Source organism: Amblyomma maculatum, chromosome 8 (assembly GCF_055883805.1).
Source record: "Amblyomma maculatum isolate TAMU_Amacu chromosome 8, ASM5588380v1, whole genome shotgun sequence".
In the NCBI taxonomy this organism is placed as follows: domain Eukaryota; kingdom Metazoa; phylum Arthropoda; class Arachnida; order Ixodida; family Ixodidae; genus Amblyomma; species Amblyomma maculatum.
Window position 1 is genome coordinate 6,587,341 of NC_139351.1, and position 72,089 is coordinate 6,659,429.

The following is a 72,089-nucleotide window of genomic DNA, read 5'->3' on the forward strand; positions in this document are numbered from 1 at the left end:
ATTTGATCCCGCGTCCTTAGGAACAGTAGCAGAGCGCCATAACCACTGTGCCACCCCGGCGGGGTGAAAGCAGAGAAGTGTCACTTCGCCTACAAAGAAGTGTCACTTCACCTACAACGTGATGTTGTTTCTTGGTCATATCATCAGCAAGGAGGGAGTTCGCCCCAACCCACAGTGAACAGCTGCGATCACACAGCTTCAACAGCCAGGTGACAAGAAAGCTGTGCGGCGATTTCTCGGACTGTCCGCATATTAGCGACGATCCGTAAAGACCTTTTCGCGCAACGTCGAACCTTTGACGCAGCTTACAATGGCAGACGTGCCATTTCAATAGAAAGCACCGCAAGTGGAAGCCTTCGAGGAACTTAAGCGCCGTCTACAGGCCCTTCTGTGCTAGGTCACATTGATGGAAACGCCCAGACTGAGATACATGCCGACGTGAGCAGTCTGGGGCTAGGCGCCAATCTCTTTCAGAAGAATGCCAGGCAAGAGAAAATAATCGCCTACGCTAGCAGGTCCCTCTCGAACGCAGAAGCTGATTACTCGACGAACGAGAAGGAGTGCCTCGCACTGATCTGGGCCGTTTGAAAGTTCCGCCCGTACTTATACGGCCGCCCATTCAAGGTGGGTGGGTGGATGGATGGATGGGTGGATGGATGGATGTATGGATGGATGGATGGATGGATGGATGGATGGATGGATGGATGGATGGATGGATGGATGGATGGATGGATGGATGGATGGATGGATGGATGGATGGATGGATGGATGGATGGATGGATGGATGGATGGATGGATGGATGGATGGATGGATGGATGGATGGATGGATGGATGGATGGATGGATGGATGGATGGATGGATGGATGGATGGACGGATGGAAGGATGGAATATAGGAGCGTCCCCTTTGAAACGGGGTGGTAGCAGTAGCTATTATGCTAAGTTTTCACCTTATATCCCAATTACCGATTCAGAATGGTTAACCAAACCATCATTCTATTTATTAAATTTTTGTTCCTACATTACTAACATTATGTCACTTCTCTGCTTTTAAGCCACCAATCTTCCAGTCATTTTTTGCTAGCTTTCACCGCCGGTTTACTCACCCGGCCACTGGCATCTCTGAAGCCCAGAGCGTCCCCTTCATCTCCGCAATACTTAACTAGAGTTTGCAATTCTTCCAGACTCTCAGCTAGCAGCACAATATCGTCTGCATACATCAAACCGGGGAGGCGCTGCTCTACCTCCTTTCCACCTAATCTATATGACAGGTTAAAACCTAGGTTACTGTCTTGTATCCTGCGTTCCAGGTTTATCAAATAAAGCATGAACAGCGCCGGTGATAGAGGACAGCCTTGTCTTAATCCTTTGCATAATTTGACTCCTCCGTACTTCTTATCCCTTCGCACGTAATTTATACTTTGTTATCCCGGTATATTTCCTGTAGGAACTCTATCATCTCATAACCGTAACCTTCTTATTTTAATATGTTCCACAGTAGTTCCCTGCTCACGTTGTCGTACGCCCCGTTTATGTCCAGGAAGGCCAAATAAAAAGTTTTTTTTTTTCCACTCTAGATATTTCGATGCATTGGGTAAGCACGAACAGGCTATCATCTAAGCGCCTACCATTTCTAAAGCCTTTCTGAAGTTCTCCGAGTATCTTGTTACTTTCAGCACCCAGGTGGTAAGCGATCACCACGCGCTCTGCTGGCTGGAAAATTTGAAATCCCCTCCGGCCGCCTTGCACGATGAAGCCTGCGTCTTCAGGAATTCGACATCACAATCGTCTACAAATCTGGCCGCAAGCACTCCAATGCAGACTGCTTGTCATTAGCCCCCGTTGAAGCACCGGCGAAAGAAGACGACGAATACGCCTTTTTGGGACCGGTTAGCGCCAGCAGTTTCTCTTTTTTTATGCAAGTACACTTCAAAAATTTTTTTTCCTACCGAATTCTTGACCGATCCCCCTCTTTGGGTATGTGCCATAAGTTGTTTGGTCCTAAACAACAGCAAGTTCGCAGAACAGCGATCAGACCATGAGCTCAAAGCGCTAGCTGATTACTTAGCAGAAAAGACCGCTTCCCTTCCTGCTGTGTTCAAGCGACATTTATCATCGTTCGGGTTAAGCAATGACCTTCTGTTGAGAACTTCCTACCCAATAAGACCGCGCAGCTACTTGTTGTGCCTAAAAACCATCCGGCAGGAATTTCTGCAGGCGTTGCACGATGAGCCCACAGCAGGCCATCTCGGGTTTGCACGCATGTTGCGTCGAATCTAGAAGCAATAATGGCCGCGACTGCATGCCGAAGTTACCCACTACATGCAAACATGTCGGCAAGCTTAACTTGGTGAACCTGTCGTCCTACCAGCCCTCAACAAGTGAGGTCAGCGTTCTCTCCCAGGGTCTAAATTTCAATGTTCATCGAGCACCTGACAAGCGGAAGGTGATCTGTTCCGTGGAACTGGCCGTAAATCAACTTCCCCCGAGCGTACGAAATGAAGCACGCACTCGAGCCATTGGGGTGCTATCGAAATGGCGCAAAGAAGCCGGGCTACCGGCAGCCGAAAGACAAGCCATCAGGAGTTTGCGCGAAAATGCAGACATCGTGGTCCTGCCCGCCGACAAAGGAAGCTCAACGGTGCTGCTAGAAAGAAAAGACTAAGAAGAAAAAATGTTGGCCTTACTGGAAAACAAAAATACCTACGTTCCTCTGCCTCGCGACCCTACAAGCAGCATACAAAGACAGCTCCAAGGGCTTCTTGCCGGCCTTTTCCGGTTCGTGCCCCCTGACAAGAAGAAGCTATACTACCATTTGTTGTGCACCAATGGCTCGGCTCCGGCCATTTACGGACTACCCAAGGTCCACAAACCTGGCGTTCCCTTGCGACCCATAGTAGACTTCACCAGGTCACCGCTGCAAAAACTTTCAGGATACCTGCACAAAGTACTGAGCCCCTTAGCAGGAAAATCTAGGACACACGTAACGAATTCTTCGGATTTTGTTGAAAAACTTCGTAGCTTGAAGTTGGACGCAGCTGACGTGATGGTGTCCTTTGACGTAGTGTCCCTGTTCACCAGTGTGCCTATCGCTCTAGCCATCAGCACGTGCGAAGAAGTGCTCCGAAGCGACAGTGCTCTCGCTGAACGCACACCCTTTGATGTCGCCGACCTGTGCACATTGTTGCGATTCTGCCTAAGCAACACTTATTTTACCTACCACTCGAAGTTCTACAAGCAGACAGAGGGTACGGCAATGGGTGCTTCAATATCTGTCACCACCGCTAACCTTGTTATGGAGGCTCTGGAAGAAAAAGTTCTCGCCAGTTTTACGCCAGCCCCAAAAGTATTCTACCGTTATGTGGATGACTGTTTTTGCATCCTGCGAAGAGAAGACACCTCTCGATTTCTACATGCTTTAAATTCAGTGGAACCGGTTCTGCAGTTCACTGTCCAGTTCGAAAAGCAAAACTGCCTACCATTTCTCGACGTGCTTGTGACCCGAAAAAACCATGACCTTTCGTTCACCGTGTACCGCAAGCCCACACACACTGGACGTTATCTGGATTTAAACTCGAACCATCCAATGGCTCACAAGAAGTCAGTCGTTTCTTCACTTGTAACCCGGGCCAGAACGATCTGCAACAACCGAAACAGGGAATCCGAGCTTAAGAAGGTACGGCACGAGCTTCGCAAGAATGGATATCCCACGCATTTTATTTCGAGGATTGAGAAAACTGTTTCGCAACCAAAGATAACCACTCCCAAGACTTTTTCGGCCAGCGCAAGGATCCCTTATATGCGTGGTGTTAGCGAAGCTCTTTCCCGCGTATTTTCAAAATATGACTTGCGTATTGGACACGTGCCGACCTGCAAGCTTCGCAATATGCTTGTTAATGTTAAGGACCCCCTGCCTTCTGTTCAATTCCCTGGTGTGGTTTATAAGATACCATGTAGCGAATGCAGTGAAGTTTATATCGGTGAAACTGGTAAATTCACACGAAGATTGAAAGAACACCAGCGTGATGTCCGGAACAATAAGATTGCTTCAAGTGCACTGGCAGAACACGCGTACAAGACGGGACACCAAATTGCCTGGGATGATGCTACAATCTTAGCTAAAGAAAAGAATCTGACAACGCGGCTGCTGCTTGAGTCATCTTTCATCCAGACGACAACCGGAATCATGAATCGCACAACAGGAAACATGCCATTAATTTATTCACAATCATTACGTCACCAGCTTCGCCTTTAAATTTCCATTCCCTCGCCTTGTCCGCCTCATTGTGATCAAGGAACCCGTAGGGGTTCCGAAACGTCTTCTTTTTTCATATTGACTTGGTCAGTGACTGAAACTCTTTTTACTCAACAAACATGTCGTGAGTGCTAACGACGCAAGACGCGCCGATCACCCGATTCCTCCCCCTAACTTGACGTTTCCAAAAATTGGGATGGATCTCCTCGGCCGCTTTCTATCTTTTTCTATGGGTAACAAATGGGTCATCGTGATCACTGCCTACCTTACTCGTTATGACGAAGCAAAAACATTGCCCAATGGTACCGCGGCAGAAGTTGCAAAAATTTTTGTCGAACAAATTCTCTTGCGGCACGGCGCCAAAGAAGTGCTCATCACGGACAGGAGAAAAGCGTTTACGGCAGAGTTGACGCAAACCATCGCGGAATAATCGTAAAAGCCATCGAAAGCATATCATCCACAGACCAATTGCCTTACGGAGCGCTTGATCAAAACGATCGCAGATATGATCGCCATGTACATCAACGATGAAAGCAAGACCGGGGATGCCATCTTGCCCTATTTATTTCCGTTTAGATCACGCAGTCATGGAGATGACTAGACCGACCCCGTTCAAGCTTGAGTATGGCAGGGAGCCCATGACGACGGTCGACGCAATGCTGGCGCACGTAACCAAACAGGACTCCTTTGACATCGCCGCGTACCTGCAGCGTTCAGAAGAAGCCCAAGGACTCGTACAGCTGCATATTAAATACCAACCGCACCCAGGCACCCGACAATATAACTTACGACGACGCCACGCAGAGTACAATCCAGAAGACCAAGTGTGGGTTTGGACTGCAATTTGTCGCCGTGGACTAAGTGAAAACCTGCTGCGTCGATACTTTTGGCCATAAAAACATCCTTCGCCGCGTCGGACAACTGGGCTATGCAGTCATTTCCAATGGTACGACAGCCTCACAACGGTGACGCGCACGCCCAAAAATAGTACATGTTGTTCGTCGGAAGCCTTATTACGCTCGTTAAAGTATCCGTGGGGTTTAAACATTGTATATCTCTATTTAAGTTGCTTTGTTTATTTTGGAACATCGAGGGGATATTTGTTTTAGGGGGGAGTAATGCCGCGAAACCTTCAAAAGTGTATTTGCTGTTTTTTTAGAAGCTGCCGGCATGCGGCCTTATCACTCTGATTCTGCATCGCGTGTCAGTTCTGTATTCTTTGCTTTTAAATGGTCGATGCCGCGAGACGCACCTTTATCAGTTTCGTTGTCGTGCAATATGCGCTGAAATCTGTCTCGAAGATTCCGATCACTCTCGTATGTTTCTGCAATGTCCCAGGTTGTGCTAGCAGAAGTTTGCGACGTTATCTAGAGAGTTCTGAGCCACCTTTAAATTGAGCGTTGACGTGTGCGACAGGCATTCTTAGTTCGACGACCGACGAGCACGTTTGTTGCTGAGTTGCATAGTTTTTTGGCGGGCGCAAGTCAGCCCAGTAAGGAGTTTCTTCCCTGCACTCCAAGACTTCATTTGGGTCATCAACCTTGTCACCATCACCTGGCAATAGGTTGGAGCAAACCCGCGGGCTTGAGAGGCGACACCTTTCGAGGTTGACACTCGCGGCAGCCTCCGACGTAGCCATGGACGGCGTCAGATAGTTTAGGTCACTGAGATTGGCTAGCCAGCCCCAAGAATGGTGGTCGCTAACCACTTTAAACGCGCTGTCATGGAGGTAAGTAATAAATTTCATGGTTGCCCACACAACCGCGAGGCATTCTTTTTTCCGTAGTGGAATAATTTGTTTCAGCCTGGAAAAGCGTGCGGCTGGCATGTGCATTGACCCTTTCCAGCTTGGTATTGAACGAGTAAAGCGCCGAGGCCGATGGTTCTGTCGTCGGTGTGCACTTCCGTGGCAGCTTCTTCATCAAAGTGCGAATTAACAGTGGTAGTTTGCAGCTGTCTGCGCAGCTCCCCAAAAGCCTCCTGTTGCTCGCCCGTGAGGCAGATCAGAGGTGCAGCTAACTTGGAAAAGTCGGCAATGAAGCGGTGGTAGTACGCACATAGACCTAGGAAACGAGTTTTCATTCCGTACTGACACTTTCGAATATTCATACTTCCCTCGTGCTATACGCGAATGGAACACCTTACACACATCCATTGTTAATAATTCATCATTAAATGCTTTTAGTACACGTGTGAAACATAAGCTACTTACATCTCACTAATTACTGCGTTCTTATGTCATTACGAATTTTTCTCCTTCCGTTTGTGTTTCACTTGTCGTATTATTTGTCCGCGAAAATCTTGTCATACGCTCCTCAGTCTGTCTTATTGCTATAGTATAATTTGTTATGCATAATTTTGGTATCATATTCTTTCATGTACTTGATTAATTGCCATTACTATATTTTGTACCTTTGTATTTTTATGCCCTTCCTGTTATGATCCCTGATGGGATTAACAGTATCGAATAAATAAATAAATAAATAAAATAAACCCCTCTATGTGGAAAGAATGGGAAAAAAGCGACATGTTGAAAAAAGTGGCGCTCGCAAGATGACCCAGAAACTTCAACCCTTTGTAGCCAAAGTGGCACTTCTCGCGCTTGAGCGTTAGGTCAGCTGACCGGAGGGCATCTACTACTGTGCGCAGGCGCTCAAGCTGTTTGCCAAAGGTTTGAGAGAACACAACCACGTCGTCGATATAAACTAAACAAAACGCTACAATTGTTATATCAGTGGGAAGCGTGCGTCCAATATAAGTATACTAACGTTATTGTAGCCCTAGTTATTCTATAGCTAATTATTTGCTTGTGAATAAAAATAAAATTTGTGCTGCAGCATCGTCGTTGTTGGATAGTATGGGATTGCAGAGGGCAGAAAAACTAGTCAAGATGAGACTTCTCGAGGAAAGGCGTAGTATGTCACTTTCTCCGACAAGTGTGCGTTTGGATGGTACGCTATCGCTCCTGTCGCATGGCGTTCCTTGGCGCGCGTTCAAGTGTGGGATTGCAGATGGTCGGTGGTGGTGGTGGTGAAAAACTTTATATTTGGGAGCCTTACGTGATTACATGTAATGACTGGTCGGCTCTTGGCTGCGTATTGTGGCCGGAAGCTGGTGCTTCCCAGCGACACCGAAAGCCCAGTCCGTAAGCCGCTTTTGAGCGGCCGGGTCAGAGTTGGACACCGCAGACTCCCATCGCTCGAGGTCGGAGAGTTGCCAAGTGGCTGGAGGGTGGAATTCCGAGCATTTGATTATAATGTGTTCAAAAACAGCCTTAGGTGCCCCACACAGGGTGCACTGCGGCGAGAACAGTCCTGGATGGATCAAAGCTAAGAAAGCAGGGGATGGGAATGTACGGGACTGAAGCTGGCGCCACGTCACCCGTTGTAGCTTAGTCATAGATTTATGAGGAGGAGGGTAGATGGTTCGTTGATCACGGTAATGGAGAGAGATTTCGTGATAGGATACCATGCGCTCGCGAACATCTCCCCAGGCAGTGGCAGTCCCTGCTCGGCTGACGTATCCTCGAGCAAAAGAGTGAGCTGCTTCGTTGCCTGGTTGACCCGTGGGAGCGGGCACCCATGTTAATTGAATAGGGTGTTCGGGTGGGGGGAGGGGGGAGGGAGGCGAGGAACCGGAAGGCTGGGCTAGAAATCCGACCGCGAGCGAAGTTCCGTTGGTTGTGACTCGGGTAGTAGCTATGGCGAGGGCAGCCGCCGCCTCCTCCACCTCCAGGGAAGTGGAGGCAAAAGTTGTACAGGCCGCGACCAGTTGCAAAGAGTTGGAAACAGCGCTGAGGGCGAACGCAGGGCGGAGGGCTATGAGGCAGCGTCTACGTAAAGGGTCTCTGGCTGGAAGCCATAGTTTCTGTGAAGAGCTGCGCGTGCCTTGCGGCGAGCGACATGGTGCTCTGGGTGCTTACTCCTTGGCAGGGGATGCAGCTTAAGAACGCGGTGTATCGCAGGGGGGAGTGTATGTTGTGTAGAGCAGTGACCGAGAGGTGAGAGATGGATGTGAGCAAGGATGTTCCGGCCGATGAGGGTAGATGATAATCGCTCCAACTGGGCTGAGCGATGGGCTTCCGTGAGCTCAGCTAGGGAGTTATGGATGCCCATTTGAAGAAGGCGTTCATTGGAGGTGTAGCGGGGTAAGTTGAGGGCGGCCTTATACGCCTGTTTGATAAGGGCGTTAACCTTGTCTTCCTCCACTCGCGTGAGGAAGAGGTAGGGAAGCGAGTACACAACACGGCTGAGGACAAATGCCTGTACCAGGCGTCTTAGGTCATGCTCGCGCATGCCACGATGGCGATTGGCTATGCGACTAATGAGGCGGATTGTTTGATGAGTCATCATCGTCAGCTTAGTGATGGTTGCGGTAATCTTGCATTGTTTTGTATCAGGATACCATGAATCCTGATGTTGTCCCCTTCTGGTATCCGGGTGTTGTCAGTTGTCAAGAAACCTAGGAGGTCGGAGTATGAGAAGCTCCAATATGGTAGGGGAACAAGCCAAGCCGACATTTGCGGCAAAAGATACTGCAATGTCTGCTCCGGCCTGTAATGTATCTTCCATTGCGCCAATGTTACCTGTGGTGGTCCACAGTGTAATATCATCGGCGCATAAGGAGTGGGACAGGCCAGGGATTTGGTGGAGGGCATGTGCCACGGGGATAAGGGTAATATTAAAAAGCAGTGGAGAGAGGACAGAACCATGTGGGGTGCCAATGCTACCGAGTTTGAAAGATGGAGATGAGAGCGAGCCGATGGTGATTTCTGCTATGCGGTGACTAAGAAAGGCGGATATGTACTGGTGGACACGCGAGCCGACTTGAAGCGATGAGAGAGCATCTAAAATGGCTGCGTGACGGACATTAACAAGGGCCTTTGTGAGATCTAGCGCAAGACTTGCTCGGGTGCGCTTTGCGTGTCGGGGGTGAAGGACATCTTCTGACAGCTGCAGCATAACATCCTGTGTGGAGAGATGTGGCTTGAAGCTGACCATTGTGTCAGGGAAGAGGTTGTGGTCGTCTATGTGGTTCTGGAGGCGTGCGAACACATGTTCAAAGATTTTGCCAAAACAGGAAGTGAGAGATGTGGGTCGGAGATTCTTGATGACGAGTGGTATTGCCGGGTTTAGGGATAAATGTGATACGGGCGTGTGTCCACTGTGCCGGAAGGGTTCCCGTGCGCCAGCATTGGTTGAAGAGGTCCGTGACTGTATCGACAGACGGGTCATCTAAGTTACGAAGCATCTTATTTGTGACTCGGTCCGTCCCCGGAGCTGATGTCGTCCTGAGGCGGTGCATCGCCGCCCTCACTTCAGCTGAAGAGATTTCACCATCAAGGGCAGGGTTGGGAGAACCGGTGTAGGAAGTGAGCGGGGTAGAAGCGGTTGTAGTGACGTACTGATTTTTTAAGGTCTGAAGGAGGGCGTCATCGTCTAGGGGAAGCTGATAAATAATGCGAGTAATATTCTTACGCTGCGTGGCCTTGGTGTGCCTAGGTTCAAGGAGGTAGCGTAAAAGCGACCAGGTGTCTTTAAGGCCTAGATTACCGCTCATGCGGTCGCAGACCCGCCCCCACTGCTGGTGACCGAGGTCCCTTGCATGAGCTTCAATTTCTTTCACAAGGCGGGAAATTCGCCGTTTGAAGGTGCGATTATGTTTTTGGGACAGCCAGCGTTTCTTAAGGCTGGCGTGTGTCACCCACATGTGTAGAAGGCGTCTATTCGCAGCCGAAGCGTCCTCCGGTTCCGGTATAGTGGATGTCGCCGACTCCACATCCTGTGTGAGAGAAGCCACCCAGGCCTCCAGGTCCACAATGGTGTCCGGGGGTTTTGCCGGATGCGGCAAAATCGATCCCAATCAACCACGCAGGCCTGATTGCGTTTGGGTGGGGTGAAAGAAGGGATGGAGAGCTCGGTGCATAAAATGTAATGATCACTGTCTAATGACTGAGTGGTATTAGTCCAGCGGCTTTCTCGAACGCATTTTAAAGAGTCAAGTCTGGGCTTGTGTCGTGCTAAACGCTAGATCCGATTCGGGTGGGATAGGAGGTGTCGTTGAGAATAGAAAGCCCTTCGTCTTGAACGAAGGACAAAGTTGCCGTACCTTTACAGCAGTTCTTTCGGTAACCCCAGCTGGTATGGCTAGCATTGAAGTCACCAACCACTATTAGGGATCCTCCGCGCTAACTGTGAGGACTTTCTTGATTGCGCCAATGACGGGGGCAGGAGGGCTCTTGGGCGGGCTCTAGAGGTTGAGAACAAAAAAGGTGTATGCTTTTCGTGTGCGGGGTAAGAGTTCCAGCAAGAGACCATCCACGTTATCTACCTCAAGAGGGTGTTCGACCGTGGTATAGTTGCGGTGCACCAACGACGCTACCCTGGATTGAGGCTGGGTGGGGGGCTCGTAAGTAGTATAGTCGCGGAGCTTAACCGAAACAAGCGTCTCCTGCAGCACTATCACTGCCGGTACCTCGTTAGGGGATAAAGTAGATGAGTGAAGCTGCAGATTATTCCGCTTTGTGCGGAAACCTCTGCGGCTCCACTGCCACACGCTAATTCTGTTGGGGTGTGCCGCCAGGTTGGGTGCTGTCGGTAATAGTTAAAGGGTAGGTAGTACAGTGCAACCTCTAGGGAAAAGCTCAGACACTTTGGTTTGGATTTGAGAAAACGAGGCTTCTTGAGCCCTTTGACGCTTCTCAATAGCCTCTAGTCGTTTTGCGGCGTTCGTCATCCAGTTCTGGGTTTCGGCGCGGAAAGAGTGTACCGAGCGTTCCAGAGACTGCATTGCCGTCATAAGGAGGGCAGTCTGGTGTGGCATTTATGGCTCGAAAGGAACTACTCCAGTGGCTATCTTGCGTTTTGCGGGAATGCCACGAGCAAGTGGCGTAGCGCGCGAAGAGGAGGCGGAGGGGGAGAGTTTGAAGGAGTTTTGGAAATGGTGGGAGGTGCTTGGGTTTGCAATACGGCAGGGGACTGCTCTCGCCTTAAAAGGATTTGTAGCTGCCGTTTAAGCTCGGCAATTTCATGACGCTGTGTTTTTGATTGGTTTATTGGTTGGTTTGTGGGGTTTAACGTCCCAAAGCAACTCAGGCTATGGAGACGCCGTAGTGGAGGACTCTGGAAATTTCGACCACCTGGGGTTCTTTAACGTGCACTGACAACGCATTTTAACTGAGCTTTAAGTTCTGCGTTCTCTCGCTCCAGCGGGGAAGACCGCGGCCTCCAGCTCACCTGTTTCGTCGATTCCTGGACTGTTTGGCCCGGGAGTGGCGGGAAAGACCTAGAGCGGCTTCTGCTGTGGCCATGGCGGGATCCCGTCTTGGAGCGGCTGCGCGTCTTCGAAGACGATCGAAATCGGCTTCTTGATGGTCTAGATGACTTGAGAGTTGTCTCAGGAGGTCTAGCGTCCGAAAGCGTTATCGACGGTGTGGATTTTTTTGATGTTTCTGGAGCGTTCGAAGCGCACTTTGCAGCGTCTGGTCCCCGTGAAGTGGGTTTCACCGCATAAGAGGCACCTGGGCGTGCAGTTCGGCGTTTGCCTGGGTGGATGGGCAACGCTGCAGCGGGAGCACAGGTCAGTCTTCTCCTTGGGACAGCCGTCGGCACGGTGTCCAGGCTTCCGACAGTTGAACTTTTGCCTTGAATGGGTAGCAAGAATAAATAGTGCCATAGAAGTTCAGTTGACGCGGTACCTCCGCGATGTAGATGAACGTGACTAAAATTGACTTAGTCCTGCCGAGCTGCCGGGCGTCGGCGATGGTGAAGGACCTGCTCTGATTAAGGGCCACAAAGTCTTGGAAGATTTCGTCTTGCGCTTGATTGTAGACGTCTTTATAAATAATGCCTCTTACGGCGTTGTCGGGGGCTGCGACATAAGCTTTCAGGGGGTACATCTGGTCGTTGAGGCGAAGTCCTTGCATGCGGACAAACTGTTTCATTCGAGTTTCAGAAGGTGTGCTCACCATGAAACAGTTGTTGTGTGGGTTGATGCGCAGCTTGTCGTTGATTCTGGCTTCGTGGTAGTCAACTACTGCTTCAGCACAGATCAGAGGCAGGAGTGCACCTCCATTAATTAGGCGAAGATCCAAGCCCCCGTCCGGTCGGAAAACAACCGTGTAGTCCGATGTCGGCAACCGGGGAAGCGGAGCATGCCTCTTCAGCTTGGGAGTGGAAGTTTGCCTTTCGGCACGGAAGCAAGGTTGTCCGAACTTGTCGAGGCTCCAGCAAACGCGGACGCGCCGCTGTCCGAGTCTTGCTTCAGGTTGGGGTAGAGCTTGTTCAGGGCCCGCACCGCACGGGTCCAACGAGGATCGTTATGAAATTCTTGTGGTGAAATATCTTCTCTTTCTATACCAACGAACACTAGACAAGATGTGACTTCTCAGGCTCTCGCATTTCACATACTTTAGCCAAATTATGAATGATGTGTCATGCTACCTTTATGACTGCCAATCACATGTTATGTTTCTGAAACCCTATTTTTCCAAGTTTTCATTTTTCGAATTATATCAAATTAATAATCAATTGCACACTATAAATTTAATAATTACCATTTTAATGCGTGACTTTCCTGTTTTAGAATTTACCACCTTTGAAGCCCCCTTCTTTATTTCTTCAATTTTAGTTTCTTCAAATATTTCATTATAAAATATATGCTCTAAATTTTCTCAATTAGCATTGCAACTTGATTTGTGGGGTTTAACGTCCCAAACCGACTTAGGCTATGAGAGACACGTAAGTAGACTTATGAAGTATCGACTTTAGAATATACGATATTGAATCTCGATCTGAATCCTCTTGCCATTTTCATTTCTGTTAACATAGTTCTATATTATTTGGACAATTACGCAGTTTACGCCTTATTATTTAGTGTAATCAGGCATTGGCTTTATATTTGACACTTTTCAACTGTATTTTTTATTTTTATTTACTTATTTCACCAATTATTTATACGTTATAAACTCGTCATCGCCTATCACACACCAATCATTCATTAATCAATAGAACCACCAATTACCAAATATTTTTTACGCAGCCCCCTATTATTTCCACATGAGGTGCAGACTACAGTTATTACTAATACTGCTAGCATAACAGTCTTTCAACCAAAACGAGCCCTAATATTTACTGCACTGCTCATAAAATTTCATGAAGTGAGTAGGGAAGAAAAAGCTGGACCGCCGCACTGGTAGCCCAAGCTTGGGTTTGCTCAGCGACGCAGGCGCTCGGTTCCTGACAGAGGAGAGAAACGGAGAAACCTACGCGCGTCCGCGGCCGCGCAGCGCACTGCCGTCTGTTGAGCCTGCGCAGCCCGTCTGCGTGGTTGCGCGTACCAGGCACGGCCGCAGGTACTGTACCGCAGGTGCACAAGGAGCAGGCGAAGCAGAATGAGGAGGAAAGGAACAGTAACACAGAGACGCGCGCAAAGCCGGGGCGCTCTTCGCCATTGGGCTCCTCACTTTTGCTTTTATCGGCTTCCCGGCTCGCAAAGAAGCTGGTTTGGATAGAAACGTTTTTATCGGTGCTTTCGAAAGCCATAAAGTATGAATAACTGATAGAATGTCGTCAGTGCGGGTTGATTCAGGTCCTGAAAAACTATCACCGCGAACATCTTTTCAAAAAGCGGTTGTTGGCTTGCTTTAAGACATTAAAAAATATTGGATACGGATTTGCTAATCGAAGGCCAGAGGTAAGCGATCAGTATTTTGAGGGACACCAGGTGGCACGCGAGGCGCACGTAAACATGCGCTCGAATGCAGAGCGGAGCACACAACACACCTTTCAACGCAGCGCGGAGCAGACGACGTGGTCGCGCTGTGCAGAGGTTTTGCCAAGGTCTCCACTGCGGGCGCTGGCCCACAGAGCGGCACAGCGCCCCCTAGCTCCGGTTGTCTTCCTTATATACCAACACCAACTATCTCCGACATGCAAAGCGCCCGGCCGTGCCGGTGAAGTTGTGAACCAAAATGGCACCGTTAGCTCCACTGGCAACGCTAGTTTTAGAGCGCAGCTCTTTGGCGCCCGTTCCTGGGTTTCGCGTTGGCGTCGGCCTCGTAACCAGCTCCGCCCCCCTTTCAGCCCCCCTCTTCCTGCGTGGCGCCAGCCGCGCGTGTTATCTGACTGCTGCGCGCGTTCCCCCGTTCGTCGCTGCTTATACCCCCTTCCCCCCCCCCTCTTTCTACGCGGCGGCGAGGGTGCTCTCCGATTGCCGGAACGACGGCTCCCTATCAGCGGATCACGGTGCGTGCATCCCAAGCCGAAACGCAGAGTCACGTTCACTTCACTCGCTAGCAGCGTCAGCGGCATCAGTCAGACGCTGCTATCTGATCGTCGCGCAACGTTCCTATGGGCTCACGCGCTGCCTCCCGCGACCTCCCGATAACTTAATTGCTCTCTTCATTTCTCCGACCACAAAGCTTCTTTAATGACAGCCAAGAACTGTTAGTGGAGTGTTTCTTGAAGGAATACCTGTGAAAACTAAAAAAAAATAAAGTTGTCTGTAGTTGTACATACGTGTCCTGCTCGAAATCTTCGCTTCAATCTATCGAAAAGGTGAAACCGCTGATGAGCTGCGCTCAAATTTCGCACTAGGCAGTAACGTAATCGTCGGCAATTTTTTAACTGGAGGCGGCTAGTGCCCCTTCCACCCTTCAAAAGCCAGGACCACCCTCTGCCGGCGCAACGTTGCAGCATGTAGGCTACCTACACCTCACAGAAAAGTGATGCTCTCTGGCGTCACCACAACATTTCTTGATTGAAAGCTGCGTACCGCGCACCGGCGGCAATTCTTGGCACCGGGGCGCCTGGGCTAGAAACCCTCCGAAAGCAAAAATCTCGTGCCTTCGCAATAACGTTATTGGAGGTTGCAATTAAGAAACAATTCGCAGTGAATATAATGCTTGATTATAATTGAAGTAATACATAAACAACACAGGAGAATTTCTGAAATTTCTGTGAGCCTCACTTCGGCACCTAAGAATGGTCTGCACAGCTAGTGGATGGAACGGTGATAGAAAATGAGAGTTGCATAAGTAGCCATTAAATATATTTTAATGTCATGACGCATCGTATTAAATTGTTGGTTGCCAGCATCTCATTAAATTTCTGTCTGCCTGCCTGCCCTGTCCTGCCCTGCCTGCCTGCCTGGGCATTCTATTGTTAGCTCGTGGCCTTATCTTTGTACTGTTCCTGTTTCATCCACGAATAGAAATCACTACTCCCTTTTTCTGCGTCTGTCCTCTCTTATAGTTAAGTTTCTTACCGTTATAGAGAGTGGGTTCTCTGCTTTGGAATTATGCAATTGTGTTTTTAGTTTACGTGTAAAATCATTAACTTGGGATTTTTTATCGTCGCCTCCTTTCTGACAACGGTAAACCTGTAATCATTCAGTCCACAGCTCCCTGCGTTCCCCTCGATTGAATTGTTTTGCAATCCGAATTTTACCATTGTGTTGCAATCCGAATTTTACATACTCGATAAACACCATGCTCCTGCCTCTTCCTCGTCTTCATCACACTGGCATCATTAGCTCCCCCTAGGGAGGAAGCATCGCCCCGATGCTCCAGGCAATTCACGAACTCGCAAGGAGGGCGTCCTGGCGTGATAAGGTTTGAGTCGAACGACGTGGACCATCTCTGGGCGTGCAGCACGACTTGATCGTGGTGCCTCGTGAGGAAGAACATCATTGTTGAGAGCGCCAACGCGGCGCAGAAGTCGGTAAGGACCGAAGTAGCGACGCAAGAGGTTTTCGCTAAATCCATGTTTTCAAACTGGAGACCAAACCCAGACAGGATCACCCATCTGATAATCAACGTCGTGGTGCCGCAGGTTGTAGTGTCGCACATCATGCACCTGCTGCTCACCTGCTGCGCAGCTTAGCGAGCTAGCGGGCTTCTTCGGCACGTTGCAAAAAGTACGCAATAGCATCACTTGGGTGGTCGTCGACATGGGTTAGCCTGGCGTCGAGCGTTGTGGTGACTTGGCGGCCTTATTGGTCGTTTCTTGGATGGCTGTGTCATATGCGAACGTTACATAAGGTAGGACTGTATCCCACGTTTTGTACTGAAAGTCCACATACATTGAAAGCATGTTGGCAAGCGTTCTGTTTAAACGTTCGGTTAATCCATTCATCTGGGGATGGTAGGAAGTAGTTCTGCGGTGAGGTGTGTGACTTAAGTCAAGAATAGTGCAGCATAACCTCAGAAGAAAAGGCAGCGCATCAGTCCGTGATCACAATCCGAGGAGTGATCACAATCCGAGGAGTACCGTGGCGCAGGACGATTTGCAGTACAAAACATTTTGCAACTTCAATAGCAGTTCCACTCGGAAGAGCCGCTGTATCCGCGTAACTTGTCAGGTAGTCGGTGGGGACTATTATCCACTATTGCTCGGAGCATGAGGTAGCGAATGGCCCTAACAAATCCATTCCGATTTGTTGAAACGGCTGGGAGGGAGCCTCTATATGCTTTAGGAAGCCGGCTGGCTTGACAGGATGAATCTTTCGGCGCTGACAGTCACGGCAAGTGCGAACGTAATTCCTAATGTCATGTCCCAGACGAGGCCAGTAGTATTTTTCTTGAATTCTGGCTTGCGTATTCGTGATTCTAAGGTGGCCTGAAGCTGGTTCGTCGTGGAAGGCATGCAAAATTTCGTTGCGTAGGTTCCTAGGAACGACAAGCAAGTAATGTGGACTGTTGGGGCAAAATTCTTCTTGAAAGGCACGTCGCTGCGTAGGCAGAGAGAGGATAAAGCGCGCCAGTAAGCTACGGGAACTCTGCCGTAGCACTTAGCAGGTAATCAATTATTGCCTGAAGTTAAGTATCGGTGCGTTTTGCACGCCGAAGTCTGTAGCACTCGCTGCATTGACCAAGACGTCGTCGTCTTCGCCTGCGTCAGTTAGGGCAGGCTCGACGAGAGCCCGGGAAACACAATCTGCGTCTAAATGTCTACGACCGGATGTGTAGGCAACTGTGACGTAATATTCTTGTAGGCGCAGACTCCATAGTGCAAGGAGCCCTGATTGATCCTTCATACTGTCTAACCAACAAAGTGCATGGTGATCCGTCACTACTTTGAAAGGTCTCCCGTACAGGTATGGCCTGAACTTGATAACAGCCCTCATGATGGCGAGGCACTCTTTTTCAGTGTTAGTATAATTGCCCTCGGTCTTCGACAAAGGACGACTTGCGTAAGCAAGTACATGTTGTTTACCCTATTGGACCTGAACTAAGCTAGAGCCCAAACCAAAATTACTTGCGTCGGTGTGTATCTCCATATCAGCGTGTTTATCAAACTGCGCCAGAACGGGTGGTGACTGAAGGCAGCGCTAAAGGTCCTGAAATGCCTGCTGCTGTGGTGTTTCCCATCGGAACTGTACATCTGCCTTGGTGAGATACGTAAAGGGCGTGGCGAGTTTTGAGACATGTGGCACAAAGCGGCGGTAGTACGCACATAACCCGAGGAGGCACCGAAGTGCCTTGTGGTGTCGTGGCGGCTAGAAATTCGCAATGGCAACAGTTTTCTCGGGATAAGGAAAGACCCCTTCCTTGTTGACGACGTGGCCTAAAAATGTCAATTCTTCGTAGTCGAAGTGAAATTTATCTGCCTGTATTGTAAGGCCGGAGAACTATATAGGTTGCAGAAGCACCTCCAGGCGACGAACGTGCTCTGCAAAACTTGGGGCGAACACGACCACATCATCCAGGTATACGAGACACGTCTGCCATTTCAGGTCTGCGAGGACGTTGCCTTTGAAAGGTCGTGGCGCGGAGCAAAGGCCGAACGGCATAACCTGAAACTCATACAGCCCGTTTGGAGTGATAAATGAAGTCTTCTCGCGGTCCCTCTCATCTACCTCGATTACCCAGTACCCAGATTTGAGGTCCATGGAAGAGAAATACTTGGTGTTGCATAGGCGATCTAAAGCGTTATCATTTCTGGGCAGGTAGGTACATTGTTCAATCGTCGATAGTCATCACAGAACCGTAATGTGCAGTCTTTTCTCTTAGCAAGGACGACAGGTGCCGCTCAGGGGCTCTGAGATGCTCGAATAACTTCGTGATCAAGCATTTCCTTAACTTGAGTGGTAATTGCGGCACGTTCTTTAGATCAGACACGATAGGGTGACGGCCGGAGTGGTTGTACTGTATAGTCCGGAATAATACGATGTTTTACAAGGTGTGTTCGATCGACGCACGGCAGTGACGCGAACGCAGTTCTGTAGCGATTAAGGAAGTTCCTCAAAATATTGTCACGATATTGGCGACTAGGGCTAGGTTATCAGAGCCGGTGCAGGTGGAATTACACGGTCCAAGCTTTAGGTACGTCCTTCTAGTACGGAGCCGATTCACTTCGTCCTTTTTCTCCGAGCGCCACTTCAACGTCTTTCGCTCCGAGCGCCCCCTGGCATTCCTCCCTCCTTAAGCGTGACGCACACGGCACACATGTACACAGGTGGACAAAAGCAAACAAAAAAAAAGTTTGCAGATGCCATCTTTCAGTTACCGCGTAAAATACGGCTTCATGCGTAGGACATGAACTGTCTCTGGAGGAGGTAGCCGACGGCCTCTCTGCTCTGGGCCATCTGGGAGGACCTCATAGTTGACGTCGCTGAGGCGCCGCAAGATTTTATATGGTCCGAAGTAACGGCAAATCAGCTTTTCTGATAAGCCACGGCGTCGAACAGGAGTCCACACCCACACCTGGTCCCCGGTGTTGTAGGAAGCTTCACGATGGAAAATAGCGGAAGCTATTTTCCATCATGAAATAGAAATAGCTAGAATTAGAGGAAGCTTGTTTGTGGCGGAGGTTGTACCGGCGTGAATCCTTGTCCTCTTGCTGGGCGATGTGGACGCGTGCTAGTTGGCGTGCTTGCTCAGCATCTTGGGCAAAGTGTTCGGCGTTGGTAGAAAGCTCGGTATCTGTTTCGTAAGGGAGCATTGCGTCCAGCATCGTCCGAACCTCCCTGCCGTAAACTAGGCGAAACGGCGTGAAGCGTGTCGTCTCTTGGACTGCCGTATTGTACGCAAACGTCACATATGGTAGGATAGCATCCCAAGTCTTGTGCTGGGCGTCGACATACATCGCCAGCATGTCCGCAATGGTCTTATTAAGCCTTTCCGTCAGCCCGTTGGTCTGCGGATGGTAAGCAGTAGCTTTTCGATGCGCCGTACCGCTGAGATGAAAAACTTCGGCCATCATTTGTGAGGTAAAGGCAGTCCCTCTGTCAGTAATAATACAGGTCGGAACACCGTGCCGCAGCATTATCTGTTGTACAAAGAAATGGGCAACCTCCGATGCTGTACCACTAGGTAACGCTTTGGTCTCGGCATATCGAGTCAGGTAGTCTGTGGCGATGATTATCCAGCGGTTGCCCCCGGAGGATCGAGGGAAAGGACCGAGAAGGTCCATGCCGACTTGATCAAACGGTGCGCGTGGTGGTATTATGGGCACGAGAAGGCCTGCAGGCTTTGATTGCGGAACCTTCCGACGCTGACATTGCCGACAGCTCTTAACATAGCGCTTAACGACAGTGGCAAGGTTGGGCCAGTAGAATGTCTTTCGTATTCTAGCAAGTGTGCGAGTATAGCCAAAGTGGCCAGAAGTTGGTTCATCGTGGCACGCGGAAAGGATTTCCTCTCGCAGAGGTGCGGGTACCACGAGGAGGTAGGTTCTCGAATCGGATCTAGAGCTGTGCTTATAGAGTACACCACTTCTCAGGCAGAAAGTTGAGAGGCTCCGAGAAAAGCACTTAGGTATCGTGGCTGGCTGACCTTCTAAATAATCGATCAGGTCTCGTAACTCTGGATCAGCACGCTGCTGATGAGACATATCTGAAGCATCAACAGCTCCGAGAAAACTGCCAGAGTCACCCGTGTGTGGTGAAGCGAGCTCGACGGGCGCACGAGAGAGCGCGTCAGCATCTTCATGCTTATGTCCGGACTTATATACTATAGTGAGGTCAAACTCCTGTAGGCGAAGGCTCCATCGCGCCAGGCGGCCGCATGGGTCACGCAGGTTGGCCAGCCAACACAAGGAATGGTGGTCAGTGACCACTTTAAATGGGCGACCATAAAGGTAAGGGCGAAATTTTGCAGCAGCCGAAATAATGGCGAGGCATTCCTTCTCAGTAGTTGAATAGTTCATCTCGGCGCGGGATAAAGCACGGCTGGCATAGGCGACGACTCGTTCCACATCCTCTTGACGTTGCACGAGAACCGCCCCAAGGCCAATGTTACTGGCGTCAGTGTGGATTTCTGTCTCACCGTGCTCATCGAAATGGGCTAGAATAGACGGCGATTGGAGACGGAGACGCAACTCGGTAAAAGCAGCTTCTTGCTCGTGACTCCAAACAAAAGGGGTGTCTCCCCGGGTGAGCCGAGTCAGCGGTTCAGCAAGATCAGCGAAGTTATCAATAAAACGGCGGTAATAACTGCACAAGCCGAGAAATCTGCGAACAGTTTTCTAGTCACGTGGAGTCGGAAATTCCGCAACAGCAGTAAGTTTGTCAGGGTCGGGCTTCACGCCGGCATTGCTTACGACATGACCGAGGAATTTAAGCTCTTGGTAGCCAAAGTGACATTTTTGTGGCTTAAGTGTCAAGTTAGCGGATCGAAGGGCTTCGAGTACTGACCGCAGGCGCTTAAGATGTTGTGCAAACGATTCCGCGAAGACCACCACGTCATTTAGGTAGACTAGGCAACACTGCCAATTAAGCCTGGCGAGGACAGTGTCCATCATCCGCTGAAATGTGGCCGGCGCGGAACAAAGTCCGAAAGGTAGAACTTTAAATTCGTAAAGTCCGTCGGGTGTGACAAAGGCCGTTTTTTCACGATCTCGCTCATCTACCTCAATCTGCCAGTAGCCACTTTTCAGATCGATTGACGAAAAGTACTTCACACGCCGAAGGCGGTCGAGAGAGTCGTCAATCCTCGGCAAGGGGTAAACATTCTTCTTGGTTACGGCGTTCAACTTGCGGTAATCGACGCAAAAACGTAACGTGCCGTCTTTCTTTTTAACTAGAACGACTGGGGAGGACCATGGGCTATTTGAAGGCTGGATAACATCATCTTCGAGCATTTGTTTAACTTGTGACTTAATAACTTCGCGCTCGGTCGATGAGACGCGGTAGGGGTGCTGGTGAATTGGGCGCACATCATCGAACGTCACGATCTGGTGCTTGGCAATTTGAGTCTGATGCACTTTTGACGATGATGCAAAACACTCTCTGAATTCGAGTAACAATGAAAACAGCTGTTCACGCTGGCTCTCCGATAGCTCTGAGCTAATATCGAGGTTGTCGAGGGATGTGGGCGGTGGCACGGTTTCTGTGGACAAGCACTCGGAGACTTCAAATATGCGTTCCGCGAAAGCTACGGAAGTATTCCGAAAAAGGTGTCGATACTCGTGCGAAAAATTGGTAACAAGTACCTTGGACTGACCACAGTTAAGATGGATCCAACTGCGAGCCACGCAGACTCCCTGCGTCAACAGTAACGAGAGGTTAGTTTCGGCTATTGCATCACCATCGTGAAGTGCATTGCATTTGACATTAACGAAGGTGCTAGTTCGGGGTGGCAGCGTGACACTGTCCGCATAAACTCGAAGCACATTGAGTGGTCGCTGTGTACTGCTGAGGGCCACTGCTTTCTCAGTTGAAAACGAGACCTTCAAATCCCGGAGGTCAATAATTGCGCCATATTCACGAAGAAAATCTACGCCCAGAATTAGGTCACGTGAGCAGCTTTTCAGAACGAGGCAGCTTACCACAAATGTCGACTCTTGAATTTGAACCCTGGCCGTGCACATGCCTAGAGGAGTAACCAGATGACCACCCGCAGTGCGAACGTGTGTGCCGGCCCACGGAGTCAAAACCTTCTTGAGAATCGCGGCAAACTGGCTGCTCAAAATAGAATAATCAGCGCCAGTATCCAACAAAGCTCGAACATGGCGAACATCCAGTATTACTGGTATGTCCAACGACAGCTTCTCGCGATTATCAGGCTTCTGAGTGTTTGAGTGCTCTGCGTCGGTGTACGCGGTATGCTTCACCTGCAATTCGTCGTTGTTGCAGGCGCGTTGTTGCGGTGTCCGTTCCACCGGTGATTCGTCGTCGTTGCGGGTGTGTTGTCGCGTCATCTGTTCCACTGGCAATTCGTCGTTGTTGCGGGTGCATTGTTGCGTCGTCTGTTTCACCGGCAATTCGTCGTTGTTGCGGGTGCATTGTTGCGTCGTCTGTTTTACCGGCAATTCGTCGTTGTTGCGGGTGCGTTGGTGCGTCATCGGTTCCACCGGCAATTCGTCGTCGTTGCGGGTGCGTCGTGGTGGCGTCGAGGTAGCGGTATAATCGGCAACCGCGGACTTTTCCAATGTCGATTCGTAGAGTTTCCGTGTCCGCGTCGATGGGGGGCCTCCCGCGCAGCGATGTCCACCGATCCTACCCCCGAAGGTCGCTGGTTTCAGTTTTCCCGCTGGGGGCTGGGCAATCGGCCCTGCGCTGCCCATGAGGACCTCGCAGCAGATGGCGAAGGGCGAGCCCTGGGCGACGGTGATCGAGATTGCCGCAGACGAGATGGAACACCACGGCGCTGGTCATTGAGGAAATCTTCAACGGCTCGGGGCCGTTCACCGTAGCGAGGCCGCGGAGAATCGGCGGAAAAACCTTCGAGGCCCAGTCGACGGTAGGGACAGCGCCGATAGACATGACCCGGTTCGCCGCAGTGAAAGCATAAAGGTCGTCGGTCGGGGGTACGCCACTCGTCTGCTTTCCGTCTAGACTGTCGGGAATCCGTTACGTACTGGATCACGGGGGCCGGTGTTGTTGGTGCAGCTACGTTAGCAGGAATGAGGGTCGGCGACTGGGGTGGCGGGTATTGTAGCACCTCGGCGTATGTGGGACGCTGGCATTCAGGTGGCGTAAGAGGAGGAGCAGGGTGAGGTTCACCGCTTGGAAATGGAGGCCGGAGCGCTTGCTGCACTTCGTCGCGGACAACGCTCGCAATGGAGGTAGAAGCTGGTTGATGTGCGTCATACAGCAATCTGAGTTCGTCGCGCACAATCGAACGTACGAGCTCACGTAGCGCTGATGCGTCCATGCCATGCGATGGTAACTCGGCAGAGACGGAGGTGGCGTGGATGGTACGATTCTGTGCCGAAGCTCGCTGCTGAAGCACTTTTTATATCGTGGATGTTTCCGCAAGGAATTCTGCGACAGTTTTCGGTGGGCTGCGCACCAGGCCAGCAAAAAGCTGCTCTTTAACGCCAATCATGAGGTAGCGCAGCTTTTTATCCTCGGACATTGTAGGGTCTGCCCGCTTGAAGAGGCGTGTCATGTCTTCGATATATGCCACGACGGTTTCGTTAGGCATTTGAACCCGAGATTGGAGAGCGCGTTTGGCCCGTTCGCGGCAATCTGAGCTACCGTAAGCAGCCGCAAGATGACGCTTGAACTCACGCCAGGAAGACAGCTGGTCTTCATGGTTCTCGAACCATGTCCGAGCGCCATCTTCAAGGCTGAAGTAGACGTTGCGAAGCCGAGCGGCGTCATCCCAAAGGTTGAAGGTAGCTGCCCTTTCGTAGTGCTGCAACCAGTCGTTGACGTCTTCATGTGTCCCCGTGAAAGGTCTTCGGGACGCAGGGGTTCTGAAACGTCACGTAAGTAGGGGCCGCTCCAGGCATTGCGACGACGTCGTGGCTGCCGGTAGTCAAAGCCGATGGGGAAAACTCAGGTGGTAGGCCTCGTTGCCTGCGGCTGGTGCGGTGAACAGGCGTTTCCTCGAATATATCACCAGCACTCCTGCTTAGCGGAGGGGTACGGGACATCAGACCTGACCTCCACCAGATTTGTCACGATATTGGCGACTAGGGCTAGGTTATCAGAGCCGGTGCAGGGGGAATTACACGGTCCAAGCTTTAGGTACGTCCTTCTAGTCCGGAGCCGATTCACTTCGTCCTTTTTCTCCGAGCGCCACTTCAACGTCTTTCGCTCCGAGCGCCCCCTGGCAATATCTTGCTCCGTCAGCAGTGGTGGCGGGTTGATGTCGTACTTAAAGTCGGCGAATTCCTCTTGTTCCGGAGGAGAATCACAAGTATAAACTGTGCACGCAACTAGTTTTTGCAATGGCATTATTATAGGCGATCGTTGTTCCCTTATTGAGATACCGGTGTTGTTTGGTGAAATTGGTGAGAAGTCGACTTTCTCATCTTCGACGAAGACGACAGCCCGAGGAACAGCAATGGCACGGTCGAGAAGCAAAGGCGGTTTACTCTTGACGACACCTTCAATTCCCAGGAGTGTGTGCGCACCGACGGTCACCATCACACTTGAGTGGGGAGGTACAGCAATGTGCTCGTCGATAATGTGGAGTGGCGCCGGCAGAACACAGTTAACTTCGTGGGCATTCTCAGTCGAAAACTGAACCGACTGAGACTGGAGGTCGACGATGGCGCCGTTTTCCTTCAGGTGTTTCAGGTTCAGGGTTTAATAACACCTTCCTCTAGGTGTTATTAAATGTCCTCCAGCGGTACGTATCTGTGGGCCGTCCCAAGCTGTCGTAACCTTCTTGAGTGCCGCGGCGAATGACCCACTGAGTATGAAATAATCGGCCCCATTATTAACCAACGCGGTTACGGCGATGCCATCAATTGAAAGGTAAATCGGCTGGCGGTGACGTCTCGCTGCGGCAATGTCGAGGTGTCCTGTCTCGGCTTCGGTGCGTCAAAGAGGTGCGGCGTCATAAAGAAGTGCTGCTGGTAGCAGAAGCGATAAATCGCCAACTATTATTCGGTGACGGCACCGATCTTTTTATTATTTCTTTCCTTCTTTCCCTCACCACTGTGGCTATATAATACCCCTTGATCCGAAAATAAACCGGCATTCTTTGGCCTGGCTACGCTGTCTGATGCATCACCCTGAAGCGGCGTGCCCATTGACTACGCCTTCACAACAGTGGCGACGAGGCTGAAGCAAGGATATCGGGCCCAGGACAGCGCCAGACATGGGTCACAAGCTACCGGACTTCGATGAGGAAAAAGATAAGTGGCAAGCTTACCTGGTGAAAGTAGAAGCGTACTTTGAGGCCAATGAAATCTCAGCTGACGCAAAGAAGATGGCTTTACTCGTAGCCGCCCTTGGGACAAAGACAGTTCAAGTTTTATGCAGGAAAGTAGCGCCAGCAAAAACAAGTTCGTTGAGCTACGACGAGGTAGTCGAGACCTTGAACAGCTACTATAATCCTACATCAAACGAAATAGCAGAAAATTTCAAGTTCTCCAGCCGCTATCAGAAAGAAGAAGAATCCGTGCAGGAATTTATTAGCGCTATATGACAAATGCACAGAACTGCAAGTTTTCGTCTATGCCAGAAAGAATGATCAGAGGCCGCATCGTGCGTGGCGTCAGATCAAAAAGTTTACAAAAGCAGCTTCTGGAGATAAAAGACCTGTCGCTAAAGGAAGCCGCGGCTCTAGCACTAGCTGCAGAAAGCGCCGAACTTGATTCGCGAGGCATAACCGGGGAGGCTCGGGATCCAAACGTGTTCAAGATAACTCATCGGCGCCAACCAGAGATAACAAAGGCGAAGTTCAAACCACGAACGCAATGCCAGTGCTGCGGTAACTACGGCCACAAGACTGCAGTGTGTCGCTTTAACAGACGGCAATGTTTCAAATGCAGACGATACGGGCATCTAGCGAAGATGTGCTCAGCGGCTGACAGCGTTAACAGAACTGGTACCATGGAAGCACAAAAGCGGCAGGAATCGGAAGACAGTGATAGCAGTACATCGCAGATTTGGTCCCTCCGTACGGAGGCGCAAACGCTGCTACCGCCCATTCAGAAAACATTCACATGAAACGGCGATGACCTAAAAATGGACATTGATGCAGGATCCCCAGTCTGCGTCATTTCAAAAGCTACTTATGACAAACATCGCAATGAATGGCCTCCGCTCGCGAAATCGCCGATAAAGTTATCGTGATATCTCGGAAAGCTATACTTGGCGGCATGAACATGGACGTGTGTTATCAAGCAGCTACAGTGGAACGCAAGCTGGTGGTGTTAAACTGCAATGGCGCCAGTCTTTGTGGCCGGGATTTATTGCAGAAACTGGAGGACACCGGAATGACTCTCCTGCACGTAAAGGCGCAGACTAACATGGCCAGCACGGTTCCGCCAGCTGCCCATCAACCTGCCTGGGAACTGCTGAACAGCTACGCCGATCTTTTCAGCGAGAGCACCGGACTCTTGAAAAGCCCACCAGCACGGATTCATCTCAAGAGCGGCGCAACCACCAAGTTTTTCGAGGCAAGGAAGGTTCCTTTTGCGTACAAAAAAAAAGTTTCACAGGAGTTGGATAGGCTTACGGAAGCGGGGATAATATCGCCTGTACCATATTCGGAATGGGCCACACCCATTGTTCCCGTCTGGAAGAAGGACAGCTCAGTGCGCCTTTGTGGAGATTTTAAAGCCACACTAAATCCTGTGTGTGAGATTGAGATATACCCGCTACCAGTTATTGACGACATGTTTGCCAGTTTAGCGGGAGGATAGCGGTTCAGTGTGGTAGGCCTGCGAGATGCCTACAGCCGAGGAATCGCGGAAACTGGCCGTCATCAACACTCAAAAAGGGCTATACTGCTACAGTTGGCTACCATTTGGAATCTCTTCTGCGCCAGCAATCTTTCAGCGGAAAATTGAATCCGTGCTCCAAGGGTTAACCGGCGTGCAGGTCTATCTTGACGATATGCTGATATCTGACAAGAGCCAAGATGACTCAAACCTGAAAGCAATACTGCAACGCTTCAGGGAAAATGGCATTAAGCTGAGCGCTGACAAATGTCGCTTCGCCGAGCAAGCAGTAACATATCTCGGTCACCGCATTGATAAAAACGGGTTGCACCCGGTTGAAAAGAACATCGATGCTATCAGACGAGCCCCTTCTCCGCGTAATGTTACTGAGTTGCGTGCTTTTTTTTGGGTTTATCACCTTCTACCATAAGTTTCTCCCTAACCTGTCCACCTTTCTTGCGCCTTTGTATCAGCTACTGACGAAAGCAGCCAGGTGGATGTGAAGCGATAAAGAACAAGCAGCATTCGAACTGTCGAAAAGGGCTCTTTGCGCAGCCCCTGTGCTGACATATTTCAATCCGAAACTCGAACTACTTTTGGAATGCGATGCCTCAACTCACGGTGTGGGAGCGACACTCTTCCTTCGCATTAATGGGGAAATGAGGCCCATCGGAGTTCGGTCCCGAACCTAACCTTCGGCCGAAAAGAAGTATTCTCAGATAGAATGTGAAGCGTTGGCTCTCGTTTTCGGTGTTTTACCTTTCCGGGACTACCTCCTTGGCCGGGAGTTCACCCTGGTGACGGATCATCGGCCACTGCTCGGCCTTCTACGAATGGATCGTCAGACTCCTGTCATGGCCGCCGCGAGAATACAAAGATGGGCTCTTCTTCTGGGAGCGTATAAATACAAGCTGCTTTGCAAATCCGGTAAAATGATGGTTAACGCGGACAACCTCAGCCATTTACCTCAAACTTTGCAGGAAACGAAGACCGCACCGGAACGAGACGCAGAGTTTGTCCTCGCCATCGACCATTGAGACCAGTCGGCCATCACTATAGAGGAACTGCGGTCACTCCTACAACGGACGTGGTACTAGCACTTGTCAGCAGGTACGTCCATGATGGTTGTCCCAAAGCATGTAGCTCCGGCAACACTGAGGTGTTGCATTACTACAAAAAGAGACATGAATTATCGGTTCAGGATGGCCTCCTACTGTGGGGACATCGTGTAGTAGTCCCCAAACAGGCACGCGGTAGACTGCTGATGATATTGCACGAAGCCCAGCAGGGCGTCTGCCCCATGAAGGAGGTAGAGCGGTCCAAATTGTGGTGGCCGGAGATCTACCGGGACATTAGCCGAATGGCCGAATAATGCAAAAACGGTGTCCAGGCTTTACCAATGCCTCCAGCACGTGAACCTGTGAACTGGCCAGCTACAGACGAAAAGTGGTCCCGATTGCACCTCGATTTCGCTGGACCTATCAGGCACAAAGTGTTGCTGATCGTGGTAGATTCCCACAGCAAATGAATCGAGGCCATTCCACTTTGTCGTGCAACGTCAAGCAGCACGGTAAAGGCGCTGCGTACTCATATCAGCCAGTTCGGACTACCGCGCACTGTAGTATCTGATAACGGCACGCCCTTTACAGGGTCGGATTTCGCCGAATTTATTATTCGAAACGGCATTGCCCACATTCGAACACCGCCCTACCACCCACAAAGCAATGGGCTGGCAGAACGCGCGGTCAGAACGGTTAAGGATGGGTTAAAGAAGATGCCTGGCGTGGATCTCTCAACCGCACTCACATGAGTTTGTGTCGCTACAGGAATGCCCCAAGGCAGTCGAGCCTATCACCTTCAGAGGTACTGTTAGGTTATCTACTACGCACCAGACTGAACATGTGTTTTCCTCTCAGGAACAAACCTGTCCAGTGCAGAGCAGCTACGCCCGCTTCGGACGACGCCAGCTGGAGTTTCGCTCCGGGGGACCCTGTACTGGTCCGTAACTATGGTGTTGGTGACAAGTGGACACCCGGAAAGGTGAAGTCGACAACAGGCGATCGACTAATCGCCGTCAAGACGGAAGATAATGTGGTGGTTTGTCGTCATGCTGATCAAATCCGCAAGCGCAACGTCGAGGGATCCACACTCACGGGTACAGACAGTCCAGCAGCAGAACCAGTGGACCATCCGCTAGCTATAAAGAACAACGCATCCACGTCAGAGCCCGCAGACCCTGCTCCCCAAGAGACACAGCTGCGCAGGTCAACCCGGGTCAAGAAACTTGTGGATCGCTATGGTTATTAGGAGGAAGGGATGCTGCTCATAGCAGAAGCGACAAATCGCCAACTATGAAATAGCGACGGCACCGATCTTTTCATTCTTTCTTTCCTTCTTTCCCTCACCCCTGTGGCTATATAATACCCCTTCATCCGAAAATAAACCGGCATTCTTTGGCCTGGCTACGCTGTCTGATGCATCACCAGGGAGCGGCGTGCCCATTGACCACGCCTTCACAACAAGAAGCACTCGGGCTACGCAGTTGCTCGAGTTGTCGGCTTGGCGTTAACTTGGGCGGCTTGGTAATCGTGGTCGTCTCTGGGTTGTTCGGCGTCGGCGAAATGGTTTGCGTGGTTGGAGGCTCTTGTACTTTTTTTGTCGAGCAGCCACATCTCCAGAGGCTGCTGCGTCTAGTTTCCCCTACGGGAATTTCTAAACTGGTCCCGTGGCTCGGAGGAATGTAGCGGCGGGGCGAAGGTGATGGGCGGCGCTGCACTGATTCCGGGTTAGAAAGATAGCCGGCAATCTCTCGTGGGCGCTCTCCTGGGTGCGAAAGAGAGCACCGAAGGGGAACTCTCGAAGACCGATCTCTTTCTACGGGCAGCGACGCCAGACATGCGCAGCTTCGCCACTATGGTAGCACAACGGCTGGTAGTCCGCTGTTCGCCAGATGTCGGTTCGACGGCACCTAGGTCGCCGGAGCAAAGTCGACTGGGAAGGTGGCATTTGAGGAGTGGCCGGCACAGGCGCTTCGTAACGTGGTGTTGAAGGCGGCAGAAAACGGCTTGCGACGGCGGCGGAACTCATTGTAGATGGTTTTGGAGGGCTTGCCTGAAGCGACGCGGCACCCAAAGCTTGTTTCAGTTCTTCGTGAAATATATCGATCACCGATGCAACTTGCGGCTGCGGCGGAATAAGCAAGAGTTTCACCAGCTCTTCGCGCACAATGGCTCGTATGATCTCGGATGGTCCTGATGACATGGTGGATCTCTCAGTACATGTGGACAGCATCGACACAGTCGTGCGCTTGTATTGCCGTGCCCGCATGTCAAGCGCTCTCTCGATGGAAGAGCTTCCGTGACAAAAGCATCTACGGTCATTGGCGGACTGCGAACGAGGCCAGCAAAGAGCTGTTCTTTCACGCCTCTCAACAATAATCGCACTTTCCGCTCTTCCGACATGTTTGGATTTGTGCGGAGGAACAAGAGCTTCATCTCCTCCGCGTACATCATCACACTTTCTTTCGGATGCTGAATGCTATTCTACACTTATCGGCCTTTTCTTTACGGAATGTGTTAATAAATACCTGCAGAAATTCTGCTTTGAACGTGTCCGACGTTCATAGGCGAGATTCATGATTGACGTACCAGGTCCTCGCAGAGTCCTCCAGGGCAAAGTAGACATGGCGCATCTTCGCGTTCGTGTCCGAGGCATTAAAGGTGGCCACCCGGTAAAACTGGTCCAGCCAGTCTTCTGTGTCTTCATTGGGAACACCATGAAAGCAAGAGGGGGGGGGGGCGGTCTCGCTGGTGAAGCAGGACATCGGCAGCTATCCCTTGAGCGTTCATAGTGATAGTTTGTGTGCTTGTAGACCGTAGATCAGGAAGCGGACCAAATTCGGGTGATAGGGCACGTAGTCGTCGACTGCCCTGGTGAACAGGCGTTTCTACCCTGGGCGTGCGTCCTTGGTTGCAGTCGCGGCTTGAAGGGGCGCCCGGTACATGAAAGCTTCTGCCCAGCACTTCTCCACCAGATATACGCTGGCAAAAAGGCGTGTGAAGGCCGCATACCCGGTAACATAAAGTGCCCTGTGTTGGCGAAGTCCAGGGAGGTACGGTCCGAGCGCGAGAGGGCAACTTCGTCGTCTTCACCTTCTCTTTCGTGTCTTCATCACACTGGCATCAATATAAATGTGTGCAGATGCATGCGGATAGACTGCGCTAATGTATCTGAGGGGCCTGCGAAATGCACTCCCCCCTGCTTTTCAATGGAGGTGGAAACCAAGGCGCCCGTGTGCTGTGCGATGTCAGTGCACGTTAAAGAACCCCATGCGGTCGAATTTTTCGGAGTCCTCCACTGCGGCGTTTCTCATAGCCTGAGTCGCTTTGGGACGTTAAACCCCACAAACCAAACAAAACCAAACCCCTTTTTTGCACTCCTAGCCATTTCACTTTTCATATTCAGACGTGTGTTCACTACCTACCGTCAATATAATATAGGGAGAATATTAAAAATGTTGTATATTCTATCAACACAACTACAGTTGGTATTTCGTTTCGTCCTGACGCAGTCTGCGAAATTTCATCAGTGCGTTAATGCAGACATGACCTTATCGACTTTAAATTAGATGTTTTCATAGCTTCATTTAAGTTAATGTCTGTGGGCGACAATGCGTTTGCAACGGGACAAGCATTATATCCACGTTACCGCACCTCTCAGCTTGAGCAATAAATTTTAGGGCCTGTACTAGGACGCTTAGATATTTATAAGCTGCGTTATAATTTTCAGTCCTAATCTTTTGGATTCAAAACACGAGCAAATTTTTTTTTTTAAACTGCATATGATGTCACTGATTCATCAAATGCAACATCGTTTCTCACCTTGATAACGGTTTTGGTTTCCTTTTGCTGTCTTTAATTTACAAAGTTATTTGAGATAGACTTTTTAAATACCATTTTGTTGCGTTCGGAAACAGGGTACAGTGGTGATTTATATGTCGTTAGAAGTTGAAAATACGGAACAATTCACCGCAATAGCCCATTAAGTGAAAGTATCCGCATGCGGCTTCTAGAGGCTCAGTACTATATCAAAACTGCTGAGGCCTTTCTCTGTTCAGCAATACCCCCTCCCCATTTCATCATCATCATCATCATCAGCCTGATTATACCCACTGCAGGGCGAAGGCCTCTCCCATATTTCTCCACTTAACTCGGTTCTGTGCTAGCTGCATCCACTTGACCACTGCGAACTTCTTAATCTCATCCGCCCACCTAACTTTCTGCCGCCCCCTGCTACGCTTTCCTTCCCTTGGAATCCAGTTTGTTACCCTCAGCGACCATCGGTTATCCTCTCTTCGCACTACATGTCCTGCCCATGTCCATTTCTTCTTCCTAATTTCCACTAGAATGTCGGTAACTTGAGTTATTTCTCTGACCCACTCTGCACGCTTTCTATCTCTTAATGTTACCCCTACCATTTTTCGTTCCATAGCCCTCTGGGTTGTCCTCAACTTAAGTAGAACTCTCTTGATTAGCCTCCACGTTTCAGCCCCATAGGTGAGTACAGGCAAGATGCAACTGTTGTATACTTTCCTCTTGAGCGACACCGGTAAGCTGCTAGTCATAATCTGTGAGTGCTTGCCAAATGCGCTCCATCCCAATCGTATTCTTCTTGTTATTTCCTTTTCGTGGTCCGGATCTGCGGTTACTACCTGTCCTAAGTAGACATATTCGCCTACTACTTCTAGTATTTCGCTACCTAATGTAAATTGCTGTTCCTTCCCGAGGCTGTTGAACATTACCTTAGTCTTCTGCATATTGATTTTCAAGCCTACCTTTCTACTTTTCTTGTCTAGATCATCAATCATTATTTGCAGTTCATCCCCCGAGCTGCTTAGCAAGGCAATGTCATCAGCAAATCGCAGATTACTGAGGTATTCTCCATCTACCCTTATCCCTAACTGCTCCCATTCCTAGTCTCTGAATACTTCCCCTAAACAAGCTGTGAATTGTACTGGGAAGATTGTGTCTCCTTGCCTAACACCTTTCTTTATGTGAATTTTATTCCTTTCTTTATGCAGAACTATGGCTGCTGTGCAGCCACTTATATATCTTCTAGCACTTTCACGTACGGGTCGTCTACCCCCTGATTTCGCAATGCCTGCATCACCGCCGAGGTTTCAACTGAGTCAAATGCCTTTTCGTAATCAATGAATGCTATGTATAAGGGCTGGTTATATTCCGAGCATTTTTCTATCACCTAATTGATGGTATGGATATGATCGAGAGTAGAGTACCGTTTCCGAAACCCTGCTTGATCCTCTGCTTGATTGAAGTCTAAGGTTGTCCTGATTCTATTAGCGATTACCTTAGTAAATACCTTATACGTAACAGACAGTAAGCTGATTGGTCTGTAATTTTTAAGGTCCTTAGGGTCCCCTTTCTTGTGAATGAGGATAATGTTTGCATTCTTCCATGGTTCCGGTACCGTCGATGACACCAGGCACTGCGTATACAGGGTGGCCAGTTTTTCAAGCACGATATCCGCCCCCCGTCCTTCAGCAAATCTGTAGGTATCTGATCCTCTCCAGCTGATTTCCACCTTTTCATAGTTTCTAGTGCACTCTTGACCTCGTCCTTCGTCACTGGTGGAACGTCTGGCTGTTTTTCCCTACCGCCAATCTCATTACGGTCCTGACCATTTTGTCTACTGTAGAGATCTGTATAGAACTCCTCGGCTACTTTGACTATCTTTTCCATATTAGTGATGACGTTGCCCGCCTTGTCCCTTATCGCATACATCTGGTTTTTGCCTATGCCCAATTTCTGATTTACCGCTTTAAGGCTTCCCCCGTTCTTTACAGCATGCTCAATTTTCTCCATGTTATACTTCCTTATATCGGCCACCTTGCGCTTATTGATTAGCTTTGATATCTCGACCAATTTGATCTGGTCTGTTGGATTGGAAGCTTTCATACTCTGGCGTTTCTTAATCAAATCTTTCGTCTCCTTAGACAGCTTGCTGGTATCCTCTCTAACTATCCTACCGCCTATTTCTACCGCGAACTCAGTAATGATATCTCTGAAATTATTGTTCCTTGCCTCTAGGGTAATGTCGCCACCCTCAGTTAGAGCTGAAAACCTATTCTGTAGCAAGATCCTGAACTGTTCTGCCCTCCCCCTCACCACTAATTCGTTGATGGGTTTCTTTCTTACTAATCTGTTGCGTTCCTTCTTCAGATTTAGGCTAATTCGGGACCTCACCATCCTGTGGTCACTGCATTGCACTTTCCCGATTACCTCTACATCTTGCATAATGGCGGGGGTTGAACACATTATGAAGTCTATTTCATTTTTAGTCTCTCCGTTAGGACTTTTTCATGTCCATTTCCGGTTCTTCCGTTTGCTGAAGAAGGTATTCATGATTCGTAAGTTATTGCGCTCTGCAAGCTCAACTAGTAACTCCCCCCTGCTATTCCTAGAACCAATGCCATAGTCACCTACTGCCTTGTCTCCTGCCTGTTTTTTCCCTACATTGGCATTGAAATCGCCCATTAGTACAGTATACTGCGTCTTTACTTTTCGCATTGCCGATTCTACATCTTCATAGAAGCTTTCACCTGCCTGGTCATCATAACTACATGTAGGTGCATAGGCCTGTACAACCTTCAGTTTATACCGCTTATTAAGCCTATAATTACGATGCCTGCAACCCTCTCAATAATACTATAGAATTCTTCTATATTACCCGCTATATACTTATTGACAAGGAAACCTACTCCTAGTTTTCGCCTCTCTGGTAAGCCTCGATAACACAGTACATGCCCATCCTTCAGTACAGTATATGCCTCATTCGGCCTCCTAACTTCACTAAGCCCTATGACATCCTATTTCATGCCCTCTAGTTCCTCTAACAGCACTGCTAAACTAGCTTCACTAGCTAGGGTTCTAACGTTAAACGTAGCCAGGGTCAGTTTCCAATGGCGGCCTGTCCAGCGGAGCCAGGCTTTATTAGCACCCCCTGCTGCGTCACAGGTCTGACCGCCGCCGTGGTCAGTTGTTCCGCAGCCGCTGGTGACTGAGGGCCGGGGTTTTATGGAGCTTATCATAGGAGGTTGCGGCCAATGACTGCACCAGGGTGGCCAACTCCTGTTCTGGTGAGGGAGTGCGTTGCCGGAGGTGTTCACTGGCATCAGGTCGCACCCCAAACCTGTTTATGCAATTCCATCGACACGCGGATTTTTTTTTATTTTGATTTTTTTATCCGGCGGAGAATTTGTCGGCACCGAGATTTGAACCCCGGTCGTCTTGCATGCGAGGCGGATGTTCTACCGCTACGCCACCGCTGCACTTTCCCCATTTAGACTTCTTCATACTTGTATAGACAATTTTACAACCATTGGTCTGATATTCATGTCAAGGTTTTGGATATGGCCTTAATTATTCATGCAATGCCTTCCTCATTTCTCTAGCAATGAAAGGTCATCTGCGAATCACAGATTACCGAGGCATTCTGAATGAAATATTACCCTTAACTATTCCATATCCAGCTCTCTGAATGTCTCCGGTACAGGCGCGGTAATTAGCACCATAAAGATTGCGTCTCCGTGCCTGATGTCCTTCTTTAGAATTCTGCACCTCCCTTATCGAGGAGTTGATTGACTGTGCAGAAGGTGTATAATCTATACAGTTATTTGCATACGGCAGTCTTAATGCCTGTTTTCTACTCTCTGAATTTTTCGTGCTTACATAACTCTTGAGGTTACACCTTTTGGCAGGGTAAGGTATTTGGTATGATTATGTAAAATGTGGTGATGTACTACACCAGAATGGTGAAATCGTGTTCTGCTAGAAACGATGGTTGTCAGCACGGGCCTCCGGAATCAGGCAGTATCTCCTGTCGGTATTATTATTGTGCTGTATCACTGGCTCGTTTATTTTTTTTTTAACGTGTTGGAAATTTCGAGGCCATGAGATTAAACCTAATTTATGTTCCTCGCAAGGCGGAAGCCGCACTGTATAGCTGCCTCTACACTGTCATCCACGAAATAAGAAATGTTTACGTCGTTTTTAATTTTTATCTACATAATTGCCAGGGTAAAACAAGGTACTATTTAAATCTTGGCCTGGTACAATGAAATTCTTTCAGAATTTCGACTAGGAAAACAAAGCAAGTGGCAAATGTTGCACCATGCAGGGGCTTGCTGTTACACAGTTTTCTAACGTTCGCAACGATGCTTGATCGATCGTCCTGCCCACAATGGGTACGTCATAGCTTCATATAGGAAAGAGAAGTGTTGCCATTGGCTACAGAGCAAAGTCAGCACGCTAACTGTGTTCGTTCCAATTGGAATTATAAAAGCGTGTCGTTCTGCACTAGCGCATTATGGGCGGAGAGTAAGCTATCGGTTTTATTGAAATTATTGCAGAAACAGTCGTAGCTACGCCGGAGCTGAACATCGGTCTTTTCAGCGATTTTGTACCTGTCTTCCGATTGGCTCACCAGATCATTACCTCATTGTTCACTTGAGCTATAGCGGTAAATGAAGCATGCAGCGGAACTTCGTGGCGTCCTCAATATAACACCACCCACCATTTTGTATACGGGTCTAAAAATTGTTTATACCATGCGTCGATAGAAAACTGTTTTAATGAAGTCTGTAATGAAGTTGTGAACGGATAGGTTTTATTGCTACATAGTGAAGAAATGGGACGCGGTAGAGCCTCGCCGTTTGACGTGGTTGAAATGTCGATTTAATCATAACCAAAACATTTTACTACGACACTGCAGGCATCTGTGTTTATAAGCCTTCCCTTTGTATCTCTAACATGCATTCTTGGATACTGGACCATAGTGTTCCCTGAAAAACAAAATTTAAAAATGTACACAATATATCTGGTAGCATAACTGAACGTCGGGATAGCTTTCCTTGTAAAAAGTAATTAATAGATAGCAAAACTATACTTCCAAGAATAGTTTGCGGTTTCTAAACAATGCCAACAAATTATGAAATAATTGCTCGAAGGAAAATTGATACAAAATAAAAGACCACTACAGTTGTCAATAAAGCTTTCAATTAACGTGCTGTGCTACACCGAATTTATTTAGAGTTTTCAAAATTCTTACTAGCCGGTAATATCAATTCAAGCGCAGCTGCCTAATCGTTTTAAAACGATAATCAATTGCAGACACAAAATTAAACCAAAGAATTGCACTGTACACTTTGTAAGATATGAACCCAAAGCGAGGGTCATGAGACGATAAATGTCTTGTATAAAGTATAGCTATATGCGCTTAATGGACGCAACACGCTCTTATCTAACCCTGGATAATTTGGTGTGATGGAAACATATTTTCGTAATGATGATGATGTGCTCCTGTTGGGAAAATGCACAGAAAAAACAGCATGACAAAAGTTTGCCACAAGTGAACGGGATTATAAGAACTTGTCAGGTTCTAATCACGAATGTGCCCATAGCCCAAAGTAACTACTAAAACTCTACGGTGGGGTTGGTTTTGTAGCCGGCTAGAACAATGATAATTTATGAGGGGACAAACGATATCTTTCATGCCCTTAGCGGCCAAATCTTAAGCGGGCAAAGGGGCCGCTTTTTAATGTTCTGCATTGCATCCAAGTTTTGTTCCTTAATATGCGTTATATTAAAACCTACTAAAGATATGAGGAATGCATTCGATTCGTTGCTTGCGTTTAAAAATTATTCGCGCCATTATTGAAAATCCCTGCCTTGGCCATCTCTATGAAAGCTGGATTATTGCTTTTGTTAAGAAATTATTTGCGCTAATATCAAAAATCCCTGTCTGCCCTTGAAAATTTGTCGAGCAGCTGGAAGTGGATATGGTGGTAGTAAAACGAGTATATGTGAGTATTGCATGACACAGAGGACCTGGTAGGTATAAAGATTATAAAAAAAGGAATTTACTTGTCAGGGCAAGAAGACCATAGTGATGGTTGGTTGGTTTGTAGGGTTTTACGTCCCAAAGCAACTCAGGCTATGAGAGACGCCGTAGTGGAGGACTCCGGTAATTTCGACCACCTGGGGTTCTTTAACGTGCACTGACATCGCACAGCACACGGGCGCCTTGCTTTTGGCCTCCATCGAAAAGCTGCCGCCGAGGCCGGGATTCGATCCCGCGTCTTTGGGAACAGTAGTCGAGCGCCGTAACCACTGCGCCACCCCGGCCCATGGTGAAGATTGCAGCCTACTGGTTACTGATTCTGCAGTCGCTTACCTTGCTACTAGAGCTTTGTGATTGACAGGAATTACATAAATTTAACGAAATTAAGGGTCTTGAAATGGTGGTGAGAAAAGTTAACCACGACAGCTCTTTCCATGCCAATATATTGAATTTATTCCGATTTTTAAACGTTATGCTGTTTATTGTTTTTGCGAGCTTTCCTGCCTTATCATGATTTTCGTTTTCGACCGCGCTTTTTTAGGCCTAGGCAATTATTGATTCAGATTTTAAAACCGAAAATTCGTCACCTTATTGTGCAGCTCTCTCTTATAGAGCTACATAATAAAGTCGAACAAGGCGTTCTTAAGGAGCAGGGTGTATAGCTTCAGCGAAGACACATCTCTCGATGTAATGAGAATCCTTGTATCCTATGAGCTGCGTTCGTTGTAAGCTGTTAGCCTCCAAAATATTTAATGATTCAAATGACACAGTATTCGTAGCCACATACAACACCAATGTATACCACACTCTCATGATTACGCATGCAATATTTTTAGTGTGACCAGCATTAGGACACTTAAGTCAATATGCTGGACATTATAATGCGCTAAATTACACTGTGGTTCTTCAAGCAACGTGTAGTAATTTGGTGATTTAATGGCTTCTAATGTGCAAATAACAAACAATACCGATAACTGCTAACACGGCCAAGTTCGCAGGGACACACGCACAAAGTTGTTAGTCAACGTATGGTCAACATAGATCGATCGAAAATGTATATTTTGCTAACCCCCCCATTCTTTTTTTTTTTTTGACAGATAAGGTAAATTTTTACGAGAATGCTACGTGGCCAGGGTAGTGCTTCTGTCAGGATAAGCTAGGCTCGACTGTTACAACTTTCGGAAAGATTATAAATCGCTGAGCCTTTTTCTATGAAACATACGATTTCTGTACTTGAAAGTAATGCTCACAATTAGTGAGTAGTACATCTGGGCTACATTAAGAGGCACGAGCGTTGTGGCACTGCTACACAGTTGCAAAAAAAAAAATAAAGAAACTAAACAGAACAATTACTCTTCACTTATTTACTCATCCTGATGTCTAATTCTGTTAGCTTCGCATGAAATAAAATTCAGGGTTTATTTTCTCTAAGTCAAGAAGTACTGCTTGACACACTAGATGTATGGTTCCACTATGTACAGTGCTCGTGGCTGGTATTCTTTTGTACAAGTAAGCTTTTCTTGAACGTGTTTCTTCTGAGCAGTAGCTTTGAATTTTCCCTACACAGTGACCCTTCAAAAATAATCAAACGCACGTGTTGATGCATGCGTAAACTAGTGCAAATTTCGCACAAGAGTTAAGTGTTCTCACCTGCGCCAGTAAACTAAGTATGGACCATGGAAAATTCATCTGCAAAAAGAAGAAAGAATGGACAGAGAGGGCGACATGCAATGTTTAGAGATGTGCAGCGCAAAGGAAACAAGAACGACAGGACACAAGGAAATGATAACAAGCGCAGTAGCCTTGATGGCGATAAAGTTTACACATAAAACAGCTGCATCTTGTGTACTTTGTTGAGAAATGTAGTAGCTTAGTGTAGGAGAAACAGCATCAATTTGTACCCTCGTGTAGGCCAGTCAGGGGGAATGGGGCAGAGGTGCAGCGCAAATGAAACAAGAATGACAAAACATTAAAAAAAAAAACAAAACTAATGCGGATATTTTTCTTGTGTTTTGGCTTCCTTCTGTCGTTTTTTCTGCACATCTCCATTTTGAGTAATAACTAACCCACACGAAGATACTTAACAAATGTGTTTAGCGAGGTAGGTCGAAGCGGTGGCGACCAGCAGCTCACATCATGCTCTGTAACCTAACGCTGGTCTAGAAGCCAGAAAAGGACGATTTCACTAATAAAGCTTACTTATGTTAATTTGTCTATTTGCCAGAATGCCATTTTAACCTGGTGATTAAGGACATTGTTTGTTCCTTGCACACGGAATCAATTACTATACTGACCCTGAAATCCCTGATTATGAAAGGTTTTTGTAGCGAGGGCTACATGGGTCACAGTCTCGCAATTTCGCCGGGCCATTCCGTGCTTGTCCGGTGCATGTCCGAAGAGCGAAGTCGTGGGAGGTGGTAGCTGGCAGCTGACATGGCCGAGCACTAACTGGGCGTAGGGACGCCTTACATTACGTTTCGCAAGAGCTGCCAACTTTGGCCTCTACGTTTACACGGAAGGGTGATATCACAATCAGCCTGCCAAAACCCTTGCATTCACGTTATCCCTAGGCCACTCAGCCACGTTCATATGGCCGGCTAAAGCAGGGCTTTATATGTTGGCAGGTAGCTTACGCTATGGCGTCATCATGAATGTAGGAGAAAAAACAGAGATAGAGGTGCCGTAGTGGAGGGCCTCTGACCACCACGCGATGGAGGATTTCGCCTCACCGCATTTTAGTTGTGAAAAGTGCCCCCCTGTGGCATAAATAAGGCTGAAACCATACAATAAACTACCATGAGGAAAAGCCATGTCTACTTTTAAGCCCAACCTAAGCATAGCCATGCAGATGGCTCTCACGTTAACTCCAGATTTGACCAGAAGCTAAACCACAGCTTTTTTTTTTCAGTATTTATTGATTTATTTTATTTATACTGCAGCCCCGTCAGGGGCTATTGCAGGAGTGGGGAAAACTACAGCATAATCAACTGTCAACAGCAAGCAAACAGTACAATGAGTTAGCGGTAGAATCAGGAGTTAGCAGTATTCAAACGATCAACACCCAAACAGCCAAAGTCATACAACATAACAATAAACAACATAATCAGGAATTTCCAACAATGCTCAGAAAGTGTACTAATGGCAACGAGCGGACATCACCGGGCAGAGAATTTCAGCTCTCATTGACAAGAGGGAAGAAGCTAAATTTTAAAGCGTCTGTGCGTGCATAAATAGGCGACAGAGTCAATGATTGGTAGTTCCTTGTAGATGAAGGCTTTGAAAACTGTAGGTATTCATTCAATAGAGCAAAATGAGACGAATAAGCAATATTGTAGAAATATTTTAAACACTCCTTGTGGCAACGAGTATTCAACAGAGAAATATTCAGGTCAGGAATAGCAGATAATAGAGAGCAGTTCCTATCATACTTTCGGCATATAAACCGCACTGATTTCCTTTGTACCGACTCAAGCTTATTGATGTCAGTTTGTTTATGAGGATTCCAAATTATTGATCCATACTCTAAAAATGGACGGATTAGAGCTTTGTAAATAACCACTTTAGCAAATTCAGGGGCAACACAAAGAGACTGTTTCCGGTACCCCAGCCTCCGCAAAGCCTTGTTGCATATTGTGTTAATGTGTTTTGACCGCGACTAATTAGATGTAAAATGAACACCTAAATATTCTATACTAAAAATCTTTCGCCCTGTTAATCTTAATACGTAGTTGTTCTTTAGTATCACTGAAGAGGGCAATGGAGCAAAAATTGCCGTTGCGCATGGAAACACGTAATCTAGAAACACGGCGAGAGAGGTACAGTATGCTCCTTGTTATCCACGGCAAATTAAGGTTTTGTTTTCTAGTCTTTAACGGAACAAAGTTCTGAATACAAATTTGACAGTGTTTCCGAAAAAGGTTGTCATTAAATCCACATTACCAGATTGGCTGAGAGTTTCAAACATTACAAATGAGTCTTCAAATACATTATGAATGCGCTCGTCGTCGGCTCTATTAAAATCCGGAAATGTTGAATAAACGGAATTCGACTCAGGTACAGAAAATTGAACCAAAACGAGAACAGCATTGTGATCAGATATTTCTTCGATGACTTCACATGTAAACTGTTTCTCGAAGAGAGAAGAGCTTAAAAACACCAGGTCCAGTGTTCCAGCAAGTTTTGTACATTTATCTACTATCTGTTTCAACCCGAAAGACAGTGAAAGATTCACTAGTTCATTGCTTATTGCAATGCCATGACCAGTAATGGATAAAGAAGGCCAGTGGATTCCAGAAAGATTGAAAATATCCTAGAATAAATATATTTCGATTTCTAATGTGATGATTATGCAAGAATTTACTAAATGCGTGCAGGTTGTTTATGGAAGTACAGTCGCCCTGACTTTTAGCAATATAGCGCGGGCGTCGACCAAACTACTGCTCAACGCCTTACAACGGCGATAAGGGTGCAACACGGCGAGAATTCGCGCACGCGCAAGAAGGTAGGGCGTCATCTACTAAGCTGTTCCGATCACGACGACACACGCCCTGCCAGAATATCTATTCGCAAAAGAAAAAACAGAAAAAAAAAACGGTGTGCAGTAGAGCACACGTGCATTGCCTGTGCCTCTTTTACCGTGTTTCCATCTCACAGAGGGCTGCTCAAATCAGAAGGTTCCAATGGTAGGCAATGCTTTCCACGTGCTGCTGTATTCACTTTCTTTCTTTTAGGTTTTCTTATCTTAACTCTGCTTCTCCAATGCGGCCTCTCGTAATAGAAAAAAAAGGATGCAGCTAGCACAGAACCGGGTTAAGTGGGGAAATATGGGAGAGGCCTTCGCCCTGCAGTGGGTATAGTCACGCTGATGATGATGATCATTATTCTTACCTATGGGTTCGCAATCCTTTTTACAGATAGGACTTTAAAGATAGTTTCCTGGTATGCCCTAACAGAGCCAGACCCATTCGGAGTGTTCAGAGATAAACGCTGCGCTGTTCCCTACAACGCCATCCGCATCAATCACTACATACCGTGAATTTACCTCCATTTCTCAATGTTTACATTTTTATTTTTATTTACTTATTTATACATACTGCAGCCCCATAATGTCGCAGAGGACATTGAGGCAGGCGTGTGTAATGGTTAAGAGTGTTCGAACTGGGTCAGCCTCAGTCATGCTCTTTTGTTTTTTGCATTTCCGTACCGTAACAGTTGTCAGTTTCAATAAGAGCGAGTTGGCGGGCTAGTTGGTTTTGCATGGTGAAGGAACCTTCTCTCTCTGTGTGTCCCGTCCCTTTCGCTGTTCCTTCACCATGTTAATTTTATTTCACAGAGAACGTTTTTTTCGTTCGAATTTAATAATAATAATAATAATAATAATAATAATAATAATAATAATAATAATAATAATAATAATAATAATAATAATAATAATAATAATAATAATAATAATAATAATCATCATCAGCCTGACTATACCCACTGCAGGGCGAATGCCTCTCCCATATTTCTCCACTTAACCCGGCTTTGTGCTAGCTGCATCCATGTGACCCCAGCGAACTTCTTAACCTCATCCGCTCACCTAACTATCTGCCGTCCCCTGCTACGCTTTCCTTCCCTTGGAATCCAGTTTGTTACCTTAAGCGACCATCGGTTATCCTCTCTTCGCCCTACATGTCCTGCCCATGCCCATTTCTTCTTCTTAATTTCCACTAGAATGTCGGTAAGTTGAGTTATTTCTCTGACCCACTCTGGACGCTTCCTATCTCGTAATGTTGCCCCCACCATTTTTCGTTCCATAGCCCTCTCGGTTGTCCTCAACTTAAGTAGAACTCTCTTGGTTTGCCTACACGTTTCAGCCCCATAGGTGAGTACAGGTAAGATGCAACTGCTGTATACCTTCCTCTTGAGCGATACCCGTAAGCTGCTAGTCATAATCTGCGAGTGCTTGCCAAATGCGCTCCATCCCAATCTTATTCTTCTTGTTATTTCCATTTCATGGTCCGGATCTTCGGTTACTACCTGTCCTAAGTAGACATATTCGCCTACTACTTCCAATACTTCGCTACCTAATGTAAGCTGCTGTTCCTTCCCGCGGCTGTTCAACATTACCTTAGTCTTCTGCATATTGATTTTCAAGCCTAACTTTCTACTTTTCCTGTCTAGGTCATCAATCATTATTTGCAGTTCATCCCCCGAGTTGCTTAGTAAGACAATGTCATCAGAAAATCGCAGATTACTGAGGTATTCTCCATCTACTGCTCCCATTCTCTAACTGCTCCCATTCCAAAACTCTGAATACTTCCTCTAAGCAAGCTGTGAATAGTACTGGGGAGATTGTGTCGCCTTGCCTAACACCTTTCTTTATGGGAATTTTGTTACTCTCTTTATGCAGAACTATGGTTGCTGTGCAGCCACTATATATATCTTCCAGCACTTTCACGTACGGCTCATCTACCGCCTGGTTTCGCAATGCCTGCATCACCGCCGATGTTTCAACTGAGTGAAATGCTTTTTCGTAATCAATGAATGTTATGTATAAGGGCTGGTTATATTCCGAGCATTTTTCTGTCACCTGATTGATGGTATGGATATCATCGATAGTAAAGTACCGTTTCCGAAAACCTGCTTGATCCTTTGCTTGATTGCAGTCTAAGGTTGTCCTGATTCTATTAGCGATTACTTTAGTAAGTACCTTATACGTAACAGACAATAGGCTGATTGGTCTGTAATTTTTAAGGTTCTTAGAGTCCCCTTTCAAATGAATGAGTTTAATGTTTGCATTCTTCCATGATTCCGGTACCCTCGATAACACCAGGCACTCCGTATACAGGGTGGGCAGTTTTTCTAGCACGATATCCCCCCCGTCCTTTAGCAAATCTGTAGTTATCTGATCCTCTCCATCCAATTTCCCCCTTTTCATAGTTTCTAATGCTTTCTTAACCTCGTCCTTCGTCACTGGTGGAACGTCTGACTGTTTTTCCCTGCCTCTAATCTCGTTAACGTCCAGACTACTTTGGCTACTGTAGAGATCTGTATAGAACTCCTCGGCTACTTTGACTATCTTGTCCATATTCTTGATGACGTTGCCCACCTTGTCCCTTATCGCATGCATCTGGTTTCTGCCTATGCCCAATTTCTTCTGTACCGCTTTAAGGCTTCCCCCTTTCTTTACAGCAGGCTCAATTTTCTCCATGTTATAATTTTTTATATGGGCTACCTTGCGCTTATTGATTAGCTTTGATATCTCGGCCAATTCGATCTGGTCTGTTGGATGGGAAGTTTTCATACTCTGGCGTTTCTTAATCAAATTTTTCGTCCCCTTAGACAGCTTATCGGTATCCTCTCTAACTACCCTACCGCCTACTTCTACTGCACACTCAGTAATGATACGTCTGAAATTATTGTTCATTGCTTCTAGGGTAATGTCGCCATCCTCGGTTAGAGCTGAATATCTATTCTGTAGCGAGATGCTGAATTCTTCTGCCCTCCTCCTCACCGCTAATTAGTTGATGGGTTCCTTTCTTACTACTCTGTTGCGTTCCTTCTTCAGATTTAGGCTAATTCGGGACCTCACCATCTTGCGGTCACTGCATCGCACTTTCCCCGATTACCTCTACATCTTGCACAATGGCGGGGGTTGAACACATTATGAAGTCAATTTCATGTTTAGTCTCCCCGTTAGGGCTTTTCCATGTCCATTTCCGGTTCTTCCGTTTGCTGAAGAAGGTATTCATGATTCTTAAGTTATTACGCTGCAAACTCAACTAGTAACTCCCCCCTGCTATTCCTAGAACCAATGCCATAGTCACCTAGTGCCTGGTCTCCTGCCTGCTTTTTCCCTACCTTGGCATTGAAGTCGCCTATAGCACGGCACACAGCAACCATTGGCTGCACAACAACCATAGTTCTGCATAAAGAAAGTAACAAAGTTCCCATAAAGAAAGGTGTTAGGCAAGCAGACACGATCTCCCCAGCACTATTCACAGCTTGCTCAGAGAAAGTATTCAGACACTTGGAATGGAAGCAGTTGGGGTAAGGGTAGATGGAGAATACCTCAGAATCTGCGATTTGCTGATGACGTTGCCTTGCTAAGCATCTCGGGGGATGAACTGCAAATAATGATTGGTGAGCTAGACAGGAAAAGTAAAAAGGTATGCTTGAAAATCAATATGCAGAAGACTAAGGTAATGTTCAACAGCCTCGGAAAGGAACACCAGCTTACATACAGTTTACAAGATGACCATCAGAGTGATGGGCAGACGGAGAGCGCAAGACGCCGCGAACCATCGCAGCAGAAGCAGGAGTGAGCCACGAAGAACAAACTGCACGTGCTTGGCAGGCGTGAAGGCTGTCGTCTTCTTGTGCACCGAGACCACGATGACATGCTACAGTATTTTCTCCGATAACTGTTAATGCAGCCGTTCTCTAATACTTGACTAATAAGTTAGCATGTTTTATAATAATGTTTCCTTACTAAAATAAAACTGCAATGAGGACATATGTAGAAGTTAGAATTTCAGTTATCTTTGAATTCGTCCTGAAGCTTTAATGTCTCATTGGGCCATGATTTTGATTTTGTTTTTTACTTGTCATCATGTCACTTATACTGCGGCGAAGGCTTGTTTTCATATAAAGAAAAAGCTGCTTCAAAGCCACTATTAGGAAACGGTGACCTCAGAATGGATCAATTTGATATAGGTTTTGGAAATTCGTTACTGGGTGCAAAAGCTGCTCTAAATATGGCAAGAGCTAAGAAAATTTGTGAATTTTATGGCAAAAACCCCAATTAGTTATTAGTTATATGGGGTTTTACGGCGCGTAGATACAAACTACAAGCAAACAAATTATCGCCGTGCATTGAGGTTTAAGCCAACAAGCGCTTTTAAGCTCCAAACTCAAAAACAATGAAAGAGGAGGGGGCGCCAGCCATTTGGAGTACGCACGTGGAACTACCGAACATTTTTGCACCTTTGAATAAACCTCTGCGTCCACAGCACACAAGCGTTTCTTTTGTAGGCTTGTGTTTCCAACATTTACAGCAGCAAAAGCGGCAGCACAAAACAAAGCGCTAGGCAAAGCGCGGTCAAGCATGGTCCTGAATTCATTCTATGTTTGCGTTTTCTGCATGCCTGTAAGGAGGATAATCATTTACTCACTGCTGAACCGCAAATCTCGGTGCTTAGAACATCAATAGTCTTGCCTCGGTCGTCTAGAATATTTTTTACCTGTATGGGAAGTGTTACAGAAATTAGACAGTTACTATTGGCTTATAATATATTTGGCGGTTATTTCTAGTAAAATCAAGGTATTATAGAGGAGAGAATGTGCTTGTGAAAATGTAAGCTTACTTCCTTCTTCTTGCTAGCATCGAATAGTTCAATCAGTTCGGTACCTCTATTACAAAGCGGAAATAAGCCTGAGACAAACATATCAGCAAACAAGGCAACCAGAGAGACTAAGATCACTGTTGTTAGTGACCTGGCAAAACGGCCACGCCTCTCTATAGCGCAACAAATATCTAATTCTATATATGACGCATTTAGCTCGCCAATACTGGACGTCCATTATATAACCTCTACTACCGCCGGTCCATTGTATCCGATGCTTTCGTAATATTGTTTGAGCCAGCAGACAGAGGTGACAATCGCACGCTGGGACATTATACGTGTTTCCGGTATTGGCGATGCCATTATACAAGCGCAGCTGTAACGGACAGTGTAAGCCGTCACTCCTGTGATGTTGGGCGAATACTGGTACATGCTACAGAATATTCGCTGCTCTCTTACAATGATCATCAATACCTCATGCATGGTGGCATTAATAGGGCATTATCGCAGCCTCTGTATCGGCGGCTTGTCATATATGTTACAAATGGCGAGGGCGCTCCACAGCCACTGTGACGAATACAAGATGTCCCAGTTGAATGTAACCACTATTTAGAAAAATATATTCAACCCTACCCTAGTGAATCGAAGAGCTGTTTATAATCGTCTGTCCTATTATGCATTACACTGCGTTGGGCAGTTTAAAGCCTAATTACCTTACAATTCACTTATTGGCTTCAAGAAGTTGTCAACGCAAACGTTGTAAATTCGCCCAGAAGACGGCTAGCTGAGAGGTTTCCATAGACCTACTATTTACATAGACTTAATTATTGTAAAAAAGTAACGATGTCACGGGACTATTCGCTATCTCATGCCACTCATACAATGTGTGCACGTAGCTTGATCAGAGAGAGCGCTGTAAAGAAAGGTAAGTTTTGTATAGGATGGGTTTCGAGACTGAAGCGGCGCCAGATCAGGAGGAAATTGTTCATTGTGAGGGGTATCGGTTTCGCAAGTATAAATACAATATGCAAGCACTAACTTCATGCAGAGAGCGTCGCTTGCCGTTTTCCGAGAATGTCTATAACTTCGAAAATGTTAGTGAATTCTGTAAACACAATCAGAGCTAATTAGGTTTTACTAATTATTTACTTTTGTGAACAAATTACTCACACGGGGCTTAGCGACTCTGAGCAGCTCTTGGCTGGTGTCGTCAGGCTATTGCTCGCTACGTTCTTTAAACCCTTGGTTACATATATCTGGAACGCTTCGTGCAGTTTGTAATTGCCCCTATAACGCGTTTTTGGGTTTGGCAGAAGTGATGTAAAAACATTGATAACACAATTGATAGCTGGCCCGGTCACTATCGAACAATATATAGTAAAATACCTACCGATAATACTATCATCAGTACTTTTGATTGGGCTGTAGGTAGTCAACCACATCAACCCACTGCAGCACTAACTTCGTTTTCTGAGTTCTAGGTATGTTGGTGGTGCTTGAGTGGACACGGTGGACCAGGCGCTGCAACGATGCTGACCAGGCAACTGTTCTTCGTTGTGCAGGCTTTGCTGGGAACCGCCGCAGTATCAACGGCTTCGAACTTCAACTGCGCAGATCACCATATCAGCATCGACAAGAGCGAACTCGTGCGAACCATCGAACACTTTGCAGTATCAGCTCCTCGTAGTCCTGATCTTCTGGCGACACCTTTTGGTCAGCGCCGCGTGACGTCATGGGTAGCCATACCTATAAAAGAGACCCTCTGTTGCTTCAGCCTCAGTGGGCACGGTGGACCCGGCGCTGCAACGATGCTGACCAGGCAACTGTTCTTCGTTGTGCAGGTTGGTCCTTCTGTGTCATTTAGCAGCGTTCGTAGTGACAACCGTTGCATTGCGGTCCTGCCTTGCCCACAGCAGTGTGCCAGTCTTGCTTACGAGTGTTTTCTGGTGTGTAAATTATTTCTATGCGGCGATGTATAAACAAATCCAGGACCAACGCAAAAGGAATTGTACGAACAAATATTTGAGGGCCAAAAAACTATGCTTGATGAAGTAAATGAAATTAAAACACAGCTATGCAGCCTTAACAATGTACTTGCCCCCTGCAAACTGCAGTAAAAGAAATAGACACTAAATTACATCAGTATTCTACAACCCAGTTCCACGCTGGTCAAGTAGAAACGATGCTGAAATCTTTAGAACAAGTGATGTCCTTTCAGACAAAGAAGCTAACCAATTTGGAGGACTATAGCAGGCGTTCCAATCTGATTATATATGGAATTAAGGAGTCGGATGATGAAACAGAATCTACGATAAAAAAAAAAGTAGTCAATGAGGTATTTCAGGACAAGCTGGGCGTGAAGTGTGAGCCAATTGGCCGAATACACAGGCTAGGAAAAAACAAGGAAAACCGACCAATAATTATCCACCTTCAAGATTACAACGAAAAGAAGGCGATTTTTGCAAACTGCAAGAAACTAAAAGGGTCTAATATTTATGTCCAGAATGATTATTCTCCATCAACATTAAAAAAAACAAAAATTCTCTGGGTGAGTTGTAAACGGGAAAGAGATCTTAAAATAAAAACTTCACTAATCCATGATAAGCTTAAAGTTGGTAAAAACACTTTTTATTGGGATGAAAGTTTAAACAAACGTGTACAAATGTCCCTAACAACCTCTCCCGCAACGGACATGTCTAGCGATTCTTCAAACATACAGGATTGACGGGACACTGAAGGACCTCTTAAGCAGCTCAGGCTTATAAATGTCAATGCCCGCAGTGTGAGAAATAAAACTGATGAATTAGAAATATTATTACTGAAGCATGATCCTCATATTACAATATTAACGGAGACTTGGCTAAATGAAGAAATAGGTGACGATGTATTTCCTTCACGCTATACTGTTTTCTGAAAAGATAGAGGCACCAGAGGTGGCGGTATAGCCATCCTTATCAAAAATTGCATATCTGCCCATCAGCTGGAAGATATCCCTGACCTTGAATGTTTGCGTGTCAAGATAAAGTGTTGGGGACGCAACTTTATTGTTTATGCTATCTACAGGCCGCCCGATGCCCCTGTTGAATATTTGCAGAAATTGGAAGAAGGAATGGTCAGACAGGCGAACAATATTATTGTATTAATGGGAGACTTTAATTTGCCAAATATTGATTGGGAGCGCCTTAATGCGGGGAATGTGCAGAACAAAAACATTAGCCTTACTTTCAACATTATGCTGCGTTACAACCTAACGCAGGTGGTACATGAACCAACACGTGTGCAGGGAACATGCAGCTCAATTCTGGATTTGGTTTTTGTTAGCCGGGATTTCCCAGAATATTTCGTTTCTATAGAACAAGGACTGTCTGATCACTGCATGGTGAGCGTTACCCTTCCACTGATACAAATAGCGGAAAACTATTCTTCAGTGCTTCTTACAAAGATTATTCTCATGGTGATGACGTTTCTATCATAAATAACATGGAAAATTGTCTTCCCAATTTTAACAGCGCCAATGTCTGTTCCCATTGGAATACTTTCAAAAGTATGTGTCTTCACTGCGTAGAAACATTCATACCTACTAAGAGAAAGAAAGTTCCTAAGCGTACAGCCTGGATGACACACGATGTGATTCATGCTAAACGAAAGTTAAAAAGGTTAAAGAAAAAGCATATCAATCTGAATAAAATAAAAGAAGCTCAGGATGTGCTTGAACAGAAGGTGAACGCAGCTAAACATTATTACTATACTACTTCACTGCCCAACTTCATTAAAATGATCCTGATAAATTCTGGAAGCATAAGAAGGAGAAAAAGAAATCAATTCCGCAATTAACAGTGGATGACACACTGATAATTGATGACATAGGCATAGCGCAGCACTTTAATGAATATTTTCAAAGTGTCTTTTCAGTATCAAATGTTATTACCGGGTTTTCCAAGAAGCGTGAATTTGATGCCAGTTTTGTTTATTATGCTGGTATTGTCAATATGCTGGTAAATCTCAAAACCAAAACTACATGTGGCCCTGACGAAATACCGAATATCTTCCTAAAGCGGTATCCTGAACATGTCGCGCAAATCCATGTTAAAATTTTTTATGTTTCACTTTCGTCGGGGGAGCTCCCGGCTGACTGGAGGGTGGCCCGAGTTGTTCCGGTATTCAAAAAGGGAGATCGAAAAATACTCCAAAATTATCGCCCCATCTCTTTAACATCTCAATGTTGCAAGCTCTTGGAGCACATTGTGGGAAATTGCATCAATGAATTCTTGGCTGAAAACAATGTGCTTACAGAGCTTCAGCGTGGTTTCAGAAAGGGTTATTCGACTGCAACACAACTGGTATCCGTAATTCATAATTTTGCGTTATCCCTCGACAATAATGGACAAATAGATGTAATATTTTTAGATTTCACCAAAGCGTTTGATAAGGTGCCGCACGACAAATTATTATTTAAACTAAGAATGATTGGCATACCTGACATTTTTGTACACTGGATTATTGCTTACCTCACTAAACGAACGCAGTACGTTAAAATTGGCGAATGCAGCTCGGCCATTCTTCCAGTCACGTCAGGGGTGCCCCAAGGTAGTGTTCTGGGTCCTCTGTTATTCCTGATATATATTAATGACGTCGTGAATGTTGGGAGTCCAGGTGTTCAAATCAGACTGTTTGCTGATGATTGTATTTTGTATAAAGATGTATCAACTGCACATGATCACATTGTTTTTCAAAATCCTCCCAGCGGACAAAGGCAACACAACAGTCGTTCTGGACAGACAGGACTATGACGAGAAAATTTCTTCTCTACTCAACAATCAAGAATACGAAAAATTGAAGAAGGACCCCACAACAAGTACCCAGGCAAAATTGAACAAGGCATTAAAAGAAGTTTTCAAAAACCTCCCAAACCACCGAAACCTCTACCTGCAGTTATCGTGCACCAACGGATCAGCCCCAGCCTTCTACGGTCTGCCCAAAGTCCATAAACCTGGGACTCCTCTACGCCCAATTGTCGACTTCCGTTTCTCCCCCCTCCGTGCGTTGTCGGAATACCTGCACAAGCTCATAACACCAATCACGGGAAAAACCGCGACCCACGTCCGACACGCCGGGCATTTCATCGAACTCGTATCCCAGGTGAGCCTTGAGGCCGACGAGTGCCTTGTTTCCTTTGACGTGGTGTCCCTTTTCACAAATGTCCCTGTAAATCTCGCGTTGGCCGCCACTCGAGAAGCCCTACAACGCGACGATACACTCAGCGCACGAACCCCACTCAGTGTAGACGAGATATGCCGCCTTCTGGAACTATGCTTATCAAACACATACTTCTCATGCCGAGGAGAATTCTACAAACAAGTTAAGGAAACACCAATGGGTGCCTCCATCTCTGTCGCTATGGCGAATATAACTATGCAGCACATCGAAGAACGAGCTCTCAACTCTTTCCGCCCACCGCCAAAAATTTTTCTGAGATATGTCGATGACTGTTTCTCAATTATTAAGAAATCTGAAGTCCAAAATTTCCTCTCTCATCTAAATTCCATACAACCGGAGATTCAGTTCACCCTAGAAATGGAGAAGCGAGGCGTCCTGCCGTTTTTGGACGTTCTGGTGACCCGAAAAAACAACCGCCTGCGATTCTCCGTATTCCGAAAACCCACCCACACAGGGCGATATCTGCATTTCACTTCGAACCACCCGACAAGCCATAAAGCGTCAGTTGTGAAGACCTTATTACAAAGAGTGGAAACACATTGCACCACAGAGCCCGACAAAGCAAACAAAAAACGCTTAATATTAAAGGAACTAACCATGAACGGCTACCCAAAAAAATTTATCCGGAAAATCATTCGCCGCCAAAAACGCAACGACAGGCCCCGGGAAGAAAATAACCAGCAGCAAACAACTACATCTCAAAAGTACGTCACTGTCCCCTATGTCCGAGGCGCCAGCGAAACCATCGCCCGTATTCTAAGAAAAGAGGGAATTCGAGTGGCGCACAATCCTTCAAACACTTTGGGGAGCCTGCTACCCTTCCCCAAAGATCGACCACCAAGAGAAAGAGCCCAAGGCATTGTCTACAAAATTCCCTGCGCCGACTGTGATGCTAGCTACATTGGCGAAACAAAAAACCTAAAAGAAAGAATTCGGCAACACAAGAACGATGTACGAAATTTTTCAAGAGAACGCAACCCCGTAGCTGAACATTCAGAAGATTCCGACCACAGAATAAATTTCGAAGAAACGTTCATCTTGGAGACCGAGACCAATTAGCGCAAAAGACGCCTCCTCGAGTCATGGCACATACAGTCTACCGCAAATAACATCAACCGGACAATAGGCAACCTCCCTGCTGTATACTTGCAAGGTCTTCGCTCTCTCCTGGCCACTTCACAGAAGAAAAGAAAAAAGTCGCCAGCGAGCACACCTGCACCTGCGGCACCCTCACTCGTCTAAACCCCCCTCCTTCCTTCTCATTCCTTTCACACACATCTCACCCCCTCCCCATTCTCCCCCCCCCCCCACCTTCTTCCCCCCCTCGACCATTCCTTTACTTATAGCTGCACGCAGCCCCGCGTCATGCACCCCTGAAGAAGGAGCCGAGCCGGCTCCGAAACGTCGGGTTTTATAAAATAAAAGTGTTGGTTGGAGAAATTTCAAGTTTTATTTAGTTATCAACCCAACCAGACAGGCAAATCTGTCGAAATGTTTAGCTTTCAAAGTGATTTAAGCAACATATAACTTGGTGCAGTGAATGGGGGATGTTGATAAACGCTGACAAATCAGTATTCCTCCGTGTTACTCGTAAGAAAGCCCCGCTTGTTTTCTCTTACTCCCTTGGTTCTTCACCACTGCGCAGTACTAACAGCTACAAATACTTGGGTGTTACCTTAACTTCTACTCTGTCCTGGAGCTTACATATTAACACTATCTGCTCCTCTGCCTTCCGCAAACTCTGTTTCTTGAGACACAAACTAAAAAATGCACCCTCTTCCGTAAAGTTACTCTCTTACATCTCTTTCATTAGACCTAAGCTAGAGTATGCATGCATAGCATGGGATCCTCACACTAAGTCAGATATGAAGCACCTTGAGAAAATACAAAGAAAATCAGTTCGGTTTATATTTAATAAATTCGCTAGGTATGACTCACCCTCTCAAACAATGATAGAAAATTCTATTCCCACGCTTGAATCCCGCAGCAAACAGCTGAGGCTAGGATTCCTTTCTCTCCTGATAAATAACAAGCTTGCAATAAACCAGTCCCCTTATATATCTCCTGCATCAACACGCTATACGAGACATCATCATCCTGACTCACTGACGCCCTATTATGCTCGAACTAACACGTTTATGTTTTCCTTTTTCCCTCGCACAATATCAGATTGGAACACTAATTTACAGATGGCTATGCATTGCGATTAATATTGTATAATTTCTTATTACTTTTGTTGTTGTTCTTTGCTCTTTTTTGTACTCAACTATGCCGCTCTGCTTGGACCCAAGGGTCTGCAGTATGTAATAAATAAATAAACAAATAAGGCAAGATATCAATTATCGCAACTGACGCGTCACCGAGACCTGCAGATGTACATTCGCGTTGAAAAACGATCAGCACTAGTGATGTCTTTACGAAGCGGCCGACATCACTCGGCAAAGCGATTAAGAACGAGCAAATACAAAAATTGTCGATCCAGCTTTTAAAGTACAGCGCTGCACCAGCCGTATGGGGACATTTTGAGCGTTTCGGTGACGTACCTGTGTTAATCTGTCTTCAAAATAACTGCGCCCTAGGTAAAGTTGCTGAATAAGCAGTTAAGAGTAGGAAATGTCCTACCTGTGCTGGTAACAGCGACCCGAGACGCACCGTTTCTTGCACCTGCTACTGAGCCAAATCTGATGGAATTAACAAATCAGCGCGTATGCTTTCATAGATCTGTGCTCTCCGTAATACAGCTGCTTCTTTCAAAATACTAGCAACCACCAGTTGTGCCAAGTCGAAAATAGGTTGTAGGAAAGGTTTAGTGGCAAGACGTAGACGATGTACTACATTACGATAGTCTTATAATCGCGAACAATTCTTAAATCCTAAGAGGAGCATCCTTGAAAACGAGTTCTACTTTCCTAGCTTGTATTTTAGAAAATATTGTTCTCAGACGTTTCAACCTTACTAGGTTCCTCATCAAAAAGTAGTGCATATTCAAAATGCTGTCTCGAGTAACCTGTTTCAGTTGATGTGGCCGGCGTCAAGCTCATGGATGTTACTTTCACCCGGTTTAAGAAAGCATATTTTGATAGCAAAATTTTAGCACGACACAGTAGCGGTGTATGATAGGGAAGTTTTCTTTTTTTTAGTCGAAAAGTTTGTCACAAGGCATAAGATGAGAAAAGGCGAATGGGATGCAGGAGATAGAAGGTAATTATATCTTCTTGAAGCCTCAGTGAACTGTTAAGGTATATGTCCATCAATATGTAGGTGGGGCGGGAAAAACCTCCTTTAGTCTTCATAATTTGACTATGTACAAGAAACGTGATAAGAAGCATATTCCCGTCAAAAGTGACTCTGCGATCACTTTACATGAGTTTGATTATTGACGAAATCGAGACATCCATGTTCTCCAGAGGTAGCAACAAACTGCTTGCTCTCTTTCTTTCTTCCTTTCTCTCGTACATAGTTGTATTCACCGCATATCTAACAAATGTATAAACGATAGGTATAATTGCGAAAGCAATTCTACTGTAGGTTTCGAGCCTTCAGCGTAGCGCGGCCGGTAGCCACGTCTTACCCACGTGACGCTGTGACGTCCCACCCCACGTGACACTGGGGTGTGGGCTGGCAGGAGCTGCCAACTTGGGTCTCTCGTTTTACATGGGACGGTTATGTCAGACTCAGCCTGCTAGGACCCTGACATTCAGGTTACCCCTATAGGCCACTAAGGTACGTTCATATCGGTTGGTTAAAGCGGGGCTTTATATACGGACTGAGAAAGAAGAAAAAGAGAAGAAAGCTCGGTCACCCGCAGCTAATGCTTTCGCTCAATATTTGGTTCTTTACGTTTTAGCGCTCTGAAAAAGAAACGTGTCATCTACACTCCTTTTGTGCACTCAAAACATGAAATCATATATTTGCATTAGTGGGTAGGACTTGCACGCCAAGTGGCATAGCACGCCTTTCAGAGGAAACGAAATCACGTCTACTACGACTCACGACGATTTCTATCAGCACCAAGTGAATGTTTTGCAGTCCGGAAACAAAATATCAAAGGTAAGGTAAGGTAAGGAATGGGTGGACAAAAAAAAAAAAAAAACTAGCGATTTAATCGAGGCATGTCGAGATAGCTCGCCCGCAATGGCACTGTTTTATGACAACCCCTAGCTCTAAATTGCAATTCACCCGTTTCACGCCTGGAAGTTGGGTTACGGGCAAGGGCTAGCGAATATAATTATAACTGTTAAAACATAGCAGAAGGGAAGCCGTAGCAATTGTGCAGAAATTCGTGATTTAAAATTTATATTTCCTTTCTGTGATTAGGAAAAAACAACAAACATTCTGGAATTAGATAATTACTTTCAATCACAGAAAATTGTTGATAAATTACACAAGCTAAGTATGCTGAGAGTCGGTTAGCACGGATAGGGGGGGGGGGGGGGGTCTGGCATATCGGTGGCGAAAGAAGTTTACAGCCAGTTGCACTATCGATAGTACTGCCGTATTATAATTCATCTAGTTGATCGATATAGTAGTAGCGATAATACTATTGCTAGTGTATTGGTTGTACTGTCGATAGTTTCTTACACTATCGATATATTATATAAAGCATCGATTGTAACGATGATGAATTTACCGGTAGTTCGGCATCGCTAGTTGACAGGTATAGGTCATTACTTGTTTGATATCTTTGACTTTTTACTCAATAGCCAACCGCAACATGCCGAGCCATCTGTTTATGAATGAATGAAGTTAGCGCGCTTGCCTCGCCGCTCGACAAATGACGCAACATGTGAAAGCAGCCTTTCGACTCGCTTATTGTGCACGCCTCCTAGAGCAGTTTCGTCCATTGCAAAATATCTAGGCAAGTGCCGATGTTGACTCACTTATCAAATAACATTAACTATTTTTTCCCTCTTTTTGAAGGTTATTTCAGCTCTTATAGGGCAGTAGATTTCACATGGAAAGTTTTTAAAACCCGGCCCCCAAATATGCGCAACCCGGTATACACTAGCCAAAATTATTCAGTTTTTTGCATTTTAAGTTTTCCAAAGGGCTTGTTGAGCAACCTGGCTGGTCTGACAGGGGCATATTTTGTCGCCTAAATTCACGGCAGGCTTTTGCGTAACATTCGGCGCTGGTGGCTGGCCAATAATACAGCTCTTACAATTGGCGTAACGTGTGTGCAATGCCGAGGTGCTCTGCTGTCAGCTTATCGTGAAAAGCCAGCAGAATTTCCGGTCAGAACTTTAGGCCACGTGGAGAGGTACGATGTGTTGGGCGCGAACTTGCTTTTCTTGAGAACGCCGTTGGGTAAGGCAGAGAGCAACTAAAGTTTAGAATCTGCAGTAAGTGAAGGAATCTTTCCTTCCAAGTCATCAACTCGATGCTGCAGCTTATTACCTAAGCGCTGCAGGTATATGATAATTGTGGCACCTAGTGGTCAAAAAAGCCTCCGCCGTCGTTTTACTTCGGCGGTGCTACGGGGATGAGTAAAAACCAATTTGTATCGGGAATATACGTAGCCGAATTTGAAGATCGCAGTGATTTCGAAATGCGGAACACGCTCTATTCATGTAGGAAGCTGAAGAGCTCCTTCAAGTTACTGCACCAGCATGAAGCGTGCTAATCGCTCACAGTCTGGAACTGTTGTCCGTATATGTAAGGGTCACACCAAGCTTGGATGTGGCCTAGGTAATGGCGGTAGGCATCTACATTAGATATGCAGGAGCTCTTGGATACAATTGTTAGCAATTCACTAGTTGGTTACTTTTCTGAACGAGTGCAGCTCGATGGCCCATGTTCTTGCGCTGATATGAATTTCCATCTCTGCTTCTTCATGAAAGGACCCGAAGACAGGAGGGAACTGTGAGCGGTACTTGGGAACCTACAATGTTCTGCTGCGGCGTTTGCAGTTTCAATCACATGTATGCGTATTTAGGCTTGGCCTATAGTTCTGCGATGCGCGAAAATCACACAAATCGTGAACGCAATGCGCACATTTCAAGACATATACAAACACCTTTCTTGTCTGCAGACTGTACAGAGTGCGATCACAGTTGCTTTGTGTATGTTAGGGCTAACTCCATGCTTGCTTGAGATATCACCCATGAACAAAAGCTTCCAGTAGATGAAGTTAGATGTTTCTGCATTTATGCAAGAAGTGCATTCCTGTGCAATGCTTTCTGGCTCCGGTGATTTTTAGTGTTTTTTCGTGTGTATCGCGAGGACGCCGTCCCTCGTCATACCGCGATGAACCTCGATCCTCCTGGTCATCTCACCAGACTGGCGGCTCCCTCCTCGTGTTCTTCGAGGAAGCGTTGCAGCCTTACGAATGACTCTGACAGCGAGGGTGCCATACATGACTTCAGTGAGGACAATAGTGAAGGCAATTTCTCGAGACGCCTAAGCCGGAGGCCTAAAAGACGAGTACTAAGAGCCGCTTTGTCATCAAGTGAGTCATCAGTGAAGGCAAATCGTCAAGAACAGAAGCACACTATTCTCATTCTGCCTGTTCATCGATCCGACAACATGGTGCGGCTTAACAGGCAAGCTCTATCTGTGCAACTTGAAGCCCTCGTGCCTACCGATGTTAAAGACGTTCGGGCGAACTCTCGCCGGAATGTCATTGGAGTTGACGATCACGCATCTGCGCTCGAATCGCTGTAGTTCATCACTGATCTCAGGTGCATATCAGTGCATACAGTCATCCCGCTGGGCGACAAGTCTTCATCCGCCGTCCTATGACTTCGACGAGGCTATCACTAGCGAGGAGCTGCCCATACCCGTCAAACAAGCAAAAGAAGGTACCTTGATTCTTACCGTGTCACGACATGTAAATTCCCCCCGTGTGAAGGTTATCTTCTGAGGCTACAGCCTGCTGTCAGACGTGAAGGTAGGCCTCTTCCTCCACGCTGTACAGCCATTCGTAACAAAGTCTCTACAACGTTAGAAATGTATGAAACTGGACCATGTTAGCGGAGTCTGCAGCAACGCGAGGGTGTGCTCGCGTTGTGCCAAACGGCATGACAGTAGTCACACCACACACGTTTTGAGGTGTCCAAACTGTAACGGTCCCCATGACGCCTCATCTCGGGATTGCCCGCTGATAAAACATGAGCGGGCTGTTCTAAAGCAAATGGGCCGAGACAATTGAAGGCATCGCGAAGCCGCCGAAGTTATTCGCAGAAAACTTGCCTGACGCAAGAGAAATCCCAGAAAAGCCGCTGCCAACGAATGCCATTCAAACGAGCAGCTGGCGTCTCCTCTTCACTCTCCTTTGGTTCCACCTCGCCCCTGTATGACGCATTCGAGCACTGGGGACAATGAAGACCAGGTAGACCAGATTGCGTCTGGGTCAGAATCTAGACCAGCATTTTCACCCTTAAATCTTCCTCAAGCACCACGACGAAAGCTCACATCATCAAAAACATCTATCAACTAAGGACGGGCTCTCGGAGCAAAAATTACTGAAGCCTTGTGTTACTAAAGACAGTGATCAACGCCATCCGACCTCTACTACAAGCTCAAAAATCCCGAACTGCTCGAAGCGTCTTAGTGGGGCTGGGCTCCCTCGATGGAGCACTTCAAAATCTTTATAATGACTGGCAAACTTCCCACGTTTAGTGAGAAAGTCAGAGACACCGCGCAGTTCCTTTGGAACGCAAGAGGCCTGAAGTAGCCAATCTCAAGTCTTGGCAGTACCAAATGCTTCTCCAACTACTTCCGGATATTGGTCATCTGTGAGCCTATATTACCTAACGAAGTCGGGTTCTCCGGGCACAAATCTTTTTTTGTTCCTACATGCCGAGAGCGCTGTAAAGTCCTGTTGCACGTCCGAGCTGACATTACGTATGCCTGCTGCCCAGTCCCACCTCACAATAAAAACCAGTACACATGCTCCATGGTGAAGAGAAAAAAGTTACAATTCACACTAATGGCAGCATGTGTGTCTCCCTCCTCGCAAAGGCTAAAGGCCATCATGGAGGCAAACTGGGCTCCTTGTAGTATTGCTGGTAATTTCAACGCCCACCACTTTGGTCTATGGAGAAGTACCAGAATCAAAGCCAAATGAAATAAACTGGCCTTATTTGCTTCCGATAAAGACCTATATATACTGAATGACTGCAGTCTGACTTTCCTACGCGGCTGTTCCTACAGCAGTTGCCTAGACCTCAATTTAGTTTCTCCGTCCTTGAAGCACTCTGCTCAATGGTTTTGTTATGTGGAGACCCATAGGTGTCACCACATTCCTACTTACCTCAAAATAAAAGGACTTGGTGCGTCCGCCCTATCTAAGCACATGCGTATGACCTGAACAGTATTTCGAAAGCATATCGAGGAGACACACAAAGAAGCCTGCACTAGGAGGTTAGAGGAAATTATAGCAAATGTTATGACTTTCAAGTAATCACGTCTCGCTATCTAAAATACGTATTAACTTTGACATCGAGTAAGAACGCTTAGATTCTCTTCGACGGTGAGCAGAAAGACGATACGATGAGCCAAGCGCTTAATTTATCTGCGAGCGTCTAGAAGTACGCAGAAGATAATCAAGCGAAGGATGATTAGCCTGGAGGACCAGCGCTGAAAATATTTGTGCCAGCAATTGGATCCTATAAAGCCCATGTCTCTCATCTGGTGGACTGTGCAGCAAAGACAGCCATTTTGTTCATTAACTGTATATCAAGATTGTGAACTGATTTATTTATTTATTCGTCTTTACCCTCAGGGCCGTACAGGCATTTCAGAGGGAAGTGGGCAAAAAGAAAAGAATTGAGGTAGAAACAGACTTCTGTAAGATAATTGCAGGAGCAACAACTACCTCGATTTCCCAGCGTGTTCCTCCTTACTCACGGGAATCAGTGATGGATGTGATTTTTTGCCGCGAAGAACTCAATTCTGCTCTTCCAAGATGTAGGCGCCCGTCTTGACCAGGGCCAGATGGATGCACATACGCTGCGCTGTCCAATCTAGGCAACGACGCGCGAGAATAGCTCCTCAGACATTATAACCACTCTTGGCTCGTTGGTGGTGTTCCACAGGAATGGAAATCTAGTCGGCTCAGACCCCTAATAAAACCAGTGAAATCTCCGCTCGAGCTCACATCCTACAGGCCAATAGCTTTCGACAGTTGTGTGGGAAAGGTGATAGAAATAATGGTTTCGACGCGCTTTGAGGTTTGCCTCCAGCACTATGCAATATTCCCCAGAGCAATGGCCGGCTTTCTGCGGGGTCGCTCCTCTATTGACAAAGCCGTTGACCTCGCGTTCATTGTTCAACAACAAAAACGAATAAAACGTCTGTCCGTGGCAGTCTTTCTTAATATCAAAGTTGCCTATGACAACTTGGCCTATGGAGCCATCTTTGATGCGCTGGAAACTCTTGGCATCGGTGGTCGGCTATTTGCGTGGATAGAGCTATCTGACAGAACATTTTTCCTTCAGTGTGAAGGTGGCCCCTGTCCAGCATTTTATACCCACCGTGGTGTGCCTCAGGGTGATGTGCTCAGCCCAATTTTGTTTATTCTAACACTCAGTGCCCCCCATGAGAACCTCCATTCCACCGTCCAGATATCAACGTATGCTGATGACACCTGCATAAGGGCCTCCTCTGTGACGCGTCTCCAGGTGCGTGCAAGACTTCAACAGGCCGCAACAATAGCTTCGTCTTATCTCCAGAAACAAGGTCTCAGCGTTTCACCGCAAAAGGGCACGCTAGTGGCATTTACATGCATATCAATGAATCAATATGCGGTATGCATCGACTGTCCCAGCATTTCTTACTATAAAACTTATCGTTTAATTCTTAGGAATTCTGATAGACCGCAATCTATCATGGAGCCCGCTATGCACTCTTGTTAGTATGTCTGCGATACAGTATGCCCGTACTTTCAAACACTAGCAAGACTACAATGCGCGTTCTCCAAGCAGTACAGGGCGAGGCCCTTCACATATTCCTAGGCCTCTCTCGGTGCGCATCAACCCTGGGAAGTATATTGCACTCTCCATAGACCACACGCTTTCAACGAATATTGCTGTACTGTTTGCGTATACACATACGACATATTTAAAGGGTTCCACGGCATCACCTTGCGCAGACACCTCTGCAGAAAAATCATAACAATGCACCAGACTTCCAACCCAAAAACGTTCACTCCGGCGGCACGACCTTCGTCGCCGCTGTGGTGTCTGCAGCTTCTATGTGTGCGCCTTTTTATTCCGGGAATATCGAAGAAATCTAACTTATCAACGCGAGCCCTAAAGCCACTGACACTGTTAATGCTACACAATGGCTATTGGGACCGCATTTACGTCTGTGCAGACGGCTAGGTAACCTCTACCATTTCTGCACGCACCGTCATCGTTCCTGCGAGGCAAACAAACATTTACTATCTAATTTCGCTTAAGACTACATCTACTGGAGCATGTCTAGTCGCAATTCGTGCTGCTGTAAAGTGTATATCTGAACAAGCTCCTCAAAAATGGGCTGTGCTCGGTGATTCCAAACCTGCCATAAAATGTCTTTCATCGGTCTTGAGCCATGACGACCATGAGTAAAATGTAGCGGAGGTTCGACATCTGCACCACCAGACATTACAAGAGGGTCAATAAATAATCTACCAGTGGATACCAGTTCATAGCGTCATTTTGGCAACAACCTAAATGACGTACGATGCTGCTCAATTGACTCACGTACAACCTACATTGTCGAGATACTATTGAAGAGAGCCAACGCAGCAAGCCACCTTCGACTGATAGCCCGAAACGTGACTAGACAACCATGATCTACGCCTGGAGGGTGGACGTCCCGCTTGCACCACTTTCACAGTTACTTCAACTGCAGGTACCATTCGGCACCCCCCACTGTGATGCTAGAATGTATTGTCGCTTGTGGCTAGGAGTGGCGTTTACAAACGCATATTCTCATCTCATTGGCATGGGAGATTCTCCAACGGGTGAGCAGTGCGGGTGTGCTGAAATTATTGCGCATATACTTTGTGACTGCCCTCAGCGCGTGAGCGTGTTTCCTGGATACTAAACTTCACCGCTTCGACTCTCCCGCTATTACTGACAAAAAGACTGTGGCCCTTGGATGACTATTCCATCACAAAAGATATCAAAGAAGGGGCTACTATGTTTTAAAAGGCCTCCGGGTTGACTGCAAGGCTAACTGTGCGCTCGTTACCCCATTCACTATGTTATATCCTCTTTCCCTTGTCGCTTTTTCTTTCTTTTTTCTCCCTTTGTTCCCCTCCCCACGTGTAGGGTAGCCTATTGGGCATCACCTGGGTAACCTCACTGCCTTTCTATTCTATTCTCATTCTCTCTTCTGCATTTAAAATTACCCTACATAACTTCTCCAAACCCTTTATGATGGTCTTCAAGGTTCGAAGGAAATGTAGCCGTGCCTTTTTAGTATACGATAATATTTTATTTCAGCGCTGCAGAGTAGCACATATTACTCGCCGGAACTTCGATGTTGTAGACCGGTTCCACATCTAATCACCTATAGATCGAAAAGGCCGTGTGGTGCGATGAACGCCATCATCTCGTGCCCCCATTTTTCAGCTTAAATTGTCCATTAGCGCTCTTTAGGTCTATCAATCAGAGGCATTTGAACAGTTTATGGAGTCGGTCTCCAATTCAGAAGAGCGGAAGGCATATTCTTTATTATGTTGTTGAAGCGGAGGTAATCCACCCAGTATAGGTTTTCCGTGTTTTTTTTTTTTATCTAAAGGACTGGTGCTTGCAAGTACCACTTTATTTGCTGGATGACATTATCCAGAAACGTTGTTTACTAATCGCATCTAAACTTGTATGACGTGCCTTCCTCGAGACGATACACATTACGGGCGTCAGCAGATAGGTGGCATGCGATGCAGCGCATACAAGGTTTCTCGTACCTTAAATCCTGGCGAAAAGAACTCATTGTCGCTTTCAATTCAATTCAATTTATTTGCCACCCTGGTACAAATGATGGCGGGAGCCCGGGGTAAAAGCTGCCGTTTGACAGCTTGACAGAGCCACGGGCCCCCACTTTGGCAGCACCACAGTAGTCTGGCATATATAAAAAGCACGTGTCATGTGAATTTAAACACAAGGTAAGGAAACATTGAAATAATAAATACAGCTCTTGTCAGTGTACAGTTATGAACGCAAAGTACACAATGAAAACAATCAGATAGAAGCCCACACTTTCATTTAGTGTTGTCTGCTACGGGGTAGGTCTGTGTCATGATGAGCGTAGGCTCATAATCTTCGTTAGTGGATCCTCTGAATTGGTTGGGGAGGGCGCAGACATCTCGCATATTTTCCAGTTCGGCGAGGAATCTAATCATCGCCCTTTGTTGAGATGACGTATCATTTGGCGATGTTCGTCACCAAGACTCACCCTCGCCTATATAAGAAATCGACGATGCCATTTGGAGTGCCGAGACATTGATTCAAGTTCAACTGGATGTTTTACTCGACAAAGCCTGCTGCTGTGTCGCTATCTTTGGTTTCTACGCAGCCAATGAGTCTTGACATAGAGGCTCTACACTACATTCTTCGCGCAGGGCGGTAGGAGCGACGTAATGCGTCAAGGGCTCGGTAGCAGGTATGGCGTGGTACACCGAAAGGTTGATGAAGCTCTAATGGAGGGTCGGGATCCCGCAATGCTATTACATACATTCGATATCTTAAATCACACGGTTGGAGCACGGGGGAAGGACTACGAAGCTGCTTTCATAAGTGTGTATATTCACTGTTACTCTTTTTGCTCATCCACACGACAGCATACAAGGTTATCATTGCCGCACATGATATATGGTCATTACTTTCTTTATTTAGATAGCCAACGATCCATTGTTAAGTGGCGACTGGGCAATAACCACGCAAGCGTTGGCAGCCATTTAAAGGATACTTGCTTGTTACTGGCATACGACGTTCGTCTTATGTTTTTAGCTCGGCTTCATTGTGCGCCTAGATCGCAATTGGGACCTGTCATTGTAATTTCGCTAAGTGGTAATACAAGATCAAATTCTGGCTGCATCATTGTCAATAGTGTTTCCGTATATAGCCTCAGTGTTATTGTCGCAGCGTCGCCATAACCTGTCGGTAGGAGATGATCTCCTTTATTTAGCCATCAAGTAATGCCACATCCAAAGATAGGTGTGTTGCTTTCCGTCAGTGGGGCCCAGATCTTCCTTGTGCACTGGTCTACAGCGTAGTGGCGAACCGGCAAAATATAGCTGGTTCTTATCAGTAATATGAAGTGTAACTAACAGCTTGAAGCCAAACAATTGGCAGTTGCTTCGCTCGGCTATGCTAGGATATACATAGCGAAAGCTAAGGCATTGTTAGGTAGTGTTGGTTAATTTTAGGCTCTTTGTTTTCGCGGGTATGGGAGGCGGTGAGGTTCCTGGCTGGCTGATGTGCCTGTAGCGCTCCCTATCGGCGTTCCAACCCGCCGCCACTCGGGTTGATGTGCAGTCCCCTCTGGCTCCAGCTGGGGTGGCGGGCCGCGAAGTCCGGCCGATGTGCAGCTCAATGATATCAGATATGTTGGTTGCAAGCCCAGGATAGCCTGGCTGTCAAATTATGTTGTTGCCCTAAACGCGAGCTCTCATTTTTCATCTTCCGACATGTTACCGCATGCGATATAGTTGGCGAAGCGAGCGGAGGCGAGCGTAACGACAAGGCAAGTGTTGCGCGGTGTGACGTCATGCCAAATGGAGCGGCGTTCGCCACCTGCGGCGGTTTCTCGGGAACGGCTCGCGGCCTGTCTCTGTGCTTCTTCGGAGCACCGCCTCTGCGAAGTCGCTAATTTGTGGCCAAAGTAGCTTTCGCTACAAAAGTCTTCCTTGCACTAGTGTTCGTGGATATCTTGTGTTCGTTGATTGGGACGAACGGCCGCAAGAAATCAATACTGTGCTTAAGATCTTTAAGTCATCCTTATCTAGAGGGGACCACAACTATACAGTAAATATTATTTTCGTTCCTGATAAAGCCGGTCACTTTAAGCACGCTCTCCGAAAAGCTATAAAGGAATTTTCAATGAATACACAGGTTTTATCACTTAACGGTAAAAAATGACGATGACATTCAACGTTAGCGTGGAATTCTGGCAGGCCTGCCCTGTTTTTCAGCGGCTTGAAATGCATAGCAGTTTCTCCCGCAAATCTGAGCTCGCGACTTGCGAGAGCTTATATTCATGTAACCTGAAAACATTGCTAAGAGAGACAGAACGGCTCTTCACAACCAAAGCCTTAGCTTTTATGAAAGCATTTAAATCTGCCTGTTGGTTTCATAGTAGTTACGTTTTTAATGAGTTCTTGCTCTTAGTGGTATCTCAAGCGTGTGTAGAGATCGCGTAATCAAAAATTTCTAAACTAAGCAGCGTTCTAATTAGGCAATCGCTGTGAACCGCAAATGGAGAAAGATGTTTTATGGTTTCAGTTATGACTATGCAATTTCGGATGACCTCAATTATGCAACGACAAAGCAGGCGCCACAGACCAACTGAGTTAGTTAACAAGGGCAGAGCCTAGTTAAGGAAGTAATCGAATGCTCGATGCAGTCGACATACCCAGTCTCTCCGTTTTCTTATCTTTCTCTGCGCGAACTCTCCTGAACACATCGAGAAGATGCACGAAATGTGCTTTTGTACAGTCGGTTTAGTGCGTCAATGTTTGTTCATCTCAGTCTCCTTATCTTTCTCCCTGGGTGCTATCCTGGTCCTTCAATGAAGGATGCTAAAGTGCATTCTTACCTTTGATATACAACCGCTCTATGGGGTCCGCTTCTATCCTTGGCCTTCAATGAGGGATGCTAAAGTGCGTTCTTACCTTAGTTGTATTGCCGTTCTACGGCGACTGCTTCTACTCAAGGCCTCAAAGCATTTTTTATTTACCCGTTTTTGCTTCTTTCTCACTGAGCCGCATCAATATGTGACCTTAGAATAACTTCAGCCATGTCACGGCTCAGTATTCGTTGCGTATATTGGCTCACATCGTATAATCAGGGCGAGGGTATTTTGTGTTTTAGATTTGGCATAGAGTATGTTTTGGGATTTGGAGGCTGGTCTCCCCGTTATTAAGTTGCCTCGACGTGCCGCGGATGTATCGTCAGTTATGTTTTAGGCAAAGCGCATAAAGCCCATTTGGTCGAAAAGCCACCAGCTTAGTAGTAGCAGTAGTAGTAATATTATTATTAGTAGTAGTATTCTGCAAATTCTTATTGGTTGACAAGGTTATGATGTCACAACCATGGACCTGCTACGAGAATTTCAACACCCTACATTCCAAATAAAGCTGTATAACGAATTATTGAAGTGATCAAATGAAGTCCAAGTAGGTGACCAGGTTCCTCTAACTGCGGTGTTTCAGAACTTAGAAATAATTTACTGAACTAATTATGTCGCTATTCGAGTTCGAACCAAGAGCTTTTTCATGCCAGCTCAGCACGCGACGAAGGGAAGGCTTGTTGATATCAAGCATTTTAGAGGAACACCTAGCGAGCTTGTTGTGGGGCTTATGGCTGATTAACTTTTACTTTGTGATGTTTACTGATGTGACAATGATAATAATTTTAAAATTGAAATGCCTTAAACAAGCAGGTTGAGAAAATGTTCTCCCAGAGAAAAGGCGGTGTTGAATATTCTTCGTGCGTACGTTCAAGACTAAGCTTGAGCGCCCTCCTAGTTTTGTGGAACTGTTTGTACATCTTGCATTCTTGAAGACTTCCTCTTATCTAGCCACCAATGTGGGAAAAAAATTACAAGGGTACAACGCTGCTGAACCAAATACCGAGCGACAGCATTAGCTGCAGGTGACCGAGCGTTCTTCTTCTATTTTCCTTTTTCCTTAGCCCACATATAAAATCCGGCTTTAACCAAGCGTGAATGTGGCTACAGGAAGTGGACGCTGAACAATAAGTTTATCGGCAACCTGTGTGACTGTTTAAGGGAGACCTGTTTGCACTCTTTCTTCTAGTTTCCTCTTACCCCCTGCTTCCTTTTCACTATGCCTGATGGTACACCCCTCGAATAAAAAAAAAAAGAGCTGTTGAACGTGCATTAGTGGCCTATAGGGGTAATGTGAATGCCAGGGTGCTAGCAGGCTGATTCTGACATAACCGTCCCATGTGAAACGAGAGACACAAGTTGGCAGCTCCTGCCAGCCGCTTGAGTTGGTAGCCTAGCTCTCACCCTAGTGTCGCGTAGGGTGCGACGTCCCAGCGTCACGTGTGTAAGACTTGGCTACCGGCTGCGGTACGCTGAAGGCTCGAAACCTAGAGAAGTATTGCTTTCACAGTAATACCGGTAAAATAAGGTTTTTACTGAACACAGAGAAAATGCGAAACCGAGCTTACCTCGGGGCTTTTTTCAGCCAAACATTTTACAAGAGCATTCCGCGTGTACCATGGCAGGGCTGTAAAGAATGAGAAAAACCCCGAAAACAGCCTGTTACTACCCCCAAAATGTAACCGGTGCCAGATAATCTGCACTGAAATCTCTAGCTTGGTACGGTATAACAAGCGCTGACATCTCGCAGTAAATGGGTGTTTTGGTTTCCCCATCCGCCAAAACGAGGCTGCTGCGGTCGGGATTTGATCGCGCACCTCACCGAAGCGTTTGCGTTGTTCCATATATCATTGTATTAACAACTATACTACTATCCTTCAATTTTAATATGTACAAATAAATTGAATATCAGAGTGATCCGCAGTGCGTTTGTGCGAATATTGGGTATCTAAAGATTTGTTTCAATACATTCTGTGTCCGCCACATAGTCATCCTTAAAAGCGTCTTCTCTTGTTTATTGTTAGACGTTTTCCTGTGTCAGCAAAGTTCCAAGTGACTCGTCCGGCCTGCACATGCACTTCCATGCATGTACAGCTTCTCTAGCAGCTTGACAATACTGTACTGAGTCGGTTTCCCGTGCCATCCCTGGCGGAAGCTAAAGAGTGCGAACAATTATTCGAGGAGTAGAAATGACTAAAAAGGCACAGCTCGTGGTTCGCGATATAGTTTTTATGTTTTTACTGGTTTTGAAGTGGAATAAAACAGTTTCGCGTTGAGGTTGGGCTTTGGTTGCGGAGCGTCGCGAAAAGGTCGGGTTCGCAGTCCGCTTTAGTAGACCACTACATCACAGCGGCAGCCGAACCTCGTGTTTCCTAAACTGCCATTCTCCGACGCTTTGCTTGGGCGGTCGTGGCCTTCTTTAAGGCCGATTCATACGACGGACGAACCGTCCGCCTACGATGCACCACGTCATCCGACGTCACTGGCCAAGCCTTATCCGCGGGCTGCCCGAGGCACGTGCCGCACCACTCCTTGCGGCTCCATTAACCCCGAGATAAATGGCACACGACGGCTTTCCAAGCCAACTACTTCGATTGTGACTATTGGACAATATTAAGAGGCTGAGCTTGCTGCGGTTTCTAGAAGAAAATAGACTGTGTCACTTAGTTTACATTAAAAGATGACATTCTCATTCTATGCCACCCATGGCATGCCTTCAAAAAAAAAAAAAAGAAACCTACATCGCATTGTTACCTAGGGTGCCTCGATGGCCAGGGAGGTGAGAACATCGACAACACCGGATTGTTGACACTACAAAAGCTCCCCACACTACGGGGAAAATAAACGAAAATACAACTGTCGTCCCACTTACAGGTTGTGGTTCTGCTAGAAAAATAGCAGACAACACCCATATTTCGACAGGGGAAACACGCGTGGCAGTTTTTGGCTTGTGGTGGCGGCGCCGTCCACGAACGAGGCTGCGCCACTGACGTCGGGCCAAGTGATTCTCGTCTGGTCGCGGACTCCAGCAATTCTATCCGTCGTGTGAATCGGCCTATAACGGCCATTGGGACTAATAGATGTCAGAACGCATCGCCACCACAACGTCCTCTTAATTTGTGATATGTGGCCCAGCTTACAGCTAGTGTGGTGCTCAAAAAATCCCCAAAGCCATAAATGACCGATCGTTATCTGAAGCCTGCTGTAACTTTAAAATCGACCCTAGAGCCCAAACAAAAATAGTATTGAAATTTAGAAGAATTCAACGGTGCTGAACCGAGTATTGAGCGAAAGCAATAGCCGCGCGTGACCGAGCATTCTTCTTCTTCCGCCACCCTTATGATTGTGCATTAGTGGTCTAGAGGGATAATGAAATGCCAATGTCCTGGCAGGCTGATTCTAACATAAGCGTCCCATGTGAAACAAGAGACCCAAGTTGGCAGCTCCTGCCAGCCCACATATAAAGCCCCTCTTTAACCAAGCCATATGAACGTGCCTTACTGGGCTCTAGGAGTAACGTGAATGCCAAGGTCCTGGAAGGCTGATTCTGACGTAACCGTCCCATGTGAAACGAGAGACCCAAGTTGGCAGCTTCTGCCAGCTTGAGATCGTCTACGGGGGTCGTCTAAAGGTCGAAACTCAATGGTGGTCACCGCGGGGCCACGCTGACGGCTCAAATTGCGAGCAGTATTACTTTCGCAATAAACAAGTTTCCTAACCAAGCTGATACGTTCTTAACTTTGTTCATGGCACCAAACAACTTTGCAAGTTTATTGCTTTTGGAGTTCATTTTCTTTCTGTATCTCGAGCCAGAATAAAAACTTGCCAGAGCCCTATTTTTGAGATTAAAGATTCAACTTCTACTGCGGTGATACACAATGTCGTTCCCTGTTAACTCTGGAAAGCGGATGCGGTTGCACCTGGTGCAGTGGCTTTGGAGCGTTTCAGAAATGCGTTTAGCGGATAGGTATTGGCAAATGCGTGCCGTAGGCTGTCATGAGCTGAGAGATGAGATGCCTGTATTATTACAAACCACATAACTGTGGGGAACGATCTCTCATCGTCCTCTTCAGCTCGGCTTTCCCCACACGGTCGCAGTGTTAGCTACTCTATCAAGAGATGGCACCAGCGTCAGGGTTGCAAGAACACCACCGACATCTTCACAGTGCATGGTCAAGAAGACGCGCATTCGGCAACTGGTACAGTTCGCTTGCGGACGTATCCCCATGGGTTCCCTGGTCGACAACGCAAGTTTTCGCGATTTATCCCACTGGTCGTCTCATCTTGCCTTAGAGTTTACCCGCAGCATTAGCGTTTGCGTACTTAAGCACGTAGCCTTCCTGGTGAGTCGGACGACATATTCATTGTTGCGTTTTGTTGCTAGCTGACGTAGTTGTTACTGCAGCTGTAAATATATTTGTTGTCATTTCGCGTTGTTCCTTTATTCAAAAGAGTACAGCCCGCCCTGGTCGGTGTGGCGCTCGCTCATGGGCGCACCCGCAGACCGAGGTCTGCGTTTTGGGAAGTCAGCAGCGAATTAACTGGGAAAGATGAGCTGTGGTATAGCTCTGGTTAAACCCTGAGGGAAGCGAAAACTTATTTTGCCTGCCACATTATTCCCCTATCCCACCCTATCAGTGCAGGGCAATACGTTATTGAGGACACTTAACCTCAGCCTTTAAGGGTATGACGCGGGAGCATAAGCTACCAGCCCACATATAAAGCACCGCTTCAACCAAGCAGTATGAACGTGTCTCTGCTTGTTGTAGGGGTACTATGAATGCAAAGCGTTCTGGCAGGTTGATTCTGACATCGCCCTTCCGTATGAAAGGAGCGGCCCGAGTTGGCAGCTCCTGCCAGTGGCATAGGCGTAACGTAAATCCAAATGTCGTGGCCGGCTTATTCTAATGTCACCATCCCACAATGAAGCAAAGGCCTGAGTGGGCGCTCTTTCCGGCACCACCGACACTGACGCTGAAGGCTAAGCTGGCTGGCGTAGTGAAGCTTCCTGTCGTAGCGAAGC

The 72,089-nt window shown here is 46.9% G+C and overlaps 1 long non-coding RNA gene across 1 annotated transcript; it reads right to left on the reverse strand.

Moving 5' to 3' along the window:
• Nucleotides 1–36,605: 36,605 nt before the first annotated feature.
• LOC146180485 (uncharacterized) lies at nt 36,606–46,964 on the reverse strand. The gene is made up of 3 exons (XR_014700365.1): nt 46,898–46,964; nt 39,390–39,428; nt 36,606–36,681 (listed from the first exon to the last, which is right to left on the reverse strand). It is a non-coding gene; the product is annotated as an uncharacterized LOC146180485 (long non-coding RNA).
• Nucleotides 46,965–72,089: the final 25,125 nt, after the last annotated feature.